The sequence below is a fragment of the Eulemur rufifrons genome, chromosome 7 (genome assembly GCF_041146395.1).
Source record: "Eulemur rufifrons isolate Redbay chromosome 7, OSU_ERuf_1, whole genome shotgun sequence".
NCBI lineage: Eukaryota > Metazoa > Chordata > Mammalia > Primates > Lemuridae > Eulemur > Eulemur rufifrons.
Genome location: NC_090989.1, coordinates 8,026,700 through 8,098,788, shown reverse-complemented (window position 1 = coordinate 8,098,788; position 72,089 = coordinate 8,026,700). Strand labels below are relative to the sequence as shown.

Genomic DNA, 72,089 nt, shown 5'->3' with positions numbered 1-72,089 from the left:
CCCAGCTCAGTGACAGGGGAGAGGCAGGGACCTGTATTAGTTCCCTAGGGATACTATAACATAATACCACACTTAGTGGCTTAAAACAGCAGAAATTAACTTTCTCACAGTTCTGCAGAACTGAAGTCAGAAATCAGTATTGCTGGGGTGAAATCAACATGTCAGCAGGGCCAGGCTTCCTTGGGAAGTTTAGGAGAGAATCCACTCCTTGTGTCTTACATTTTCTGGTGGCTGCTGTCAGCCTTTGACTTGTATTGTGGCTTTGTCACTCCAGTCTTCAAGGTCAGCCCTTTCCACCTCTCTCTGCTCCATCTGCACGTTGTCTTCTCCTGTCTGTTACTTCTCCCTCTGTCTCCCTCCTATATTGATACATGGGATTCTATTTTAGGGCCCACCGTGATAATACAGGATAAAAAATCTCATCTCAAGGTCCTGAACTTAATCACATCTGCAAAGACTTTTTCTTTCCCCAAATAAGGTAATATTTATAGGTTTCAGGGATTAGGATCTGATATCTTTGGGGGCATTATTCAACCTACTCCAGGGGTCAGTGGGAAAAGTCAGAAGGAGGAAGTGTGTTCAACAGGACATAAGTGGGCTAAGACTTAGACCCCCCGACCCCCAGTGGGACCTGCCATATAACAGAGGATCCTTGGAAAGGGCCTGGGAGGTTTCTCCGGGAGCCTGAGTCTATGTGACTAGTGGGGAGATTTGAAACACTGTCAAAGAAGAAAGCAATCTAGGGGCAAACTCAGGGTGTGAGAGTCCCCAAGGAACTGAGGGCTGCAGAAGCATGTGTGAGGCTTCGAGTTGTGAGAAGAGGTTGAGAACTGGATGGGGCCAGACCCTGGTGGGCCCTGGGGAAAGGAGCTGGTTGTCACCCTGTAGGGCAGTATTTCTCAACATGGCTGGTGCTGCACTCTGTGTCCCCTGGAGTGGGTGTTTTGGAGGTATGTGAGGGTGTTTGGGGTTGTCACAATGATGGGGAGTGAGGTAGAGGGCCAGTGATGGGGAATATTGTGCAATGAGCCTAGCAGTCCTATAGAGTGAAGACTGGTTCCTGCCCCAGGAAGATTTTCCAAAGTCTCACCAGACTCAGCCTACATCAGTGCTGCTGCCCAGTAATACAAGCCATGTATAAAATTTTAAGATTTCTAATAACTACATTTAAAAAAATGAAAATAAACTAGAATTTTAGCAATATATTTTATTTAATCTTTCTAAAATATTTGAATGTAAAATCAATATAAAAATTATTAATGAGGCATATTACCTTCATTTTTATCCCAGGTTTTTAGCCACATTTTCAATTGCTCTATTTGTATCTGCCTCTTCATTTCACATTTTGAGAGAATAATAATGGCCACCATTTGCCTAGCATTTTTTTATGGGCCCGGCCCTGTGCCAGGTGTTTGAATCCTTACAGCAACCCTTTGGGGCGGGAGTTATTGTCCATGCTTTACAGATGAGGAAAGATTTATCTTTCTACTTGCCACAAAGGCAGGCCTGGTGATTTACATGCAATCATTTACTAAATATGGGTTGAGCTAATTTAGGTTTTAACCTCATCTGTTTTTCAAAACAATGGCCAATTCAACTGTACTAACCACAGGCTGGTGATCTCATTAGCTCTTCTCCAGGCCCTGCTTCTCATTCTGCTTATTCGACAAACATTTGTTGAGCACCTGCCCTGTGAAAGGCCCAGAGCCAGGAAGCATACAGAAGCCACTCGTGCTCTGCAATGGGAGGTGGGCCCATGGGGGAGAGAAGGGAAACCTTGTTCCCCCCAAAGTATTGCTTCACATCTTAGGGTTAAGCTATCAAGCTGGTCAGAAAGCACCGTCCTCAGTGACTGAAGCTCAAGGCTGCACACTGTGATCACCTGGGGAGCACTGAAGTTCTGCAGTAGCTGCTCAGGTTGTGGCCCCGCAGGCTTGTAAAATCCCCACCCCAGGTACTTCCAACACACAGCCAAGGTTGAGAACCAGGGCACCTGTGGGTTGCTGATGTTTGCCCGGCAGACAACTGATGAATCACGTGCAGACCAGGCCTGAAAGGCGCTTCTTTAAGTGCTCTGGTGACTTCTCCCTGAAGTCAGGGACCTATGTGGGGAGTAGCAGGGGCTGAGAGCATGAGCTCCAACACACCACTGGGTAAACCTGGGCAAGTTACCCTCACCTCTCCCTGCCTCAGTCTTCTCATCTGTGAGATGGAGGGCACAAGAGTACGTCCTTCACAGGGGTGTTGTGAGATTTAAATGTGTTAATAGGTGTAACGCTAGAGCAGTGCCTGGCACACACACACAAGCTCTAGACTTTCCAGCCTCCAGAACTGTTAGGAAACTCCTGTTCTCTATAAATAATTCCTGTTCATTATAAACTTCTGTTCTTTACAAATTATCTGGGTAATAATAAAGGATTTTTGTCTCACGTATTTTGCCAGGGCAGCAGAAATGGACTAAGGTAGCAGCCTTCCTTATTCATCCTCTCTGCTAGCCTCAGCGGCTTCGTCTGGGCACAGATTTTCCTGACCAGTGTGGACAGGGACCAGTGGTCATGGACACAGGTGTGACAGGGAAGCCTAAGCACTTGAAGGCCATCTTCCCTTGGACTCTCGAGTTAAACAATCTCTTCTTCACAGGTCTCATTTTTTTGCTCTTGGTTTTCTAAGTTCTCTCAGTCTATGCTGCTCTCTTTGTTTCAAACAGGTTTATGTAAATTCCAGGATGAACTGTATATGCTGGTAAAGCTTTAATGTCATATGTAATATGAAAATGATCATAGCATACTTTATCTTTAAAAATATTTTTGTAGGCTGGGTGTGGTGGCTCATGCCTGTCATCTTAGCACTCTGGGAGGCCAGGGCAGGAGGACTGCTTGAGATCAGGAGTTTGAGACCAGCCAGAGCAAGAGCTAGACCCCATCTCTACCAAAAACAGAAAAAATTAGCAAGGTATGGTGGCATGTGCCACAGTCCCAGCTACTTGGGAAGCTGAGGCAGGAGGATCACCTGAACCTGGGAGTTTGAGGTTGCAGTGAGCTATGATGAGGCCACTGCACTCTAGCCGGGACAACAGAGTGAGACCCTGTCTCAAAAAAGAAAAAAAAATTTGGAGATTCCTTTTTCCTTAATCTGTATATATATTTGTATGTATGTGTGCATTCTTATGTCTATATATGCCAGTGTACAGTCCTATCAGTGATAGTACATGAGAACACATGGCATTTTTTAAAATTTAAAATTGTTTTAAAAATGAAAAAATACATGCTTAGGGTAAAAATTCAAATAGTACACAAAATAAAAAAAACCAAAACCAAAATTATTTCTCTGTATCCCTCTACTCTTGCCCCTTCCCTAGAGGAAACCACTTGTAAAAGCTCACTGTGAATACTTCCATATCCCAGTTCACTGCGTATCTATTTCATTTATGGATATGATGTGCATTCTTCAAAATTCACAAATGGGACCAATCTATATGTATTATTTATATACCTTTCTCATTTTATACTATACCTGACCTTTCCATATCAGCACATTCAGATAAATTTATCTGATTTAACAACTATCTAGCATAACTGTGTTGATATTGATATAACATAATTTGTTTTAATTTTCAAATTTGGAAAAACTTGCCATTTAAGTATTCTTCTACCCTGACCCAACACTTTTTCTTTTGAAATTTATTTTTCTTTTTCAGAGATGGAGTCTCACCCTGTTACCTAGGCTAGAATGCAGTGGTGCAATCATATCTCCTAGACTCAGGCAACCGTCCCACCTCAGCCTCCTGAGTTGCTGGGATTACAGGCATGAGCCACTGCAGCGGGCCCAACACTTTTTCTGAGACTTCAGTTTTATGTGTGTTAGACTACTTGACATCACCCCGCAGGTCACTGAGTCTTTGTCCATTCATTTTAGTCCTTTTTTCCCCTGCTCTGTGCTTCAGTCTAGATCATTTCAGTTGCTTTCTTTCCAATTCACTCTTTTATTCAGTAGAGTCCATTTGTTATTAAGCCAATCCATTTTTTATTTCAGAATTTTTATATCTAGAACTATGACTTTAAAAAATATATTCATTTTCTCATCATGTTCTATGTTTTGCCATAAATCTGGACATATTTTCAACAGCTGTTTTAAATTCCTTGTCTGCTAATTGGACCATTTCTGGATATGTTTCCTTTTACTGATTTTTCTCCTTTTTATGGATCATATTCTCCTGCTTCTTGAGAGTGTCTGGTAACTTTGACTGGATGCTAGACATTATATATTATGCTCTTGAGTGTCTGGATTTTGTGGCTTCCTTTAAAGAGTGTTGAGTTTGCTTTAGCTGGCAGCTAAACTGCTTACAGATCAACTTGATCCTTTCAAGGCTAGAGTGGCCTTTATTCTAGGACTATTTTAGGCCTGCTACTTCAGTGTGACCCTTCTGGAATCCTTACTGAATACCTCAGGTGTTCAGTGAAGTCTCTTCACTCTGGCTGGCTGGAATTCAAATGTCTCCTGGCACTGTGTTAGCTCTGGGAACTATCCAGTTTACAGATACCTGGTATTTCCTCCCCATCTGGAATTCTGTCCTACATAAATACAACTATGTTTTTAGCAAGATTCTAGGGGACCCCTTTCTGAAGAAATTTCTGGACTTCTTTCTCTATTTAGATTTCTCCTTGTCAGTATTCTGGCTCTGAAACTCCAATCTCTGACTCAGCAAACTGATGAGCTTTGCTTGGCTCCCCTTCCAGGTGCTGTGGCCCAGACTGTGCATCCAGGCACAAGCCTGGGTACTCACAAGGCTTACCTTGTTTGTTTTCCTTTTTCCAGGGATCTTAGTCCCGCACTAATTGTTGCAATGTCTAAATGCAGGTGTTTTAATCATTTTTCACAGATCTAGAAAAAAATAATTCTACCCTTTGTATGGAACCAGAGAAGATCCCCTATAGCAAAAGCAGTCTTAAACAAAAAGAACAAATTGGGAGGCATCAATTTACCAGACTTCAAGCTCTACTACAAGGCTATAGTAACTAAAACAGCATGGTACTGGCACAAGAACAGAGACACAGACCAATGGAACAGAACTGAGAACCCAGATATAAAACCATCCTCAGATAGCCATCTAATCTTGGACAAAGCACACAAAAACATACACCGGGGAAAAGAATCCTTATTCAATAAATGGTGCTGGGAAAACTGGATAGCCACATGTAGAAGACTGAAACAGGATCCACACCTTTCACCTCTCACAAAAATCAACTCATGGTGGATAACATAAATCTAAGGCGTGAAAGTGTAAGAATTCTAGAAGAAAATTTTGGAAAACTCTTACAGACATTGGCCTAGGCAAAGAATTTATGAAAAAGGCCCCAAAGGCAATCACAGCAACAACAAAAAATAAATAAATGGGACCTGATCAAATTAAAAAGCTTCTGCACAGCCAAGGAAACTATCACGAGAGCAAACAGACAACCTACAGAATGGGAGAAAATATTCGCATGTTACACATCTGATAAAGAGCTGATAACTAGAATCTATATAGAACTTGGGCAAATCAGCAAGAAAAAATCAAACAACCCTATCAAAAAGCGGGCAAAGGACATGAACAGAAACTTTTCGAAAGAAGATAGACTAATGGCTAACAAACATATCAAAAAATGCTCAACAACTCTAATCATCAGGGAAATGCAAATCAAAACCACAATGAGATATCACTTATCTCCAGTGAGAATGGCCTTTATCAAAAAGTCCCAAAACAATACATGTTGGCGTGGATGCAGAGATAGGAACACTCATACACTGCTGGTGGGACTGCAAACTAGTACAACTTCTGTGGAAAGCAATACGGAGATATCTCAAAGAGATACAAGCAATCCCATTTGATCCAGCAATCCCACTACTGGGCATCTACCCAAAAGAGCAAAAGACATTCTATAAAAAAGACATCTGCACTGGAATGTTTATGGCAGCACAATTCACAATTGCAAAGATGTGGAAACAACCCAAGTGCCCATCAATACATGAGTGGATTAAGAAAATGTAGTATATGTATACCATAGAGTTCTACTCAGCCACAAAAAACAATGGTGATCTAGCACCTCTTGTATTATCCTGGATAGAGCTGGAGCCCATTCTACTAAGTGAAGTATCCCAAGAATGGAAAAACAAGCACCACATGTACTCACCATCAAATTGGTATTAACTGATCAACACTTAAGTGCACATATAATAGTAACATTCTTTGGGTGTAGGGCAGATGGGAGAGGGGAGGAAGAGATGGGTATATACACACCTAATGGGTGTGGTGTGCACCGTCTGGGGGATGGACATGCTTGAAGCTCTGACTTGGGTTGGACAAGGGCAATATATGTAACCTAAACATTTGTACTCCCGTAATATGCAGAAATAAAAAAAAAAAAATTAAATAAATGCAGGTGTTTTAGATATCTTTGTCTCATTTTCTAGTTATTTATTGTAAGAAAGCAAGTCTGATACCAGTTACTCCTCCATGGGTAGAAGCAGAAATTCCTAAAGACAACTTTTAAAATTTGTACCTTTCATTCTCTATAAACTCTATGAGGACATAAATGTTGATCTGTAAAGGTCTAGGTTGTGCTTATGCTTAGAAAGTACAGAAAACACTAATTCTTTAATAATATGTCTATTATGCTTTTTGCATCAAGGAGATAATAAATCATAGAAGCTATCCCAAAAACTAGAAACTTAATGGAAAACACAGAAAGCAAGAGGAAACATGTGATTTCACTTATAACATATGTAAAAATAATAGGCCTTAACTTGTAAATGAACATTATTTAAAATTTTTAAATTAAAAATTAAAACCCAAGTTCCATCAAGCAATTCATTTGAACCTAGAGGTTGAAGAATACATTACATGCAGTTAAAGATTGTCTAGGTTAAAATATTTAGCAGAAAGAGAATACTTTATTTTTCTTTCATCTAATTAAATGATGAAAGAAAATGACTTATTTATTTTGTATTACTGATTAGCAAAAAGACACACAACAGAATTTGATGCTTATGATGGAGCAAAGCCAGAAATTAGGCTTAGTGTTCTTTGCTTGTCTCGATGAGATTCATTGGCAACAGGTTCTTTAGCTTCCTGAGTCATAAATATTTTGTATCCTTTTGTTTCTGTTGTGAGCAGAGAACAGAAATTTGTAACATAGAGCCTGAACAAGGATTAGGCCATGTGATCTACATTCTCACATTTCTCATTTCCTACAGTTCTGAATCAAAGAAAAGGCTTATATAATTTTTTTCCTACATTTCCCTTAATAAAGAGAACTTACTTACCTTTCAATTTCATAGAAACCATGCTTTTTACTCCATCACTGGGTACCCATGAGCAGTGTCAGATAAATAGTATTGCTTGATAAGCATGTTTGTATACATGAGGAAATTAAAGATAACTTTTTTCACGTGTTTACTGACTTTGTGCTTTCCTTTTTCTTTTGTGAACTGCCTATTGACATCTCGACTTTTCTTTTGGAATGTTCATATTTTTCTTATTGATTTGTAAGAATACTTATATGTTAATGATACACATTGTGTGTCATTATGTCAAAAATATTTCCCCAATTTTTCTTTTCATTTTTAAATTATGTGTTGAAAATTTTTACTTTTTCCAGCAATATTTTTCCTGATGACTTTTGTCCTTGGTGTCATTCTGAAAGTTTAACCATCTAACAGCTATATATTATCTATATCTTTTGGTATGGTGTCCTTATTTACTTTTATGTCTTTATACCTTTGGAATTGAAGGTGAACACTGGCAATAACACAACTTATCAATTTTTCCACTAATTTGAAATGTCATTTTATGATACACTAAATTCTTACATATACACCCTACAGATTTTATATTTAACTGACTTGCCTCTTCTGGCACCACTACCACATTTTTAATTTTTTTGTATCTTTTTAATACTATCTAATATCTGGATTGGTATTACCTTTTAATATTTCTTCATTTTCAAAATGTTAATGAAATTCTGACATATGTTTATACATTAACTTTACATCCAAAGAAAATATTACATAGGATTTTGTATAGAATAAGGTTAAATGTTAAAATTTGTAAATTTGGGAATTGGTATCTTTATAATTGAGTCTCTCTACATAATAACATTGGATTTATTTCAATTTTAAAAGTGGTTCTAAATAAATTTTAGAGATTTCTTCAAATAGGTCTTACACATGTATTATTAACAAGTTTGTTAAAATTATTCCTTGTATTTTATGCTTTTGTCTCTATTGTGAGCAGAAACATTGATAAAATTAAATGATTTCATGTCTTTTGCAATGTGCATACCTAGTACAAGGAGCAGAAACTCAGATTAGCTTAAGTGGAAAACAAAGTATAGTTGACCCTTGAACAACATGAGTTTGAACTGCACAGGTCCACTTATATGTGGAGTTTTTCAATAAATACAGTCAGCCTTCCATATCTAAGAGTTCCACATCTGCATTCAAACGCAGATCCAAAATACAGCATCATGGGATGCAAAACTTGCATATACAGAGGGCTGACTTTTAGTATCCATGGGTTCTGCAGGGCTGACTGCAGGACTCGAGTATGTGCATGTATTTTGGTATCTGTATGGGTCCTTGAACCAATACCCTGAGGCTACTGAGGGAAGACTGTAGTTTGTAAGGATACATTTAGACAGGAAGAAAAGCTGTCTGGTACCCAATTAAAGTCTAGAGACTTCATTTACCCACTTTCACAGTCCCCATAATCTCATGCACGGTGTGCAGGTAGATCTACATCCCTTTCCCTAATCATGAACTCACGAAAAGGTTCTGGATTGATTCATCACTGTGTCAGGTGGAACTATCTTGCCAGGCTATACTAGTTTATGTACTTGGTCCAATCAGTTAAATCCAGATTAAGAGCATTTGTTTTGTTAGGAACACACATAACCATCACTATGAGATCTCCTAGTCCATTTAATAAATCCTTCTCTTTTCTTATCTTACTGCATTGGCAAAGACTTCAAAGGCAAGTCCGAATAATTATTTAAGGAGCAGATACCCCTTAACTCTCAAAATTAACAAGATATATCTAATATTTTATTAGGCAGGGTGATGTTTCCTATTAATTTTTGTAAGTCTATTATTTAAGGCATTTAAAGTTTAAAATGCTGTATTTTCCTTCTTTAGTGGATTATTAAATCAATAATAGATGCCTCGACCAATTGCTTTTTTGAATATAGATGCAAAAACCCTCAACAAAATACTAACAAACCAAATCCTCCAACATATACTATTGCTAAGTGAGATTTATACCAGGAATGCAAGCTTGACTTAATATGTAAAAATCAACTAATGTATCATATTAGGAGTAAACAGCAAAAGTCACATGCTCATCTCAATAGTTGCAGAGAAAGCATATGACAAAATACACCCTTTCATGATTAAAATGCTCAACAAACTAGGAATAGAAGAAAACTTCCTCAACCTTATAACATATATCATACTTAATATTCAAAGACTGAAATCTCTCACCCACGATCAGAACAAGACAAGGATGTTCGCTCTTACCACTTCAATTAAATAATGAGTAAAGGATCCAAAAAGATATTTCTCCAGAGATGATATATAAATGGCCAATAAGCACATGAAAAGATGCTCAATATCATTAGTCATTAGGGAAGTACAAATCAAGATCACAATGAGATACTGCTTCATACCCACTTTTTTTTTTTTTTTTTTTTTTTTTTTAATAAAAAAGATGGACAGTAACAGTGGTGATGAGGATGTGGAAAACCAAAACCATCATGTACTGCTGGTGGGAATGTAAAACGGTGCAGATGCTTTGGAAAACATTTTGGCAGTTCTGCAAAAAGTTAAACATACAGCTGTTATATAACCCTAAAATTCTATTTTTAGATATATATCTAAGAGAAATAAAAACATGTCCACACAAAAACTTGTATATGAATGTTCATAGCAGCATTTCTTAATAGCCAAAAACTGGAAGCAACTCAAATTTCTGTCAAATGATGAATGTATAAACACAGTATGGTATTTGATACAAATGAAATGTTATTTGGCAATAAAAAGTAATAAGGTACTGATACATGTTACAATATGGATGAACCTTAATACACTATGCTAAGTCAAAGAAGCCAGTCCCAGAAGACCACATAACATATGACTCCATTCATATAAAATGTCCAAAATAGGCAAACCTATGGAGACAAAGCAAATTAGTGGTTGCTTAAGGATAAAGGGAGAAGAGGGGTATTGAGATTGACTGCTAATGGATTCAGTGTTTCTTTTTGGGGTGAAAAAAATGTTTTAAACTTGCAGTGATGGTTACACAACTCTGAATATACTAAAAGTCACTGTACACTTTAAATGGGTGAATTTTATGATCCATGAATTATATCTCAACGATGTCGACAAAACAGAATAGATGCCTTTTGGGTATGACATCATCTACATGATTCTTTTTGTGTATGTTTGAAATCTCCAAAATATAAGTTAAAAGAATACATATTTTATGGCATCCATCAAGATGATCATGTGTCTTCTCCTTTAACTCATTAATGTGGTAAGTTATAGTAACAGATTTCCCAGTGTTGAACTGTCCTTGCACACCTGGAATAAATCTTCCTTTTTGGTCATGATATATGAAGGGACTTCAAAGAGTTCATGGAAAAATGCAAAAGTAAAAAAATAGAAACTATTTCTCAACTTAGGCTCCATCAAGTTCAAGACACTTTTGTAAATGATGATACCAACCATTTAGTCCATCTCTAAAGAACTGAGGGTCTTGGGAATTTAACCATGTCAATGCAATCTTTCTTACATTATTAACTGGAAAAAAGGGGGGGGTACCTTTTAAAGTTTTTTGGCTTTTTGGTTTGATATGTTTTTTTATTTTTTAAGACAGTCTCACTCTGTCACCCAGGCTAGAGCGTGGGAGCTCAATCGTAGCTCACTGTAACCTGAAATTCCTGGGCTCAAGCAATCCTCCTGCCTCAGCCTCCTGACTACCTGGGACTACAGGCACAAGCCACCACGCCCAACTAAATTAAAAATTTTTTTGTAGAGATGGGGTGTTGCTATGTTGCCCAGGCTGGTTTAAAGATTTTTTAAAATTGGGAAACAAAAAGAAGTCAAATTAGCACTGTAAGGTGGGTGCTAATGATTTTCCCACTGAAACTCTCACAAAATTGCCTTTGTTTGATGAGAGGAAGGAGCAGGAGCATTGGTATGGTAGAGAATGGCTCTCTGGTAAAGCTTTCCTGGGTATTTTTCCGCTAAAGCTTTGGCTAACTTTCTGAAAACACGCTAATAATAAGGTGATATTATCATTCTGTGGCCCTCCAGAAAGTCAACAAGCAAAATGTCTTGAGCATCCCAAAAAACTGTTGCCATGACTTTTGCACTTGACTGGTCCTTTTGCTTTGACTGGACCACTTCCACTTCTTGCTAGCAATTGCTTTGATTGTGTTTTGTCTTCAGGATTGTGCTGCTAAAGCCATGTTTCATCTCCTGTTACAATTCTGTGAAGAAATGCTTCAGGATCTTGATCCCACTAATTTAAAATTTCCATTGAAAGCTCTGCTCTTGTCTGCAACTGATCTGGGCACAATGGTTTTGGTGCCCATTGAGTGGAAAGTTTGGTCAACTTCAATTTCTCAGTCAGAATTCTGTTAAGTTGGAACAACTGAGATGTCTATGATGTCGTCTATTGTTTCTGCCATTAATCATCAGTCCTCTTCAATTAGGGCACGAACAAAATTAATTTTTCCCTCAAAATTGATGTGGATGATCTGCCACTGTGGCCTTCATCTTCATCATGATCTTATCCCTTCTTAAAATGAGTTATCCATTTGCAAAACTGCTGATTTCTTTGGGGTTACCATCCCCATAAACTTTTTGTTAAGCATCAGTGGTTTCACCATTCTTCCACCCAAGCTTCATCATAAATTTGATGTTTCTTCTTGCTTCACTTTTATTAATAGCAGAATTCATGTTGCTCTGATAGGGACCTTCTCCAAACTGATGACTTATCCTTCTTAGTGGCTCAAACTAGATCCTGTTCAGACATGTTATAACAAGTTAGCGTGAGTTTATTTTGGTACAAAAAAAAATTTTGAAATCCATGTATAGTTTTTCCATAATGCACATTTTCCATGAATTTTTTGAAGATCCCTTGTATTGGTCTTTTAATACACTGAAAAATCAACTTGCTAATATTTTATTTAGGATTATTGCACTCACCTGGTGATGTAAGTTTGTAGTTTTTTTACCTTATTAATATGGCAGTGCTGCTGGTTTTCAGTTTTCCCCTTTTTCTCAAACCTCTGTTCTTTTTTTCTTTTAGGCACATGACAACACTGAATAAATACAATGTTTCTATGCAGCAACGTGTGGCCATGTCAGTAGTAAGTTCTTGATTATAGGATATAGGCTGATATGTTAGCTTCTGAAAACCTTCCTTAATAGAGAGCTGGCACCTGGCCTGTGCTTCCCCCGACCCCGGTGCCCAGAATGCAGATGTGATTACTGGAACTAACCGCTATTATCCTAGACCATGAAGACAAGGGCCAGACCCTAGAAAAGGTGGCACAGTGAGCTGTAAGTAGCCTAGGTCACTAAGGATGTCGTGGCTGTAAGTTGACAAGCTAGCTCCCTACCTGTGGACTTTCATGTGACTCTTACTGAAGCCACTCTCTGGGTCTCCCTCATTCACAGCTAAACCTAATCCCAATTTATAGGTCAGGTTTTGATATTAGGGCTATGCTGGCTTCATAAAATAAACCGGGAGGCTTTTCATCTTTTTCCATAACCTGCAACAGTTTAAAGAGCAGAGGAACTATCTGATTCTAGAAGGTTTGATAGAAACTTGCTGTAAAACCATCTGGGCTTGGCACCTTTTTTAATAATATGTCTTTGACAATTTTCTCAATTTCTTCCATAGGCTATCATTTTATTCTGGCAGTCTACCTTTCCTAGAGTAACTATGTATTTTACTGATGTTACCAAATTTATTAATAGAGATGGTACATACTATACTATAATTTTTATCAGGCTCTTTTCTATCTGAAATTGTTCCTAGAGTTATATACTTTTCTCTTTGCATTTTGTTTCATTCCATTAAAGATCTGCCAATTGAAGTAAACTTCCCAAACTATTATATTAATACCAACTCATGGCTTTATTTATAAATTTTCCAGTGTTTTTGCTTTCATTCCATTTAATTCTTTTTACTGTTATTCTTTCCTCTTTATTTTGTTCTTGTGTTTCTAGACTTTTAATCTGAACGTTTAACTCATTAGTTTTCATTTTTTCTGGTGCAATAATAAACATATTTAAGGCTATGAATTTTCCTCTGTGCACAGTGGCTAGCCATACTGCAAACCTTTTGCTGTATAGTATACTAATGTTCATTAAATTTTAAAGTTTTAGTTTTCTTTTTGAAAAATGTTATGAAACCTATGAGTGGTCATATGAAATTTGATTTTTCCTTTTGGTATTTCTAATTTTATTACACTATCGTAGAGTATGTGGCTTGGACAATTTCTAGTTAATTTTATTGGGATTTTCTTTTTGGCAGTATAATTGGTTTTTATAAAACTTCCATGGACATGTATTTGTTATAAGATATAAAGGACCATGGTGGTGAAAATATACTCATTTCTTACACTTGCCTAATTTTTTTTAATATATGGGATTTTTAGATTTGACTTTTGGTTTTCTTAATACATATTGATGTTGAAAACTGTTTTAAAACACAATTGAATAAGATTTTAATTTTCTGCTCTTTTCTACCACCTTCCCACAGCTAAGTTTGAGTGCATCCTTTTCTTGATATATCATGCAGCAGTATATCTGGGCGACTGGCCCAGCCTCCAGGTGTCCTCATGAGTAACTACACATCTGCTGACAGAAAAGGTGGTCCCCTTCAAGACTCAGAGGTTGTGGTCTAGTTCTTGAAGTCTAGTCCTTGACCCAAGTGGGAGACAGTGACTCCCGAGAAAGGAAGTGACCACATCCCATCTTACAGTGCCTTTGCTAAACAAACCCAATGTCAGTAATCCTTTTCTCTTGAGCTGCTTTCTCCATAAGCCTTCGTACTTAGCCTACCACACCTGGATGTATGTAAAGGGAACCAAACAGAGCCATCTTCTCAGGAGATGACAGTAGATGCAGGTCACTGGCAAATCAAACGTTGTGGCATTATCCTAATTCTTGGTCTTTACCAAGCTGCCGCCCCCCAGAATCAGATAAGATGTTGCAGACGAGGGCACAAATTATGTCTTTGTATTTTTCTAAGTACTTAAAACCTCCACAGTATATTTTTTGTATGTTATATGCAAGGTTTTAGAGGGACTGGCTGGGTGTGGATATGAAAAACCCTATGAAGTCAGAATCATGCCCACCTTGACAGAGCGAGGGGTCTGAGGCATTCCCATTTTACCAGCAAAATTCACAGAAAAACATAGTGAGGCATCAGGGATCCTTGCTGAGTACCTCAGTCAGTCTTTTCCTCCTTTCTTTTGAATGATATACTCTAATAATCTGACTGCATTTTATACAAGTATAATTGGATCAGTTTTGATTCTACAAATTAGGTGCCTTTATGTTTCTTAGTAAAGACACATTTTCTGAACAGCCACTTTGACAGTCTGAAATATAAATAGCTTTTGGTGGCCAGAGTGGAAAATATATTGACCCAGGAGACTTATTCTCACCTCCACCTCTTAGACCCACATGCATGATTTTTCCCCCTACCAAAGTGGCTAGTTTTGACAGCCTTGGGATTACAGAATTATTTAGACCCAAAAGGTCTTATCTTCATACAGTGTTTTCCCAGGCAATTTTTCTGCCTTGCAATTTCTTCATCTTTACTCTCATTCAGAGCTCAAAAATGAGTTAGCTTGGATAAATCTCATAAGGAAAACAAATTTCTTTGCATAAACCTTTATTCCACCTTTTTGAAAACCAGCTGGAAATGAGGAAGAATGGCTTCAACAGTAGTGGTTCATGAAGAACTGATTGTGGCCCCATGAATAAGATCACACCCACATTACACCAATGGCTATCCACTATAATCCTCTCTTGGTTGGAGTAAGTGGGTGCGGGGTGGGGGTGAGGGCAGGGATATCAGACCAGGAATCAACAGAGCTATGTGGCTTAGGCAGGTCACAGCTTATTGGTGCCTCAGCTTGCTTAACTCTGAGGTGAGAATGATAAAACCTCCCTCAGAAAGCTACTGTGAGGTCATTTACCAAAGGACATTTTAGTGCTTTGATGCCCTGATATTTTTACTCTACATAAAGGAAATCCAGGACCGAATGTAATTTAGCTCGGACTTTCTGGTCATTTAATTACTCACCTCATTCTTAACTGAATCCAGCTGCAAAAGATTTCCTTAGTCTCATAACCTCCTTTTCATTTAATTCAGCTGATCAAAACTGAGGCAATTAGAACCACAAAAGAAGGCTGCAGAGCCCTTGGCTCATCTCAACAAATGTAGTGACACACAAACAGGCAAATACGTAGAAAAGCATGTCAACGCCATGGCAAAGTGAAACTCAAATGAATCAAGGTGAGGGGGGAATGGGCTTCATTGCAGGTAAAACTGGACCACGTTAAATGGACTGCTTTCCTGGTATGGGAGCGGTGTGTGAGGGGTCATGAAGAGGTGCCTGGCTCTCCCTAGACTACAATTCCCTCATCTGCAAAATGGGGCTAATAACAGTTCCCTCCTCACAAGGTCACTAGAACAAATAACACACAGCACTTAGAACAGAGCCTGATCCAGAGTAACAGCTAACGTTCGCACAGCTATTACTCTCACTAGACCAAAACCCTTACTGGCATCTCTTGGCACTTCAGCAACGTAAGACTACCAGGGTTGAGCTCCGCTGAGTAGAGCAACGTGCATCACGACCCTGCCCACAAATGGCACCTCAGAAGGCTTCCAGGGATGGCCCTAGACAGTCCCACAGCGTGCGCGGTCGCCCTGCCGCAGCTCTCCTCCCAAACCTCAGCTGAAAGGGAGAGATGTGTACGTTGCCACAACCAGGTATCCTTGTGACTAAGGTGACACCTTTGTCCGGGAAAGCCGTAACTTACTCTCGTCCATCACCTTAATGAAAAGCCAACAGTGAAACCCGCCCAGTTTCCTTCCACTCTGGTCAGAGTTTTGTTGGGAAGGGCTGGGCTAGGGCAGCGCCTGCGCCAGGAGTGCGTGGGCCACACCCTGCCCTGGAACGTGAGCACCGCCCGAGTCCACCGAAGCCCGGGGCTGGCTCACAGGCTGGGCAGGATGATGAAGGAGCCCGTCTTGTGCACAACTCACGCGCGCCACGGGCTCCGCGCGAGGCCCGGCTAGAGCGGGGATTCCTTCCCCGTCACCAGCGCCAGGGTTGGGCTGGCTGTGTACCTCGGGCCCCCACCAAACAGCGGCGTAAACAAGAGTCACTTACCGGCTGCACCCGCCGCCCTCGTGCCAGGAGGTCACCGGCTCAGCGAACACGCAGCCCACTCACCTCCTGCGGCCTTCGCTAACGGCGCTGGCCCTCTGCGCATGCTCTGCAGGCGTGGCCCGCCCCATCACGTGCCACCGGGCTCAGTCACGTGACCACGCCTAACTGCAGAAGTGCCTGAGAGACGCTGAGGCCGTGGGGTTTAGGAAAATGCAGCCCTATTTCAGAGAAGGAAGAGGGAATCTGCTGCAGCACTCAAGTGACAGCAAGTGGAGGCAATCTCAGCCCCCCAATTTTTAAAAAGGTAATTCAGACAGAATTACGGTGAGCTCAGGCAGAAATGGACTGGAAGGTTCCCCTTGCCCAGCAAGCTGCCAGAGCAGGTGGGCTCCTGATCCCTACTGTGGATGAAGCCCTCGCAGCTGAGAGTTGGAGCCAGGCCGCGTTTCTGCTAGAGCCATCACAGCCGGGAGCCAAAGTATGTTCCTGCCAAAACGGCCTTTCCAAGACAGCATGTTGTTTTAGATTCACCATTCACAGCCTCTTTCCTTCATCTCCCCCTTCCTTTCTTCACCTCTTGCTCTAATTGGAGAACTTGACAAGGCTGAGCCTCCAACAATGGACACCCTCGACTCCAGCCAGGGCAATATTGGGACTGTTGCTGTCCGACAGTGCCAGACATCTGAGTTTTGTTTAATAATTGATCATGGAGATGTCAGGCCAAGAAGTGGAAAGAAATGGCCAGTGTGAGGCACTTATCTGGGCCACTCAGGGTTCAAGGAATCAATAAAGATAGTCAGGCTGGCTGGCAGCTCTTCAGGTAATAATTATTCTCTCAGGAGAGCACTCATCATATTTATATAATCAGTTTACCAAAGAAATTACATGGCAATATACGTCACAAACCTTTTCTCAAAAGTGTCATTAGCTTTTTTTATTCATTAAACATTTTGTTTTATTAAAAATAATTTCCTAGAAGTATGGCCTCTTTATTTTCTGTTAGTTTAAACACATCATCAAAGACATAATTATTAATGTCATGTGAACATAAGCAGAGATTTATAAACCAAAAATGTATTTTCTGGGAACCAACTTTCAAATGACTCAGATACTAAGTTTTATCAGTTTCACTGGTGAAGCCATAGGATAAAGCAGTGCCTAAATCAGGATTGATTACCTGCAGCATTAGAGGTCACCTGTCACTGTTACAGGACAATGGAAGCCCTGGAGGCCTTCAGCACAAGCTGACCTTGCCCAGGCCTCCCAGAAGGACTATGACAGAAGGGCAGTTAGTGTGCAAAGTAGCATGGGTTATTTTGAGGTTCCATTCATTGTGAGCAGGATTTGAAGGAAGAAATGTATTGCAACAGACTCACCATGTACTTCAAATCACAAAGGGAGACTGAGGAAAAACTGTCTTCAAGACAAAAAAAACCCTGGCTCAAAACACAGGTCCCTCAGGTGGGTCAGGTGCAGGCCAAGTTTATGAATTCAAGGACATTTTCCTGGCACCACCCCTGGGTGAGAGGCCTTCACCAACAAACCTTGGGGATGGGTCTCCTGTCGTTCAGAACACACCCAATAACAACAGGAGCAACCATACATTTTTCCCCCCTTACATAACCTCCATTTAAATATATTCAAGAAATATGGTAGCACGAGATTTTTATGCCAGTTCTTGAGACTGCAGGAACACTCCAGCACCAGCCAAATCCCTTCAGTTCTGTGACACCAAGAATCACTTTTTTCCAGTTCCCTAAAAATTTTGAAGTTATAGTGAAAAATATAAAAAGAACTACAGATTAGAGTGGAAAAAACAAACAAAAAAACCTCTGCACTCCTCTCCTCCTTGGAGGGTATCTACAAACTTCCTAAGCAACAAATATGCTTATAGCTGTCCTGGATGCGGCCTGGTCACAGATCCTTTGCTGTGGGCCGTTCCAGGCTATACCCATTGGCCAGTTGGAGAGAGGTTTCCTGTTATCCCCATGATCTCATTTTCTAGGAAAGCACAAATTGTTGTCACAACTGTTTCACTGTGCCTAAAAAGGAACAGGTAAGTCAGGAGCCACAGGGAATGTTTCTGCGAAATGATCTTGCAAACAGCATTAAGAAATCCTGTTAAATTTCAAAGAGAATATCTGATTAGAGGCTCCTGGTGGAAGCAGAAGTCTCAAGGAAATGAAGAAAAGTCACTGTAATTTAAAGAGTCCATTTCATTTCTGATACAGAATAATCACAAAAACAAGTACATGCTGCTGGCTGTAGCTCCCCGAAAAAGTCAGAACCCAGCTGGATTTCCACGCGGCCACGCTTGTTTTCTGTGCTTCCCTCCTCCCTGGCTATATCCTGCAGAGCTTCAACGGGAAGTTCTCCGTGATGAGGTGATCAGCATGAAGGAGCACAACAATGTTAACCTCAAATTCTGAGAAGAGAGGAGAGAGGGTTTATGCTTACGCTGAGCAGTGGAAACCAGACACCAACTCCTCTACAGCACAGCGAGCTCTATCAGTGAGGGGCGCCTGGGTGCTGTTTGGGTGTCTGTATCATGTCCCATGCAGTGTCACTCTGAACTTTCAGCAAAACCAGTGAAGACTACGACACTGATGTCTGACTGCCTTTGTAAACTTTCTCTAAGTAAATTTCTGACTTCTCATCTTGGAACAGTATGTCATCAGGATTCTTCAACTACACTTTCCTTGTACTTTTTCTTTACTAAAGAGAATAGAATCCTTTCAACTCATTAGTATTCTTTTGCCTTATTTTTACATTTCCTTCAGTTCTTAATGGACTAGCAGACTCTGAACTGGCCTGGAGGTATCTGAGTACATGTCTCCATCCTCATGTGAGAAACCATCTTCAGAAACAGCATACAGTTTAACTGTTCCTTTGGACACTGGTAATTTGTCTGAAACACCTGTTTAAACATTCACCCGTTACCTTTAGCAAACAGCTCTTTAGCTGCTGTGGGTAAGCTCTGTTGATCACAAGAGGGGTGTGTATGTAGAGGGAGCTCCCTGAAGACAGGCCCCACGTCCTTGCCCAGTGTGAAGGGGGTACTCTGTGTGACAGAGGGGCACGTGCCAAAGGGGAACGCCACGCACCACGCTGCAGAAGCTCAGCTGTGGGAAGGGTTTTGGGGTCAATGCCCCACCTGGGACTGCGGCCCTCAGGACAACATCCCTATGGTGGGGCGGGGTTGGGGGGGGAGGGTGGAGAGCTCCACCCAAACATAAACCGTGACAGAAGTTGTGCACCAGCAGCACCCGTCCCATTTCTTTCCTTCCTTCATTGTCACTACACTACAGCGGCCCTGTGGGCCCTGCCACCGTTCCCTTCAACCGTTCCTCCACCCATCTTGGAAGGCAGGAGGCTGTGGCAGGAGAGGACAGAGAACAGGCAAGTTTCGGAGCTGGCGCTGGTTTTCCTTTTCAGCAGGAAACACTTGGCAGAGCAGCTGCGTCAGAACGGCCGTTCTACCAGGCGCTCGTTTTACTCCGAGTGAGTTCCCAGCCCAGGCCTGACCATGTATCTAAGGTCACTTGTGGGCAGCACCGACACAGCTGATGGAGGCTCATGCAGAGATCCTGCTCTCAATGCAGGATGCAGTGCTCGCTCCCGACCTCCCAACCTAGAGGAACCCAAGCCTTTTCCAATCACCGTCCACCTCCCTGAGAACTGGAGCCTAACCTCAGCCAGCCACACCTGCTCTCAGCAGGTGCACGAGGCCAATGCAGTGCTGGGATGGCCACAGCTGCCCTTTCTCCAGACTGCTGTCCGCAGCCAATGGGAACAGCAACCCCAGAGCCTAAGAGAGGCCGCAGCCATTCAAACGGTGATTACAGGTCACCTCTTTTCTGTAGAGACCTCCCCCACTAACACCATCTGTCATTTTTCAAGTCCTAAACCATACTACACTCAGGCACAAGGACAAGTGTATTGTGGATTCTAAATGGTGGAATGGGGCATTATTTAGATGGCAGAATCAGAGGTACTGTAAAAAGTGTTATTATTACAACTTATAATAACACAATAAGTTTTATAAGTTATGGACACTTTATCAGATTTGCTGCCTCTGTAAAATTCTGATGAATCTAATACAAATAACATGCAAAATTTAGGTCCTTAACGTTTAGTACAGCAGACAAAAGTAATTTTTTGTACCTTTTTGAAGTTTATGTAGGAAAACCAAGCTGAGAAATCAGTAGATAAGATCCTCCTCCTAAACTTAAAGTTAAGGTAGTCTGTGGTAAAAAACCACAAACTTCAGAGTAACATGTAGTGTGCCACGGAGCATAAAGGGGAAACCAGCCTGACGCCTGTCACAGTGGGGAGCAGCTCCAGGACGGCACATTGGGGGGGCTGGTGGGAGGGGCTGTGGCTGGGTGTGGAGACTGGGTTGAGGGTCAGGGTACCTTTGGGTTTTATACTGTGGGCATATACTACCTATTCCATAGTAATTGTACACGTGTTTTTTGAGAAAAATCATGGCACCTGAGCTTGGGTCAAGTTTGACTCTCCATGGTGTCTCTCAGCAGACCTTTTATGTGTTTGGTGAACAGCTGGGTCTCTTGCCTTCTTTGCTACTGACACAGGTGTCCTGACTCTATTAAGCTTTTGCTACGGTGTAACATTTCATATAAAGGACCAAAAGAACTCCACAAATATTAAATTGTGCCTCTAACCCCACTGGACCAGCTGTGCTCTAGGACTCCCAGGCAACAGCAGAGGCACAGAAAAGTCAAAGAAGCACTCAGTGATTTAGTGGCAGATGCGACAAAACTTCCCTCTCGTAAAACAAACTTGGGTGATGAAAATGTACTCATGCTTTGAATTATATTATTTAGAATTATTTAATGTAAAATCATGGCATAATGAAAAAAACAGATTCTCACTGGACTAGTAATGATAATGCACAAAGATTTAGGGGAATATGGCATTAATAGAAATGCATCGGCCTTAGGGCTAAGTTCCCATTTCTTAATGAAGCAGTACCATGGCAGAAGCAACTACCAAAACCCCCTCTTGCATATGATTTACCAGAGAGCTTCAGGCACGGGCAAAGAGATGTCCCAGGAAACTCTTTTTATGGTCTTTTCTTTCTCTCTTTTTTTTTTTTTTTTTGAGACAGAGGCTTGCTCTGTCACCCTGGGTAGAGTGCAGTGGCGTCTTTGTAGTTCACTGAAACCTCAAACTCCTGGGCTCAAGCAATCCTCCTGCCTCAGCCTTCCAAGTAGCCGGGACTACAGGCATGTGCCACCATGCCAGGATAATTTTTCTATATTTTGTAGAAATGGGGTCTCACTGTTGCTCAGGTTGGTCTTGCACTCCTGACCTCAAGTGGTCCTCCTGCCTCGGCCTCCCAGATTGCTAGGATTACAGGTGTGAGCCATCGTGTCCAGCCTGTGGTCTTTTCAATCAGTCTGCAGAAGATCATGTCGGTTAGGGCTAAAGTCACACACGATCCCTTCCTACTGTGTCTTTGTTCCACTTTCGTGTACTGTGGGGTGATCTCCTAATTGAACTTCATTAACATGATGATTCTTATTAAGATGGATGTACCATTAAAATATTTTATAGGAATGTTTAAAAATGCAGAACTGTTCACGATATGATGTTAAGGGGAAAAAAAGCAGGATCTAAAACTGACATGATTCAGATCTTGTGGTTAAAGTAATTACACATAGATTCATGGAAAATGACTCGAGCCACCCTAAACTGATGAGCTCAAAGCCTTCATGACGTTGAACGTTCACTTTGGGATTCACATTCTGGGTCTGCGCTCCAAGGCCACCCACTCTGTGACGCCGACCCTGCACTCCAGCCACACCACCCTGCCACACTCATGTTAGCTTTCTCCTCAGGGCTCGGTGTCACCTGCCCTAGTCCACACTGATGTGGGTACTGTCTGTGTCGCTACGTTCCACAAGAGCCAGGACTGCACGTGGCTCTCTCCTCGGGGTCGGCAGGACAACTCTCCATGAGGTTTTGTTGAGCAACCGAAGGAGGAATGTTCTGAGCTGTGTGACCATAGCAGACCCTGGTGCCCAGTAGCCTGTGCCGTGGGCCCCGCCCTCCACAGCATCCCAGCAGGCCCGTGAGGGCGAAGGTGGACGCGGCTTACCGACTTTGAAGTTGGTGGTCTCCAGCGTGGGGCAGGTGAACAGCCTGGGGAAGACCATGTATATGGGGACAGAGAGGCTCCTACAAACATCCCCATCAGCGATCTGGATGTTCTGAATCTCTGTGGCATCGCGGGCATAGCCTTCTGCACACCCTGGAGGAGACAGGAAACGTCACAAGGTCAGGGAACAGCAATAGTCAGAACCTGCATCAACACACTCACCTACTTTTCCATTTTGGTTACAAGATTCTAGAGAGTTCCGTCCCTTTCCACATTTCGCTTTCCCCAAATATATATTTATTGTGATGGAGAGCCACGCTCTTTCTCCTGTTTCCCCCACTCCCTCTTCACTGCTGACCGCAGGGAGGAGGCAGGCGGAGCCACGGCAACCACGCCGCTTACCGCAGGTCTCCACGCGCACCAGCTGCAGCTCGATGCTCTTGATGGCCGCCTCCGAGCTCTCCACCACCAGCTCTCCCGTGAGCGGCTGCGTGATGACACAGTTCGTTGAGTTGAGATGTCCTCTGATGAGAAATTTGGGGAGCAAGGCTCTCTAAAACAAAATGCAAACAAATATACCAGGAACAGAAGGAAAAAGGAGAAATTACTTAATAGTACTTTGGTACAAATAAAAACTGGAAACAAAGTTGTGTAATTGTTACATGAATATAATTCACTGGAACCCTGTTTTACAAAATGGGAAGAAAGAAACAAAAGTACTTACATCTTGTTTCTGGACATTAACAGACTGAATTATTCAACTCGGTACATATGTGAGGCACCTACCTGACACTTCCTACACAGAATGACCAGATTATCTGGGAGGATTATCCTAGTTTGACTCAGATCTGGAAAGCTCCTGCTTACTAAGCAATAAGACATTGAAAAATAAAGTCTGAGGAAGTTGCTGTGGGTGTTCAAGGACAGTCACACATAAAAAAGGTTTTAAAAATATTATCAATTTAAAGATGTTCCCAATGATGCAATTTTGAAAAAACAGGACATTTATTTCAAGGAAATTAAAAAAAAAAAGAAAAAAACTTCCTTCAATGCTTGGTGAAAAGCCTATGGACCTTTATTTACTCTGTAGACACAGGATACTGGTAGAGGGCAATGGATGATGGTCTTGTGGGGACAAAACAGATCTAGAGTTAGAGACAGTTGTCCCTGCAGCCTCGACCTCTGGTTGTGTCCTGGTTCCTGAAGGTATCAGAGTTCGGCATGCCACTGTCCAACAGAAACAGAGTGCAGGCCACACGTGTAAATCACATATGGCATTTAAAATTTTCTAGTAGCCAAATTAAAGAAAAAAACAATAGGTAAAATTAACCAGTATATCCAAAATGTTAATACTTCCACATGTAATCAACATAAAAAATATGAATGATGTTTTACATTCTCTTTTTCATTTTGGTCAGTATTTACACTTATAGCTCATCTTAGCTCGGCCCAGCCACATCTTAAGGGTAAATGGTCATGTGTGGCTGTGGTCACCAGACTGGTAGTGAAGGGCTCTGGGCCTGGTGGTCCCCAAAGGTATAGACCTTGGAAAAAGTCTCCATTGAAGACAGAGTTTTAAAAATAACAAAAAGTAAAAGAAGCTATTTGTTTAGAAAAATAAAGAGCAGTAGCAGTTCACATTAAGATTCTGTAAGGAAACTGATGAAAAAGAAAAGCTTTCAAAGTCCAGCTCAAGATACTGACTCATTTTCCCCTCCTCCCACTGCCATGATATTAACATAGACAAATAAAATACAAACCCACACTATTTTCTGAGGCTGATCTCCAGCCTTCCTGTAGTTTCTGTAAGCTATCTTAGATAGCTTCCAATAAATCCTTTTTCTACTTAAAAAGCAAAACAAAAAATCACCGGTGATATTTTATGGATAAGCAATTTTATTTGCTTTATGTGTTATTTTCTCATTTTCCAACAATAAACATGAATGGTTCTGTCATAATAAAAGTTATTTTTCTTTTATAAATAAATCTACACCTCGACTAGCGGTAGGGAAGGCTCCGTGGAGACAACCCCAGTGAAGCGGATCTGTCAGATAAAAAGTGGATTGACAATGAAGCTCCAAGGAGTGCAGGGGACCCCAGTCCTCCTGCTGGCAGAGAGAATGGTGAGAGTGCGTGTGCCTGGCGGGGCCTGGTGATAGATAACAGGCAGGGCCTGGGGCAGGGCAGTGGGGGTATCGCAGGAGAACTCAGCACAGGGGGTGAAGCTGGGAGAAGTTAGCACCACAGCCTCCCTCAAGGGGGACCTGCCACCTGGGAGACTCCAAAAGCAGCTTGGGGCAAGGCAGGGCAAGTGTCCCCAGCCGTTGATGGCCACAGTGCAGGACAGCAAGCATCTAGACCCAGAAGACAAGCTATCTGCACACACCTCCCTGGCCCTGTGTGACACTCAAGGCAGAGCTCCTCTGGGCATGTGTGCGTATGATCAGGACAGATTTTCCCCTGGTTTTAACAATGCCGTACACACTAGATCCTCATCTATAAATATAAACTGACAACCAAGAATCAATAAACATTTGAGGAAAATAAAGGCAAGAAAAAGAGGCACGCACTCGACAAACAGAAGACCCAACCCCTGGGAAACAGAAACGATATAGGAAACAAATGAAAGGCTCCACATCTGTTGTAACAGAAGTCGCTATCCCGAAGAAGAAATAGTGCTGAGAAATGGAGTTAGATTATTGCTGAAGTACACCCTTCTACAGACGGGCTAAAGAGGTGGGAGAGGAATGGGACTGGCCACAGGGTCGCGTGCTTTCAGAACCTGGGCAAGGGAGAGAGGACGGATGGACAAAGAGTGGCCGTTTCCTCCCCACGCCTCTGGAACTGTGCCTGCCAAGGGATGAGGCCAGTATCTCCCCTGTTCCCTAATCCTCCCAAATGTGCCCTTAACCCGATTCTAATCCGTATGGGCCAGAGAGTAAAATGTAGACTTAGAGTAAGGAAGAAGTTATGTCCAGAAAGAACTGCTTTCTTTGAGACAGGTATCATTAAAAAAATAAATAAATCAAAGTCTGCGGGAAATTGATGGCCCTGGATGAGAGCGCTAGACCAAGGAGGCCAGACACAGCTTTGGACGGGGCCTAACTAACGCTGTCTGCGCAGCTCAGGCGGCAGCTGAGGCTCGCCCAGGGGCTGCCGTCCAGAGCCAAGCAGCCCTGTCCTCATGTAGGATGCAGGGGCTGGACTGGCACTGCCAGGGCACCCGTGTCCTCGAGCAACCCGCCCCTGCTGTGAGGAACCCACCACCGAGGGAAGTGCTGGGGTCTTTACAAGGCACGAGCACCCTCTGTGTGGTGGGGATGAGGTGGGAGAAACTGCAGACTAAACACCAGGACAGGACGGCACGAGGCCAGGTGGGCAAGCACAGGCCGTGGCTAAGTACCAGGGCGAAGGGCAGTGGGGGGTGCTGGGGGCCCACAATGTACTAAAACTGAGAGAAGACAGTAAAAAGTAACAAACATACACCCTCCTTGAAGAACTTTCAAAAAACATTCTTCTTCTAAGCTTCTTTACTGAGCTTGAAAAGGAAATCAAATTGAAAATACAGACTAATTTGGGTAGACAACAGTTAGGAGCTTCCTCTCCCTGATGACTTGATTCCCAAATAAAGAAAAACTGGGCGCCAGCTGGGGTCTAGTTACCAGGCAAATGCCCGTGGCCAGCGTGTGGCGGGTATTACCTCTTTGACGTTCTGCAAGGTTTCGGGTGTGATCGTGAAGTCCACGGGACTCGGAGTCAACTTCCCCTTCTGAGGCTACAACGAGAGGTAAAACCTAAGTTAGCAGGGTTCGGCCAAGAGTTCTGCAGGCCAGTTTCTTCCCCTTTTAAAAAAACGAGTGGCAGCACAGTGAACCAGGAAGGACTCGGTCCTAAGAGGCAGGGTACTTGGGTTCCCAACACAGTTCTGCCAGAAAACAACACTGTGCTCTTTGTCAAATTTCTCCATCCCCCTGGGCCTCAGGTTCCTCATCTATAAAATGTGGGGACAGACATCTGAAACTCCAAGGTGCCTTACAGGTTCAGAATTTTAAAATTAGATCTAAGAAACAGAGTAGTTTCTGGGAGGCATTTATTTTAAACCTCTCTTAGAATAAGAGCTAACACTGGAGTGTCTGTTACGTGCCACTGAATCGGCACCATGACCCTCAGAGGTGCTGCTTGCACCTCACAGACGGTCCCACTTCACAGATAAGGGAGGTGAGGCACAGAGAGCTCAGCGACTTGCAGAGCTGAGCGTCAGGCCCAGGTAGTCTGGCCAGTGCCGTCCATGCTGAGCTACGCAGCTGTCTACCTGGAAGAATCGCACGTACAAAATAATGAATTGTAAATGTTACCCTAACATCATTAACAATGATCATCTCTGTATTATATAATTCCAGAATCCATCAATACAGACAAGCTTCATTAGAGCCTGCCTGGCCATCCTTTTACTCAGGGGCTGAGATCCAAAGGGCCATAGCCACTATAACACCCAGGGAGCCAGGTGGAGGACGGGCCTTGACCAGTGTGCTACAGGTGTGGTGTCTCTCTGGACCCATGACACCACCTGGCGGACTCTGGGCCGGGGGGGATGGTACACAGGCGGATGCCCAGACTGCTTGCTGTCTCTGACCCAGGAAACAGCAGGAGGCTAAGTGATTAGCTTGTAACTAGTGAAAAACCCCAGACCCCACAGGACAATCCCATTATTCAGCACCAGAGCCCCCAAGTGAAGCTTACAGCAGAGTGAACGATAAATTCACAGGTCTTTGTCAAGTCCTTGGCCAACAGGGACCGCCTCATGTCACAGCGCAATGTATACTAGAAGGAATAGTTGGAGAAGAAAGGGTCATTTGAGCGGGATTTGCTTTCATCTTGGCATTATATTCACAGAGACAAGTCAGTCAACATATTTTAGGGAAACTTTAATGTATGAAATTAGTATACGTAATAGGGAATTGCAATATTATCTTGTTTCTGCTAAAGATAAGATGGTTTGCTTGCTTTGTGATCCTGCAATATCAACATTAAAGAAATTCAATGCTTATAAGTTTTATAACAGTCATAAAGACCACAAATATTTTAGATTAGAACAACATTAAAGAAATTCAATGCTCATCAGCTTTATAACAGTCATAAAGACCACAAATATTTTAGATTAGAGGGAGAGGCATGAAAGGTTGTATTGCAGAAATTAAAAAATGAAAAGCAAAAGCAAAGACAATTCTTTCAAGCAGCAATAAGACCCAGAAATAATGCCACTGAAGCAATTTATAAAGTAGCTTTATAAATTTATATATTATATATAAATTATATATATATTATATAATTATAAAATATATAAATTATATATAAATTTATATATTCGGGAAAAAAAGGGAAGCCATTCAGTGAGGTAGAATTTGTGAAAGAATGTATTGTCAAAGTTGTAGGATGCTTAGACCCTGATAACGTTTCAAAGTAAGAACAACTAACTGCCTCTTTCAAGGAGAACCGTAACTGATTGGCAGCATGAATTGGCCTTCAACTTAATAGAACAACTTCATGCAATACTTCAAAAGGAAAATGTATATTATTCAATCGCTTTGGATGAATCAACTAACACTACTGACTCGGCACAGGTTTTATACTTCATCCGGGTCATAACAGAAGATTTTCGTTGCTATAAAGAGTTACTCACTTTGGGCACTCCTGCAAACAGAACACAGGGAACAGACATCTTCAACAACTTTCAAGATAAATGTCATGAAGTTGGACTGAATTTGGTAAATTTAGTGAGTGTATGTACAGATGGCACACCTTCCATGACAGGAAAACATGAAGGGTTTATTGCACAGATTTAAAAAAAGTATTAACAGATCCATATGCTCTCATTTCTTTTCATTGTATCTTGCATCAGCAAAATCTCTGTGCTAACACTACTATTTTAAGGGATACTTTGCAACAAGTTATAAGTATTGTTAACTATATTAGTTTCATAACATGCTGAAGTTGAAAGATGAGGAATTCAGTGTGGATTTTCCCTATCATTCTAAAGTGTGTTGGCTATCATAGGGACGACTGTTAGCCAAAATTTTATTTCTGCAAGAACAGATAGTTAAATTTTATGAAGAATAGAATTAGCAATGTGAATTACTGAAAGAAGATTTCTATAGGAATGCAGCATTTCTGTGTGATATTATGTCAAATCAAAATGACTTGAATATTTCTTTGCAAGGTAAAACTAAGTTTATATAGGATATGTGGCCCAAAAATCCAAGCATTTTGAAAAAAGCTATCTTTTTTCAAAACACTTTTTCTTCAAAAAGAAATTCTGGATGAACATTTTCCCTCGTTCTGGCTTGCCTGGTCTCTCTGATTCTTTTCCCAGTGGGGACTTCCCCTTCCTCATTTTCAGTCTCAGTTGGGATGGGCTGACCACCCCCTCACACACCCACCCGGGTGCAAAAGTGGGCAGAAAGCCAGAACAGCCTTGGCAACTACGAGAAAGAATTCCCTTTCTGCTGGGGTTGCCAACCCAGTAGACTGTAAACCTGCAGCAGCTTGCTGGCAGCGGCTTTGCCACGGCCAGGGAAGAGGCTGCCTGAGAACGAAGCCTGCACAGAAGCAAGCTGAGCTGAGACATGACTGGAGCCCTGGCATCCAACCTGGCCTCGCTGTTCCTCCGCAATTGCTAGTTCTATGATCCAATATCCCTTTTTGGCTAAGTCAATTTGAGCTGGATTTCTATAACTTGTGAATGAAAGGATGTGAATTACAGGCATCAACTTTTGGCCACTATTTGCTAAGTGTGAAAGCAATAATTAGTAATATAAGGCAGCTCGTAACAAGTCAGGGAGGGGAGGAGGGTGGAGCAAGGAGGAAAACATGTTATAAGGACGATGTTAAGCTTGAACTACCTCAATTAATTCTAAGAATACTCTTATAAGAATTGTTGGGCTAATATAAGGATAGTCACCATTAATTCCAACAAACATTCACTTAGCACATTCCATGTGCCAGGCACACTGTGCCCAGCACTTTACACAATTTCCTCATTAATCCCCGAGGAGAGAGGTCAGGGAGGCTGCTCCGGGTCACAGAGGTGGGATTTGAATTTACACCTGTCTGTTGCCAAAACTCATGCCCTGAATCCTTACAAAACTCCAAGGCAGAGCTGTAATTCAAGCCCAGATCTGTCTGCTGCAAAGTCCTGGATCTATTCAGTTTATCATGATCTTGCCCAAGTACTAAGGAGTGATCCAGGCCGTATGACCAACAGGAGGTCAGAGGGGGCCAGGAGGATGTCAGACTTGAGCAGGGCGTCTAAAGGAGGTGCAAGATTTGATCTTTTTCGACTGTCAATGAACGGAAAATGAACAGGAATAAAGGAAGACACCTGTCAACAGATTTAAAGCCGACTCCTATAAAAGGTATTTTTAACTGTGAACAAGGATGACTACAATCTCTATAAATTAATTCTGAACACGAAATTTCAGCAGACATATTTTGTATTATATTTTGTGCTATATTTTGTGTTATAGTATAAAATCTTGCTTGCATGACCACAAGAGTAGAACAAACATAATAAAACTTGTCTATAATCTAAATAATTTTTAAAAGAAAAATTAGCTGTACAAAGGACAACTGCAAAAGAATGACAGATTCTTATATGCAATATCTAATAACAAAGATGAAGAATGAATTCAATGTGACTGAGAAGAATAAGCAAAAAACCATGAAATCTTGCTCTAAGAAATAACAAGTAAACCAAACCTCTCTGCAAGTTATGAATTTAATACTGGCTATATTTCATTTCTGTTATTTTTCAACTTTTTTTAAGAGAGGGGGTCTTGCCAAGTTCCTAGGCTGGTCTCTAACTCCTGGGGTCACATGATCCTCCCGCTTCAGCCTCCAGTAGCTGGGACTACAGGCGTGCATCACTGTGCCCGCCATGGCTATATTTTAAATCCTTTATTCTGTCTTATGATTTTTACCATTTTTACATTATGTTACAACACAATTCAAATTATAAATGAAAAATTTCTTTGCATCTATGTAATTTAAGAAAGATAGGCCGGGCGCGGTGGCTCACGCCTGTAATCCTAGCACTCTGGGAGGCCGAGGCGGGTGGATCACTCGAGGTCAGGAGTTCGAGACCAGCCTAAGCAAGAGTGAGACCCCGTCTCTACTAAAAATAGAAAGAAATTATATGGACAACTAAAATATATATATACAAAAAATTAGCCGGGCATGGTGGCACATGTCTGTAGTCCCAGCCACTCGGGAGGCTGAGGCAATAGGATCGCTTAAGCCCAGGAGTTTGAGGTTGCTGTGAGCTAGGCTGACACCACGGCACTCACTCTAGCCCGGGCAACAGAGTGAGACTCTGTCTCAAAAAAAAAAAAAAGAAAGATATTAGGGTGTAATAACAAAACTTTCTATCCAAAGTAATGTACCTACGGTAATCTTCACAATAAGTGTATGGGTGTCAAGAAGGGCTGATGGCCTGTGGACTCCCATGCCAAGATTGGCCTGTGTGACCACAGGAGTCATTGTCCTGTCTCGGGGGCACTTGCTTTCCTGGAAAACAAGGAAGCTAGAAAAAGACCTGTCAAGTAATGGCATGAATGAATGAATGTACAAGTGGGTGAAAACATACCAAAAAACTATAATCCTAATTTCTTAAGAGGTACATTTTCTTAAAAGAAGTGATGACAAATTTCAATATGAATGGGAAATTAGATGATATTTGAGAATTTTTGTTAATTTTGATAGGTGTGAAATGTTAATTGTGATTATGTAGGAGAATGTCCCTATTTTGGGGGAGATGGATGTTGATGTATTTTGAGATGAAGTACCAAGATTCTGTAACAACTTTAAGATGATTCAGAAAAAGTAAATACAGATTAACAAAGATAACAAAATATTAATATACGTTAAATGGCAATAAGTATAAGAGTGATAAGCTCATAGAAAGCAAAGGTTAAACTAAGAGAAGTCTCTTCACTTTTAGAAATTTATAAGGTATTTGCAAAGGTATAGAATTCCAAGTTGCAGCATTCTGAGGCAAACCCCCAAGTAGGGACGGCTGTTCACTTCACTGAAGAATTTACCACCTGTTAACTCTCCGACTGCATTTTCAGTAGTCTCCGATTTACACACAGCTCTGCAGGAACACGAGCACACAAGTTTCATGTGTGTATCTGTGCATTTTTCTTGGCAACATTTAGAAAAGGCCAGGATTTCCAATTTGATTTTAAACAAATTAATCTTCTTTTAATAAATTATGATAAATATAGGAGAAAGTAACAGGCATGATCAGTGAAAACCTGATCTTGTTCCATTCAGTTTCTAAGGAACATATCCTTATATTTTAAAATAAATAGTATTAAAGAACTACTGTGTGGATAATGCAAGCTGATGCTGATTCTGGATAGATAATACAAATAATTATCAAAATAAAACCTTCCAGATGTCCATCATTACTCTTACTTCCTAGAACTGCCCAAGGCCTTTGGTATATCTGTATCTATATATATATATATTGCCTGACATAGGCATGCTAATCATAAAGGACTAGAAACATGTTTTTTCTTCACAGAAAGATATTTATTGCAATAGAGTACATCATACTACATGTGCTTCTTCTTGACAGATTTCTTAAGCAATTCATAAAACCCACACAACAGACAAAGTTTTGGTGCAACCCTCACAGGTGTTTGGAAGATTTTTATTTTAAAGATGCTATTATTTTAAGCAGGGGAATGGTATCTATTATACCAAGACCAAATTATCAACTAAAACTTAATTCATAAATCAAAAATATTCCTAACTTTCATCCCTCTTGCACATAAGACTGAATAGTTTTGTCTCATATCGCAAGGAACTGCCACAGGGCTATCACAAAAGTATCTTTCTTTCTGCTGAATAAAGGAAAGGCTTTTTCTCCTGCCCTGAGTCATGACTCCACGCTGCTCCTGAGACAACAATAGCAGCTGTGAAAGGCATCCTTAACTAGCAGAGGTAGACAGGAAGTCATAAATTCACTTCCCCTCATTGACAAGGTTTGTTCAATAAAGAATACAAGCCTGTGTTAAAGTAGTAGCCTTTGGGTATTAAACAAAGAGATATTTATAAGTACAAAATAGACAAATTAATGCTGGTGCCAGAAAGAAGTTAGGGCATATCTGCTACCAAACAATAAAAGCACCCTTTACAGTGTCAATGTGGTCTGAAAAGAACCAGAAAGAAACAAAGGAAAAAGAGGTTATATCATAGTATGGGTCCTTCAGGGTTCCTATAAAAAATAATGGTCATATATAAAATTAGTATTTTGCAGGGCAAAATGAGAAATCAACATAGAATATTCAAGAGAGGTCTCAGCAATAAATACAGTATTAAATTCTTGGGTCCATCTATTAACTTTCAGTGAAAGAAAGACCGCGCTATTTTACAGAAGAAAAATTATGAAGTCAATGGCAGGGGATTAGGAAACTCTCACCTGAATGTTGACAAACACGCCGTGGTAAGTCTCATACAGAACTTTGTTACCCTTCACGTGCAGGGGAAATTCGAAAGGAACTTCTGTTTTGCCACTGGGAAATTTCCCTGGCTTTACCATTTCTATGGTGCTGTTGATAATCTGGATAGGCTGTAAACAAAAGCCAACTCGGTCCATCAAGCATGTACTTGTAGACACCCTTTCACGTTACGGTGCAATCAATAATCCCCGTGCAGACGCAACACCCTGAGCCCCTGGATGCTCCACCCTGGTTTCTCGGGCAGCACAGTGCGGGGTCTAGATTTGAACAGCGAGTCGGCTCCATTTTAAAAGTCTCTGGCACAATAATAGTTTGTTTACAACATTAGACACTTAGGTGCTTCGTATGTAGCAGTAGGAACTGAACTGATATATCCCTCTCTCCTCCCCAAGTATCTCATTTAACCATCCTAACAGCCCTTCTCTCCAGAATGAAGAAACAGACACAGCACAGTGAGGCTGCCTGGCTAGCAGGGCTAGCCTGTGAACTCAGGTGTCGTCCTCACCTGGCCCCGGGCTCTTCTCGACAGCGTGCCACCTCTGCTCCCGACAGCCCACCAGCCTCCTCCGGGCCTTCCCAGTGCGGCCACACAGGGACAGCAGCAGGCCTTTCCCTCAGCCCTGGGGGCCTGCACAGACCTCCTCAGCTGGGCCTCCAGGGAGGAAACGGGGACTAACATTTGGAACCTGTCTGAAAGGTAGGTTTTAGTGCTTTTTAAGTTTTGGTCTAGTGTCACTCTGGGAAAATCCACAACTTATGAAGTGAATCTCTAAATACTAATGGATTAAAATAAAATTGTGAGAAAACGTGTGTCCCAAATCTGAACACTGCTAACATACCCTTCTTCACACTTAACTTTCTCCCTCTCAAAACTTAAAGAGTTAATATGTCCTTCAGGAAAAGAAAACTGTAAGTATAGAAAAAAAGTCACTCTAGAACACAAACCTTTACTCTAAATTAGAGCAAGAAAACAGTTTCCTGCTCTATCTGCATCTTAGCTTAATGTCAAATCCAACAGTAGCAATATGCATAGCTAATAAAAAATCAGTTCTGATTTGGGAAGGCAAGTACCGTAAGCCACGGGCACAACTTCTCAGAAAAGAGCTTTGATCTTTTTAATGGCTAAAATTAATACACTTACAGTTCTAATCCTATTTATCAAATAGGAATAAATACAAGCAGACTTTTAATAGCAGGATATATGTAGAAACAAAATATCTGCATTTTTTCAGACTGATTTGTAAGTATTAAATGTCTGACTATCACCGGCCCTTGCAAGACAACAATGGATAACAATACAGACAGACAGCATTCACCTACCACCGGGAATGGGGGGCAAAGACAAACAAGTAAAAACCACCACAAACATTTGCACGTTGAAATAAAAATGTGCAATCTAAGCATTCTTACCTTAACAGAATTATAAAAAGCTTCAAACACGCCCACACTTTTGGCGCTGAGCTGGAGGTTTACAGTTCCTTCCATTGTCAAAGACACCCCTTGGTGCTGGATGGAATCCTTACTAGATATGACCACCACGCCAGAGAGTATTTCCTGGAAGAGAAAGACAGCCACCAATCCAATTAGCACATCTCTTTCATTCACCTCATTTATCAGCAAAAGTAAATCTCCTTAACAATCAATCCGTTCAAAGATCCAGACATCTACAGAAAGGCTTGGATGCCCAGGATGGAGAAAGCCCAGTGCCCACTGGTATTGACAAGGCAAGCTAGACACACTGACAGGGAGCACCGAGGTGCCGGCCGAGGAATCTCGTCCCATTGCTGCCTTCCAGACACATCTTCATTCCTGGCTGGGAGGATCCCAACAGATGTCTGAGTTCAAAGGCACACAGAGAAGGGCCCAGGGCAAATGGCAGGCTCACAGTGATATTATGCATGGGCATGTACAGTGATCCCTTCAGAAGGAACACAGAAGAAATACAAGAAAAGGAATACAAGAAAAGAAAACCCTGGTGTCCTTTCTGCCCAGAACCTCACTGCAGGCGAGACGAGGTTATCAACACGGTGCACGAGGGCAGCACAGAAGGACCGTCCTCGTCCCTCGTGTTCCGGTTCACTCCGGGAGACACTCGAGCCTCGACTCCCCTGGTTCATAAATCACTGGAGAGGGACTTTGCAACACATCGTCTATTCATTTATCTGGAGATAATTACTGAGCAATAGCACATGCACATTAACTACTTGCTTTATTGGATGGCAGTTTCTTCCTGTTGCCATAGAACTTGATAGTCTCAATTTGTCACAGGCATGTGAGTGGAAGAGGAAGTTGAGGAGACTAAATAGCATCAACCAGAGCAGAAAGAGAATCCACAATAAACACGAAAGAATGTGTTTCTGAAATGACCTTCAAAACGTAGCCCAACCGCTGTCAAAGGGTAGGTAATATGATGGCAGAAAACTGTTGGCAACAAAACCAAAGAAGAAAAACAAAAATTGGCCAGCAGATCAAACTGTCAAAACACATCTCTTCTACTGGTGTTTAAATATGCTTACCTTCAATTTCCTCTAGTCATCCAGTGAAAAATTTTTATCGAGTTCTTATGTTATATGGAATTTTGGGAGCAGGGAATATTCTGTGTCTCTTAAATGTGCTAAGCATTTTGTTTTTGGTTCCCACTCCCCATCCCAAGGCCCTGAAGACTAATTAAAAAAAAAAAAAAAACACGATCATCTCCATTTTAAGCAGAATTCAAGGAGAACTCATTTTGTTTCTAAGAACACAAAAAGCCCATAAGCAAATTTAAGTGAAAATGCCTCTGCAATAATTTAACTTCTAAATTTAATTAACAGTATTATTATTTTTTTTTTTTGAGGCAAGGTCACCCAGGGTGGAGTGCAGTGGAGCGATCATAGCTCACTGCAGCCTCGAACATCTGGACTCACGTGCTCCTCCTCCCTCAGCCTCCCAAAGTACTGGGCTCACAGGTGTGAGCCACCACACCTGGCCAATTAACAGGAATTCTACTAATTTTTGTACAACTCAAATCCAATAGAAACTTAATCTTGAAAAGTTTAAATTCACTAGCATATTTTTTTTTTTTTTTTGAGACAGAGTCTCACTTTGTTGCCCAGGCTAGAGTGAGTGCCGTGGCGTCAGCTTAGCTAACAGCAACCTCAGACTCCTCGGCTTAAGCAATCCTATTGCCTCAGCCTCCCGAGTAGCTGGGACTACAGGCATGCGCCACTATGCCCGGCTAATTTTTCTATATAGATTTTTAGTCATCCATATAATTTCTTTCTATTTTTAGTAGAGACGGGGGTCTCGCTCTTGCTCAGGCTGGTCTCAAACTCCTAACCTCGAGCGATCCACCCGCCTCGGCCTCCCAAAGTGCTAGGATTACAGGTGTGAGCCACCGCGCCCGGCCTCACTAGCATATTTTTAAAAATTTACTTGACTAGTATGTCCCACAAATGTATGAGATAAAATAGTTTTGTGAACTTTATCATATAATAGCACTTGAGGATAGTTCTGTTCCTATGCAATCATAACATTGTCAGTTAATATCATGGGAACAGATCTCTGGGTTGACCAGTGATTGGCATATTATAACTATGACGCCAGTAGAGCCTTTTTCTGCCTTAATCTCTGTGGCATAAGAAGGAAAAAGCCTGGAAGGAAGCAGAGTAAATATTTTATGACTCAAGGGATTCTTCGGTCATTCTTTAAGGAAGAAACAATACAGTAGAGAAAATACAAAATGAATGAAATATTTTTAGGCAAATTAAGCATTCTTATTATTTATAGGTTTATTCAATTCCTACCAACAAAAGAAGGATACAAAAATCAACCCAAGTGTAGCCCAACACTTCAGAAACAGAAGATGGTTCAACAAAAAGTTAAGACCCACAGGAGTGAGAAAGACAATTCTTTTTTTTTTTTTTTTTATTTCATCTTATTGTTATGGGGGATACAGAATTGCAGGTTACATACGTTGCCCATGTACCACCTGAGAAAGACAATTCTTGATTAACCTCTGGCAAAGGAGGCAAGAGGAACTTGAATAACTGAAATTAAGGAAAACTCAAGACCTCACCAAGAACTCCGCCCTCAGACTTTTGTCTAGACTTTCAACAAGAAGAAAATAAGATTTATGGTTCTGATCATCTAACATAAAAAGCAGGGGCCTTTCCCTGGGGGCCATGACGCCACAGGGGGGCCCTGCCTAGACTTTAGGATGACAACAAACCCACAAACGATACATGGAAATTACGTGCACATGTGCTACTGTTTAGGGAGAAGAGCCACGGCTTTTGTCACATCAAGGGGACCCTTGACTTGAGAAAGGTTTTATCATCGGCAACACAGATGAGGGTGAGACGCAGGCCCCACGTTGTACGTGTGTATAAGACACACAGGTGACGGGGCCCAGGGCCATAGACTACACATCGCCCTTTACAGGGACTTGCAACTGTGGTCTTTGTCACAGAAGGCAGCACAGATGCCGGGGATCCACCAGCATTACGAAAAACTGACCTCTCTGTGAGGGGATGCACCCTAGAGAACCACACCACCCAGAGCCTGCGGGCAAGTCCGGCCTCGGCCTGGAGGAGCTGAGTCCAGGGAAAGGCCGGAGCAGCCGGTCCCCACCACGGCCCACAGAGCCGCCCGGAACAAAGCTCTCGGTGGGCAGCCGGTCACCTCTGGTCCGCTCGGTCTCGCTGGCTCTCACAGCAGAAACCACTCCCACATTTGTCCAAAGCGGGGTAAAAGAGACTACATTTTCTAACTTTGTCTTCTCGAAACGTAAAAGGTCACTACCAAATTACACAACTTTCTTTGTTTCCTTTTTGTTCTCTGGAATAAAAAAAACAAAACCATAGTCGGGTTTTGAAGGTGGTAGCGTCAAGTCAGCGCTCTGCCTTGGCTTCCTGGAAATCACCCAAAACAACAAGAAACAAAACCACAAACTATTTTCAGTGAAGCCAGGAGACAGTTAAATACCATGAAATAGGTGGAAGAGCTGATAAGAGTGAAGACCAAGCGGGGGGCACGCAGCGAGAAGCCGAGACCAGGCCCCTCGCGGTGGAACGCAGGAAGAGCCAGCGAAGGTGCTTCTGGAAAGTGGGGGCGCCCCTGGGAGCGGCTGAGGCACACCCAAGGAGGACTCCCGTACAGAGGCACATGCTGGAAGGGGTCGTCTCTGTGGCAGTGGGGGCCACAAGCCCCTGTGCACGGTGCAAACCTCCCCCAGCCGCTTATCTCATGGGCTCAAGAGAATGAAAGATAAAAGAAACTCATGCATAAAACCTCAGGCTTTTAGAACACTCCCAGCCACCCTGGCCTAGGAATAAACCCATCTCCTGCAGGAAGGAGACATTAAAAAGAACCAGCAGAGGAGCACAGGACATATAATGGATTAAGGAAATGAGAGGGAGGAAGTGGGGGAAGGGGAGAGAAGAGGAGTAGGAGAGGAGGGAGGAGAGAAATCCAAGTGGTAGATGATGACAGATCATCATATCACCGTTCCACTTAACAGAACTCTAAGCAGCTCCCCATCTCAGCTGGCGTAAAAGCCAAAGTCAGTGTGATGGCCCATCAAGGGGGACCTGCCACTCCTCCTTGCCTGTCCGACCTCACACAGTCCCTCCTGCTAGTCCTTTACCACGGTCCTTTACCACGCCGCACAGTCCAGCCTCAGCCACACGCACAGTCCAGCCTCAGCCACACGCACAGTCCAGCCTCAGCCACACGCACACGCTCTTCCCTCCCCCTGGTGCCCTTCCTCGCACAGCTGCATGGCTCGCTCCCTCATCTCCATCAAGTCACTGCTCAAATGACAACATCTGAGTGAGGCCTGCCCTGATCCCCCACCCAAACACTCCGGTATCCTCTGATCTGGTTTGGATGTTTGTCCCTCCACATCGCATGTTGAAATTTGATCCCCAGGGTTGAAAGTGGGGCCTGGTGGCAAGTGTTGGGGTCAGGAGGGCGGATCCCTCATGAGTGGCTTGGTGCCCTCCCTGGGATAACCAGTAAGTTCTCATGAGTGAGTTCTCACCTTATTAGTTTATGCGAGAGCTGGTTGTTTACAAGAGCCTGGCACCACCTCCCCACTCTTCTTGCTACTTCTCTTGCCATGTGACACGCCTGCCCTCACTCCCTTCTGCCTTGATGGGCAGCTCCCTGAGGCCCTCACCAGAAGCAGACGCTGGCTGCTTGCACAGTCCACAGAACTGTGAGCCAAATTAACCTCTTTTCTTTATAAATTACCCAGTCTCAGGCATTTCTTCATAGCAATGCAAACGGACTAACACATCCCCCCTCCCCAGCTCTGCTCTGTAGCACTTATCACCTTCTACAGTCCTACACATGTATTACTATTTCCCTATTTTATTTGTCTGTCTCCCACCCTGGAACATAAACTCCACGAGGGTAGAGTGATCAGCAAGAGTAGGCACTCAGTGAATGTTTACTGAATGAATAAATGACCATTCACCAGAAAAAGCAGTACCATCAAGCAGGTGAAAATTGTGAACATGCATTTCATTATGAATTTTTAAGATGTAATAAAGCAGTTGCTTCTATAAAGGATGAGTACAACCAGCCTGAGCAATATGGTGAGATCCCATTTCTAAAAAAAAAAAAAAAGAAAGAAAAAAAAAAAAAGAAAAGAAAAGAAAAGAAAAGAAAAGAAAAAAGAGGGCCGGGCGCGGTGGCTCACGCCTGTAATCCTAGCACTCTGGGAGGCTGAGGCGGGTGGATCGCTCGAGGTCAGGAGTTCGAGACCAGCCTGAGCAAGAGTGAGACCTCGTCTCTACTAAAAATAGAAAGAAATTATCTGGCCAACTAAAAATATATATAGAAAAAATTAGCTGGGCGTGGTGGCGCATGCCTGTAGTCCCAGCTACTCGGGAGGCTGAGGCAGGAGGATCGCTTAAGTCCAGGAGTTTGAGGTTGCTGTGAGCTAGGCTGACGCCACGGCACTCACTCTAGCCCGGGCAACAGAGTGAGACTCTGTCTCAAAAAAAAAAAAAAAGAAAGAAAAGAAAAAAGAAAAGAAAAATTAGCCAAGCATGGTGGTATGCACCTGTAGTCCCAGCTACTCAGGAGGCTGAGGCGGGAGGATCACTTGAGCATAGGAGTATGAGGCTGCAGTGAGCTATGATGATGCCACTGCACTCTAGCCTGGGCAACAGGGCAAAAAAAGAGGATGAGCACAAAACACAAAACAGCACTATAAGAGCTCAGGGATGAAATAGTAAGGCAAAAGTAAGAAATACGAATAAAGAAAAACTTAGAAAAGAAGTGGAAAGGGAAAAATAAAACCACCACAGAAAAGCAGGTGAAATTAAAAGGAGCATAAAATACATACAGGACAGAAAAAGTGAAAATCCAAATAAATTAAATGAAAATTTAAGAAAGAATTTAAAAAAAGAATTGCAAATACAATAATAACAATGGGAGACAGGTGAAGAACATCCAACATATGCTTAATGAAGTTCCCAAATAAGAAAATTGAAATAATGGAACCGAATAAATATTTACTGAGGTAATTAAAAAATGCTGAAAGGTCCAATGAATCAGGAACAGTCAAAGAAAATAAAGACTGTAGAAAAACGATGCTAATTCAAAAAAGAAAGAACCCTTTAAGAGTCAGGGTCAATTTTAAGTCACTTACAAGAGGGGAAAAAAAACAGAATTCTCCACAGCAAAATGCCATTCAACAAAGCTAGAGAAATACAACAAAGCTGAAGGAATCAGAGTGATTCTAGAATTTTACACCTTCCTAAACGGTCATTCAATATAAACGAAACAGGTTTAAATGTGTTAAAAAGAAAAGCGGAAAACCCAACTAAAGAAACAAACAAACAAAAACCCAATGAATACCATATGAAAGTCCTTTTTGAGCAATTTACTAAATAGTAAACTATAACTAACTATCCAAGACATGGCTAGAAAAAATATGTCAAAAGAACCAACTGTGACAATTAATTCCATTTAATTATAAGAATAAGACTAAGAGATACGTGATGATTTTTTTTTTAAGAGATAGAATCTTGCTACATTGCCCAGGCTGGACTCAAACTCCTGGGCTCAAGTGATTCATGTGTCTCAGTCTCCCAAGTAGCTGAGACTACAGGCACATGTCACCATGCCCAGCTAGATGTGTGATAATTACGGTGGAAAAAAAAAAAGAATGCAAAATATTAAGTCCTGACTGCATAGAAATTATTTAATTAACATTAGTTGGGAGACTAAGGGAATAAGAATGTGGAAGTCGTATAATATATATGGTTTCCTTTTTTTGACAGCTGGGATTTAAAAATATGTTAATATCATTAAAACCATACTTTTCACAGGATGGTAGGTGTGAGCCGTATGTGGCTATTTAAACTTAAGTTTATATTAATATTTACCATTCATGTCAACCCATTTCCAGTGTTTAACAGCCACGTCATGGCCAGTATCTGTCCTGACGGACAGTGCAGATAAACAGCAGATTCACATCCCGGCATCACAGAGAGCTCTACTGCACGGTGCTGATGGCCGACTGGAAGCACTTCATGCCTGCCTCTACTAAGAAGAACCAAAATCGTATATACGCACTCACACTTCAATTACGTTATCCAAGAGAGAACATTAGAATTCAACAGAGAAGTGACAGGAAACACCAAAAGTGAGGAAGCAGATGGAAGAGAGGCAGTCTCCCTGGCCAAGATTGGCTGGGAGCCGGGAGTGACTTCCCATGTGGGGAAAGGGTGAGACTTTCAGTGGCCCACATTCCCACCAAGGAATCAGGCAATCCGGGCCACAGAAGAGCCCTCTGACCCTCCCAAACCCTGAAACTAACATAGGGAGCTGCCAGGAGACTGTGGGATGGAATTGCTCCAGGGAGGGAGCTGGTTGCTAGGTCCCACACCCTTTCTGAGACCTAAGCAGCTAGAGCAAGGGGCCATTTCCAAAGCTGGCCTCTGACAGACTGCATGCTATCCTGGGAGCCCTCCCACAGGTGGGCTGAGAAATGAGCACAGTGTGGGCTGCAGCCACCAGTGAGAGACTGGCATGCAAAGTGGGGCATGAGCTACCGCTGGGACTTGGTCACGAGCTGTGCAGGGGCTCCTGCAGCTGGGGCGGGGGCACAAGCTAGGTGCAGGCTACGGTCACCAGGGCTGGGGGGCAAGCCCTCCAGGGACTGGTCCATGAGAGGGACACACATTCCTCACCTGCTGGCCCAGGCTGTGGCCACCAAGGACGGCCCCACCATCTGCAGTGGCAGAGCCTCAGCACAGCTGCTACCGCCTATGAACCCACATGAGTGACTGAGGCAAAATTCCTAATCAATGGAGGTTTATTAAGCCAAAATTTTGAGGAGACAGCCAGGAAAAAACAGGAACTACAGACAAGCATTGTAGAAGGCCTGAGTTAATGATTGTATTTTTTTTAATTGAATCTCATGTCACTCTGAAGGTTCATTTTTAGGAGACCATGTCTCTCAGAAGAGAAAAAATTAAGTCAAGAAGAATCAACATCAAAAATTGTCAGTGATTTTGTTTTTACATACCCCTCACCGGAGCACTCTGCGTGGGGCCTGAGGATCACCCCGTCCCCCCACCTCCACCACAGCTGGTGCCTGATCTCATCACTGGAGGGTCTGAGCACAAATGCACCCAGCCCAGCTTCACATCTCCCAGCCCCCAAAACAGAGCACACAGCCTGGGGATTGCCCAGCCTATTCTATCACCTTAGGCACCTGAGCACTTCTCCCAGGACCTGAGGTTGGGCCTAAACTCCTGGCCACTACCACCTCAGCTGGCATCTACCTGCAAACGCCACCTGCAGGCCTGGAGACTGGCCCACCCAGTCCATCACAGCCACTGCCCACACCAACTCACACTGCTCAGGACCCAGAGAATTGTCCCACCACTGCTACTGCCGGGCTGGCTGCCCAGGGGCCAAAGAACCTGCCCACCTGCCCAGTCCACTGCTGACAACACTGGCATCCAAGTAAGCCACCTGGAGACTGAAGAATTGGCCCCCTAGTAACTGCCAACACAAGTGTCAGTATACACCATGCTGGGGCCAGAGATAGGCATGTTCAGTGTACCACTGCCACCACTGAGGCCTAAAGACTGGCCCACCCTGGCATCCTAGTCCTCAACACAACTTCACCTACCACAGCCTCCACTAATAACTGCATCATAACCCACCAAGGAAATCACAGATACCACTGACACTATAGCCAAAGAAATCATACAGAGGCTACACTACCGCACACATCCAGATTTAAAGCCAAAGTATCCTACCCAGCCAACATCACAGATACATCTTCATGAAAAAGTCCTCCCTTATGAAAGTAAATTCAAACATAGAAAAAAGCAACTATTATACAAGATGTGCAGTTAGTGTAAGGGCACAGGAAACATGAAAAAGCAAGGAAATATGACACCTCCAAAGGAACACAATAATTTTCCAGCAATAGATCTTAATCAAAAAGAAAATTTGAAAATCCCAGATAAAGAATTCAAAATATTGATTTTAAAGAAGCTCAGTGAGATAGAAGAGAATTCTGAAAAATAGTACAAAGAAATCAAGAAAACAGTTTAGGATATGAACAAGAAATTTACCAAAGAAACAGGTATTTTTTATAAAGAACCAAACTGAAAGAATTTTTTATAAAGAAACCAACTAAGCAATTCATTGAAATAAATGAAAAACATATTTGAAATCTTCAACAACAGACTAGATCAGGCAGAAGGGAGAACCTCAGAACTTGAAGACAGGTCTTTCAAAATAGTTCAATCAGACCAAAAAAAGAAAATGAATAAAAAGAATGAGCAAAACCTTTGTGACATTTGAGATAACATAAAGTGATAGAATATTATATATTATTGGCATCCCCAAGGGCAAAGAGACAAAGGATTAGAAAACCTATTTAATGAAATAATAGATGAAAACTTCCCAAGTCTAGCAAGAGATTTAGATATGTAGGAGGCTTAGCAATCCTCAGGCAGATCAATGCAAAAAGGTTTTCTCCAAGGCACATTCTAGTCAGATTGCCTAAAGTCAAAAATAAAGAGTGAACTGTAAACGTAGCAAGAGAAAAGTGTCTAGCCATCTATAAAGGAAACCTCATCAGACAAACAACAGATTTCTCAGCAGAAATTTTACAGGCCAGGAGAGAATGGAATGATATATTCAAAGTGCTGAAAAGAAAAAAAAAAAAGTCACAAAAGAATACTGTATCCAGCACAATTATCCCTCATAAAGGAGAAATAAAGCCCCAGACAAGGAAATGCTGAGGGAATTTGTTATCACTAGAGTGGCCCTACATGAAATGTTCAAAGGTGTCCTAAACCTGCAAGTGAAAGGACATGTACCATCATGAAAACACACGAAAGTATAAAACTCACTGGTAAAGCAATTACACAAAAGATGAAGAGAAAAGACTCAAATGGTACCACTACAGAAACCCACCAAACCACAACAACAAACAACAAGAGAATAAAAAGAAAGGAACAAAGATTACATAAAACAAGTAAATAATTAAAATATGACAGGAAAAGCCTCATAAATCAATAATAATCTTTAAATACATTAAATTCTTCATGATTCAACTATATGCTGCTTACAAGAAACTCACCTTGTAAAGACATACAGACTGAAAAAGATATTCGACTCAAATGGAAACCAAAAGCAACCAGAGTAGCTATACTTACAATAGATAAAACAGATTTTAAGTCAAGAACAGTAACAAAGACAATAGAGGTCATAACATAATGATAAAGAAATCAATTTAGCAAAAGGGTACAAGAATTCTAAATATATATGCACCCAACACTGGAGCACCCAGATTCCTAAAGCAAATATCATTAGATCTAAAGACAGTGATAGACCAAAATACAATAACAATGGAGGACTTCAACATCCCACTCTCAGCATTAGACAGATCATCTAGACAAAAAATCAACAAAGACACTTTGGGAGACCAAGGCAGGATGATTGCTTGGGGCCAGGAGTTAGAGACTAGCTTGAGCAAGAATGAGATTTCATCTTACAAAAAAATATGAATAGAAAAATTAGAAAGGCATAGTGGTGCACACCTATGGTCCCAGGTACTTGGTAGGATGAGGCAGGAGGATAGCTTGAGCCTAGTAGTTTGAGGTTGCAGTGAGTTATGATGACGCTATTACACTCTAGCCCAGGCAACAGAGTGGCACACTGTCTCCAAAAACAAACAAAAACAAAAAATAAAAAAACAAGCACCACAACAAAGAAACATTGAATTTAAACTGGACTTTAGATCAAATGAACCTAATAGACATTTACAGAACATTCTATCCAACAACTGCAGGATATACATTCTTTTCATCAGCACATGGGACATTCTCTAGCATATACCATATGTCAGGCTACAATACAAATCTCAACAAGTTTTTAAAAATTGAAATCATATCAAGTATTTTCTCAGACCACAATGGAATAAAACTAGAAATCAATACCAAGAGGAACTTTAGAAACTATAAAAATAATGGAAATTAAACAACATGCTCCTGAATGACCACTGGGTCAATGAAAAAATTAAGATGGAAATCAAAAAATTCCTTGAAACAAATGAAAATGGAAATACAATATACCAAAACCTGGGGGATACAGCAAAAGTAGTGCTAAGAGTAAACTTTATATGCCTACATCAAAAAAAGTAGAAAGATCACAAATTTACAATCTAACAATGCACCTCAAGGATCTAGAAACGCAGGAACAAACCAAACCCCAAATTTCCAAAGAAATAATATCCATCAGAGCAGAACTAAATGAAATAGAGATTAAAAAAAAAATACAAAGAATCAATCAAAGGAAACATTGGTTTTTCAAAAAGATAAACAAAATTAACAAACCACTAGCAAAGACCCAAATAAAATCAGAAATGAGAAAGGAGACATTACAACTGATACCATAGAAATACAAAAGATCATCAGACTATTATGAACAACTTTACGCTGACAAACAGGAAAATCTAGAAACAGATACATTCCTGGAAACATGCCACCTACCATGATTGAATCAGGAAGAAATAGAAAACCTGAACAGACCAATAACAAGTAGCAAGATTAAATCAGAAATTAAAAGTCTATCCCCCAAAAAACCCACACAGGAATAAATTTAACTGAAGCAGTGATAACAATCTCTACAAGGAGAACCATAAAACACTGATGAAAGAAATTAAAGATGAGACAACAGATGGAAAAACATCCCATGCTCACGGATTGGAAGAATTAATATCATTCAAATGACCATACTGCCCAAAGCAATCTATATATTCAATGTAATCCTTATCAAAATATCAATGTCATTCTTCACAGAATTAGAAAAAACAATCTTAAAATTCACAAAGAACCAAAATGGGGCCCAAATAACCAAAACAATCCCAAGCAAAAAGAACAAAGCAGGATGCATCATATTACCTAACTTCAAAATATGTTACAAGGCTATAGTAACCAAAACAGCATGGTATTTTTTTTTTGGAGACAGAGTCTTGATCTTTTGCCCTGGCTAGAGTGCCGTGGTGTCAGCCTAGCTCACAGCAACCTCAAACTCCTGGGCTTAAGCAATCCTTCTGCCTCAGCCTCCCGAGTCACTGGGACTACAGGCATGCGCCACCATGCCCGGCTAATTTTTTCTATATATTTTTAGTTGGCCAGATAATTTCTTTCTACTTTTTAGTAGAGACAGGGTCTCTCTCTGGCTCAGGCTGGTCTCAAACTCCTGACCTCGAGTGATCCTCCCGCCTTGGCCTCCCAGAGTGCTAGGATTACAGGCGTGAGCCACTGCGCCTGGCCATCAGCATGATATTGGTATAAAAATAAACACATACTCTAGTCAGGGTGACAGAATGAGAACCTGTCTCAAATATAAAATGAAATGAAATGAAATAAAATAAAAAACACACACATAGATCAATGGAGCAGAATAGAGGATCCAGAAATAAATCCACATATTTATAGCCAACTGATCATCAACGAAGCAGACAAGAACTTACAATAGGAAAGGACACCCTCTTCAAAAAATGGTGCTGGGAAAATTGGATAGCCACATGCAGAGGAATGAAACTGGACCCTTATCTATTACCATATACAAAAATCAACGCAAATGGATTAAAGACTTAAATGTAAGACTGAAAACGATAAAAATACTAGAAGAAAATGTAGGGAAAACTCTCCTGGACATTGGTCTAGGCAAAGAATTCATTACCAAGACCTCAAAAGCAGATGCAATAAAAACAAAAATGGACAAATTGGACTATATTAAGCTAAAAAGCTTCTAAGAAGCAAAAGAAATAATCAACAGAATAAGAGACAACCTCTTGAATGGGAGAAAATATTTGCAAACTATTCATCCTAGAAGAGACTAATGTCCAAGATATACAATGAACTCAAACAACTCAATAGGAAAAAACCCTAAATAATCCCATTAAAAAGTAGGCAAAGGACATAAATAGGTATTTCTCAAAAGAAGACATACAAATGGCCAATAGGTATATAAAAAAATGCTTAACATCACTAATCATCAGAGAAATGTAAATCAAAACAACAATGAGGGCCAGGCATGGTGGCTCATACCTGTAATCCTAGCATTCTGGGAGGCCGAGGCGGGCTGATCGCTTGAGATCAGGAGTTCGAGACCAGCCTGAGCAAGAGTGAGACCCCATCTCTACTAAAAATAGAAAGAAATTATCTGGCCAACTAAATATATACAGAAAAAATTAGCCGGGCATGGTGGCACATGCCTGTAGTCCCAGCTACTTGGGAGGCTGATGCAGTAGGATTGCTTGAGCCCAGGAGTTTGAGGTTGCTGTGAGCAAGGCTGACGCCACAGCACTGTAGCCTGGGCAACAGAGTGAGACTCTGTCTCAAAAAAAAAAAAAAAACCATAATGAGGTATCATCTTAACGCAGTCAGAATAGTCACTATCAAAAAGACAAAAAAAAAAAAAAAATCACCAAACACAAACAACCAAAAATACAAAAAACTGAACAAATCAGAATTTGGTGAAGATACAGAGAAAAGTGAACCCTTATATACTGGTAGTGGGAATGTAAACTAGCATAGCCACTATGGAAAACAGTATGGAGATGACTCAAAAAATGAAAAATAGAATTACCATTTGATCCAGCAATTCTCGCTACCAAGTATCTACCCAGATGAAAAGAAATCCATATATCAAAGGGATACCTGTACTCACATGCTTACTGCAGCACCATTCACAATAGCAAAGATATGGAATCAACCTGTGTTCATCAATGGATGAATGGATAAAGAAAATGTGGTATATACACAAAATGGAATATTACTCAGCCATTAAAAAGAACGAAGTCATGTTATTTGCAGCAACGTGGATGGGACTGGAGGTCATTATCTTAAGTGAAATAAGCCAGGCACAAAAAGACAAATACTACATGTTCTCACTTATATGTGGGAGCTAAAAAATTTGATCACATGAAAGCAGAGAGTGGAAAAATAGATAACACTGTGAATGGTGAGTTGGCGGGAGTGGAGAAGATGAAGAGAAGTAGGTTAGAGGGTACAAACATACAGTAAGATAGAAGGAATAAATTCAGTGTTTGACTGAGTAGGGTCACTATACTTAACAAAAATGTATTGTAGTTGGAAGATGAACACCCTAAAAACCCTAACTTGATCACTAGGTATTATATATGTAACAAAATTTCTCATGTATCCCATAAATTTGTACAAATAAAATTAATATATCAAATAATATAGTATAAATAAACTTCATGAAAGTGAACATCAATAAAGACAATATTGTAAATAACTAAGATCAGGTGGTAGAAGAGAAGAAAAGGAGGCAGAAAGAAAAGAGAATATACTAAATTTATCATTGTTCATAGTAGAGAATAAATAATATCTAAAACATGAAGATTAGGGCATAATAAAAAATTGTAAGGATAACATTCAGAACAAAAATAAAATTTCAAATGACTAGAAAATCATACAAACAACATAAAGCAAACAAAACAGACTGTAGAGAGAAAGATGTTTTAAAAGCTACTTAAAAACCACATCCTCCCCCAAAAAAACACATTCCCCCCAATGAAGTAGCAATGGCAGAATTAATGCCAAACATATGTCATAATAATAAGTGTGCTAAATTAATATCTATTAAAACATTCATATTACAAAAGAAAACTCAATTTTATGTTGTATGACAGAGAATCACCTAAAATGGCAAGAGTGAAGGGTAGATTTGGAAAGTATGAAGAAGAAAGGATAAGCAAAGATATATGAAACAAATTCCAAGAAACAAATCATGGGTTGTAATCTTAATATTAGACAAGGCTGAATTCAGAAGATGAAGGATTAAACTAGACAAAGAAAAGTACTTTACAATTTTAAAGGGTGCAATTCACGATAAACACATGAGGTATTATTATCTGTGGATCAAATAACATAGCATCAGTATTCATAAAGCAAAATTGTAAGGGATACAAGGAGAAATTGAGTAGAACACATTAGTTGTGGGAGATGATAATTTACTCCTTTCAGATCATGACCAATAAAGTAGACAGAAAGAAGCAATGATATAGAAGACCTAAGTTACATATTAATACGACATAACTAACAAGCATATGTAGAATTCTATACCCTGAAAACAGAGAATATACTCTTTTCAATGTCCATGGTATATTCACAAAAACTGATCAAACTGGGTCCTAAATAAGTCCGACAGATCCTTCGGGGGGGGGGGGCGGGAAGCAAAACAAATTATCAACTAATCTAATCAAGAAAAAACGGCAAAAAGCATAAACAAATATCTAAAATATGAAAACTACCAGAGAGGTAATGAAAAGAATACTAAGAGAATACATTATTTAATTGCATATAAGTAAATTTGAAAAGTTAACAAAGTGAAATATTTTTCTAGGAAAATATAATTTACCTAAAATAATTCCAACAGAGACATGAAATTTAAGCAAATTCATCACTTTAGAAAAAATAAAGTCATATATTAATATAAGCCCTCCAAAAAGCACGAGGCCCAGATAGTTTAATAGGAGATCATTCTCAAATGTGTAAAGAACAGAAAATTCCAATATAAAACTATTCCAGAGCAAGGAACTTATAAAAACATAAAGCAAACATAACAATGATAGCAAAGTAAAACAAAATCTATGTGCACAGATTGAGAGAGAGAGAGAGAGAGAACACTAGGCTATTCTCACTTATAAATACCAATGCAAAGGTCCTAAATAAAATAATAGCAAATACAATCCAGTAGTGACTTAAAGGAATACCATACCATAACCAAGTGGGACTGGGATATAGTTCAGGAATGTACAGATAGTTCAATATTGAGGAAAACTAATAACGCAACTTACTCCATTAATAGCTCTTGAGAGAAAAATCATAGTCATCTCCATAAATGCTGAAAAGGCACTTGATAAAATTTAATATCCATTCTTGATGGAATTCTTAGTAAAATAAGAATAGAAGAATATTCCTTTTAAAATGACCAAATATATCTACCTTAACCAAAAGTCAGCATATCAAACTTAATGGGAAAACAAGATACAAACCATGTCAGTCAGGAACAAAACAAGGATGTCCACTATCACCACCATTAATGTACTGCAAGTACTAGTTAATGCAAAAAAACTAGAGAAAGAAATAGCTGCAATGAAACTAAAGAAAGGATAAATATTACCTCAAAAGGAGGAGGTAAAATGATTATCTGCAGATGATATGACTGTATACCTGAAAAAACCCAAGGGAATCCACTGAAAAACTACTACCAACATGGAGAGGATGTCAGAAAAGATGATACCTGGGAACAAAATTAATACACAGAAAACAACAGGCATCATTCACAAACCAACGAGCAGTGAGAAGATACTATAAAGAAAAGACCTTATTTTCAAAAGCAACAAAAAGTTAAAATATTATAAATCTTGCTTAACAGGAAATGTCTAAAACTCCCATATGACAAAAACTTAAAACATGCCTGAAGGCCACAGAAGAAAACTTGAGCAAATGGAAAATCACACTGTGCTTTTGAATAGGAAAGATTTAACACCCTTACCATGTCTACTGTCCCTGAAGTAGGTTTATAAAGGAAGGCAACCTAATCCTAAAGAAAATAACATCAGAATTGTTTTTCTTTTGGGGTAGAGATGGTAGGGGTGGGGAGAATAGACTAGATAAGCTGATTCTAAAGTTCATATGCAATAATAAATCCTGAAAAAAAAAAATGAGGGAAATTAGCGCTGTGAGATATTATAATGCTACAACAATTTACAAAGTGTTGTACAGGGCACATGTACAGGCTGAAAGATCAACAGAACAGAATAGTAAGTTCCAGAAATAGACCTGGATAGTATGGGAATTTAATATATAATAAAGGTAGCATTTTAAATCCATAGGAAAAAGATGGAATATTCAATAAATGATATTGGAAAACTAGCCAGAGACCTCAACCAAAAAAATTAAGCTGGATCCATACTGCAAATCTTTGTACACACAAGTTCTAAATGCATCAAAGATTTAAATGTAAAAATTGAAATAATAAAAGTTTTGGACAAAACCATAGAGAATGATTTTTATCACATCCAAGTGGGGCAGGCCTTTCTAGGAATGACCAAATGATGAACAAATATGACTAAAAATAAGTTTCTGTTTGACAAAATGATTATGAACATCACCACCATATAAATGATAAACTAGGGAAAATAACTACAACTTAATATAACAGGCAAAGGGCTAATTTCCCTAATATTTTAAGAACTCTGAAAAGTAATCAATGAAAAAGATTAAAAACTCAAGAGAAAATGGACAAATGTTATGATCAAAGAGTTCACAGAAAAGGGAATGCAAATTTTTCCTAAATACATGAAAATATGATCAATCTTATAATCTCATAAAAATATGGTCAAAAATATGAGAATATTAAAACAAAGATCAAAACATGCAATTGCATTGTATCGAGGGAGGCGGCAAGAGGCACCCTCACACATTGCTGCAGAGAACCTAAAATGTTACCACCTCATAAGAGCCATGTGGCAATATCAAAAAATTTGACAAACACATGGGTCCCCCAGATACATTTCAGATGTGAAATGACTTATGAACATAGTTATTCATTGCAACATTGTTTGTAATAACAAAAGATTGTCAACAATCTAAAGTCCAACAACAGGAAAATGGTGATTTTTCCCTTTAACAGTATCTTGGAGATCATTTGCATTAGTACATATGGGGGTATGGGCTAGTTTCCCTCATTTCTCTTCTTTTCAGAATTTACTTACTATTGCATATGAATCAGCTCAACCAGTCTATCCTCCCACCCCAAGGCATTCTTTTTTTTAAGGCTATATATTGCACTATTTGTAGAAAAGGGGGAGAAAAAGAACATGTGTACATACTTACTTGCATGTGCATAAAATATCTTTGGAAGGAATCATAAGAAATTGGCAGCTTTGGTTGCCCCAAGGAGAGGACCTTGATGGACAGGGGTGGGAGGGAGCTAGATGGTATCTATCTTGAAACTCATGAATGTTGAATCATGTGAATTGATTACCTATTAACATAATAAATCTGTTTTTCAAAAATCCCTTAGTGGGTGGCCTCTAGACCCAAATTTACCAAGTTCTAAGTCTCTTAAATTTTGACAACCCAAGGGCACAGTGGTCTCGTCTCAGAAAAAGATCTAAAGATTCTGTGTTAAAAAGTCACATTTCTCTGGATTATTTCTTATTCTGGTTTGAACACAACTGCTAGAGAAATAAAAGCCTGTTTATTAAATGCCTCAGCCATTCTCTCTCCAACACCCTTCCTTTCGATGGTCCTGGCAGCCCACCTTTGTTCCCCAGAGTCCTCTGCGCATCTAAACAAGTCCTTCCGAGAACCACCTGGGGTTCTCATACCACATTTGGTCTAGAGATCTAACACTCCAATAGTGAGCCGCCTTTTTATTTACCAGTGGGGATGGAATGCACTTAGTTAACTAACATGAAAACAAACCACAAGGTAAGTTATTGAGCTGGGTGGGAAAACATAAGTAAGACAATTAATTGCATATTGAAACACTCTACTCTTTCTCAGTAGCACTTAGAGACCCATTTTGGCTGGAAATGAAAATCAGAAGCATTAAAGAGATTTCAATTCAGGTATCCCCATTCTACTCTCTATATAACAACTGTTTTTCTTGTTTGAAAAACAGAATAAACAGTCACCAGATATTTCTCCACATAGTAAGTAATGGCCAATAGTATGTGGTATTTACTTAAGTCCCAGAAAGAAGGATTTTGAAGAGAACACACCATCTCCAAACTATCATTAAAACTGAGATAATGCAATGCCATTCCTAGATTTTGCCCAAGTGAAATGAAAGCTATGCTCACACAAAAACCTGTAGGCAAATGTTTCCAGCAGCTTTACGCATCATCACCCAAATGTCCTTCTCTGGGTGAATGGATAAATAAACTGTGGCACATCCACACAAGGGCAGGTAACCAACAATACAAAGGAATGAACTGCCTGGACGAATCACAAACGCATTATGCCAATGACAAAGCCAGATTCAATGCCATTTACGTAACATTCTGGAAAAGGCAAAGTATAGGGCTGATGGTGGGAGAGAGGGTTTGATTACAAAGGAGCACAAGGGAATTTTGGGGGGGAGGGGGATGACAGAACTGTCCCATATCTTGACTTGTAATGGTGGCTATAGTCTCAAAGAACTCTACACTGAAAAGGGTGACCTATTGTATGAAATTATACCTCAGTTTTAAAAACACATGGAAATTATCAAGTATAGAAAAAATACAGTTATACTTTCTGGACAATAGTCATTCTAAAAGTGATTAATATTTAAGTAAAATCTATAAAAATCAGTTCACTAGCAATGGAACTGTAACAAAATATCAAGATACCAATTTACATGGTTTACACACACTTACTGCCAACATAGCAGAAATATTATCACCACTGAACATATATTCTAGGTACCTGGACACATCAGTGAACAAAACAGGCAAAGCCCATGCTCTCAGGGGACTTACATTCTAGTATAATATCGCAAACTTATGCAGTTGATATGGTAAAACATAGCTAGTTTCTTCTAAGTATGGTGTAGTATAAATACAGGTGTAAATACTAAGTAAAATGGGCTGACAAAAAGCAAGGCTAAGGCCAAGGTGCAAAGATCATTTGAGGTCAGGAGTCTCTACACAAAATAGAAAAATTAGCCGGGCATGGTGGTGCATGCCTGTAGTCCCAGCTACTCGGGAGGCTGAGGCAGAAGGATCACTTGAGCCCGGGATTTTGAGGATGCAGTGAGCTACGATGCCACGGCACTCTAACCGGGGTAATAAGGTGAGACTCTGTCTCAAAAAAAAAAAAAAAAAGGCAAGGCTATTGTCTGATGGTGAGATCTAAAATTCCTAGTTCTGAAACTTTCTTGGGATCCTGGAAAAGAAACTTCAGCCACTAAGTAAAAGTTGAGAAGAAAGAGGCAAAATAATATTGGCAATAGTATCCACAAAAAGTAAAAATTGATGAAAGTAAGTAAATATGGGGTCTTCAGCACAGGAGTAAAAGTCTAATCCTGGTGTGCTGTGTGGTTTCAGGTGGTAGATACTACATATTAGCAAAATTATGTGTTAACAGAGATTACCTGTTTTCAGATTTCAATATGGGTTGAGCATCCCTGATCCGAAAATCCAAAATCTGAAATGCTCTGAAACCTGAAACTTTTTGAGCACTGACATGACACTCAAAGGAAGTGCTCACTGAAATATTTTCGATTTTGGATTTTTTGATTATGGATCCTCAACCAGTAAGTATCTGCAAATATTCCAAAAATTGAAAAAAAAAAAAAATCTGAAATCCAAAACACTTCTGGTCCCAAGCATTGCAGATAAGGGATACTCAACCTGTAACATTAAAACTTGCAGAAGGTTTAGAAGTGCGGTCTCCAACCTTTCAGGCACCAGGGACCAGTTTCACAGAAGATAATTTTTCCACAGATCTAGGTTGGGGTGGATGGTTTTGGGATGTTTTAAGCACATTACATTTATTGTGCAGTCAAACATCTCTGCTAATGATAATTTGTGTTTGCAGCCACTCCCCAGTGCTAGCATCACTATCTCAGCTCCACCTTAGATCATCGGGCATTAGATTCTCATAAGGAGCGTGCAACCTAGATCCCTCACATGCAGTTTACAGTAGGGTCCAAGCTCCTATGAGAATCTCGTGCCACTGCTGATCTGACAGGAGGCAGAGCTTATGTGGTGATGCAAGCGATGGGGAGCAGCTGTAAATACAGATGAAACTTAGCTGGCTCACCACCTGCCACTCACCTCCTACTGTCCAGCCTGGTTCCTGACTGGTGCCGGTCTGCAGCCCAGGGGTTGGGGACTGCAGGTTTAGAAAACTGACATTGGTTTGGAACCACTGGCAAGTGCATGTAAAGACTCCAGACTATAAACCAGACATTTAGGAGGGCTCCAATTACAAAGGAGTCTGGAGCTGGCATAATTATATGCCAAAGTAATGACAGTGGACTATAGGGAGCTGGCCAAAGAAAATACTTTGTATAGCCAGCCCACACTTACATAACAAACAGCCCGCACGCCATCAATTTGAAATCCAGTCAGAGTGAAATCATGTGTGAAGGATAAATAATAGTGTATTGTCCAAATCCGAGCCAAGACGCAGGCAAACTTCAGGAGTAAAAGACAGGAGATGAGTCCAGCAGCAAATGAGACCAACGGCCTAAAGGGCCATTATCATAAAGAAGAGCTCAGCAGAAGCGCACAGTAGGGCAGGCTGTGTGTTAAGTAAGCAGCACAGAGCAGGGTCTCTGCCCCAGGTTACTCCAGAGCGGGCTCCCTGCGCCAAATGGCCCAATGTCACTTTAAGAACCAGGCCGGGCGCCGGTGGCTCACGCCTGTAATTCTAGCACTCTGGGAGGCCGAGGTGGGTGGATCGCTCAAGGTCAGGAGTTCGAGACCAGCCTGAGCGAGACCCCGTCTCTACTAAAAATAGAAAGACATTATATGGACAACTAAAAATCTATATAGAAAAAATTAGCCGGGCATGGTGGCGCATGCCTGTAGTCCCAGCTACTCGGGAGGCTGAGGCAGTAGGATCGCTTAAGCCGAGGAGTCTGAGGTTGCTGTGAGCTAAGCTGACGCCACGGCACTCACTCTAGCCTGGGCAACAAAGTGAGACTCTGTCTCAACAAAAAAAAAAAAAAAAAAGAACCTACTATGAGGAGTTGGCAATGCCATGTGGTTAATTCTGGGGAGGTTCACGGGGCAGCAGAGGAGAAGGGGCAGAAGAATGTTACTTTTCATTTGATACCGTTTTGTATTAGTTGAATTTTTCTTAGCAAGTAAAAATATATTTTTTTAATTTGCAAAACTAAGTTGTTTTTGAAAGATCTGAAACGTATGGTCAAACTAACACTACTATACTTTTTTTAAATTAGAAAAAAGTTTATTTTTTTCCTGATTATTATTAAAGAAGGGAATTTCTGCTCATCTACTCCTCGCTTTCCCATCAACAGGACTTCTGTTCCTTTCCCAAAGATGATCATTTAGGTTTTAGAGTAATTGTCTTTAACAGTCCTTCCTGACAAAACAAAGGAAGGGCCAATTTTAGGCTGACATCATGCCTGGTATGTGACAATAAAACCATAAGCATAAATAATTACCACGGGGGGAAGGTCAGCAAGGATTAACAGAGCTCAGCCATCACTGGAAGGCACGTGAGCCAGCGCTGCACGGCCACCAGACACTGCCCAATAGATGAGCATCAGTAGCCGGGTCAGGATAGCCTGATCAAGTACACGTTACTATCAAGAGTCACAGGGCTGCAAACTCACAAACACAAGCAAGGGGACAACAGCAAGGGTGGCCAAAGCCCACCAGCTCCTGTGGAGCCTGCTGGCCCAAGAACCCCAGGTAGCAGCTCATTAGGGAGCAAACTGGCAGAAGACTAACCAAGGAGGGTCAGTAAACTGGTGGGTCTAGTCTTTTTTGGTTTAAATCATCCAGTAAGTAAAAGCAAAAAGTTCAAAGCCTCATTCCATGCACTGCATTATATCTGAAAGTTACAGAGCATATACATTTTGGCAAAAGACCAAATAAAATGGTTGGTATGAAAAAACTTCACCCTATTGGCTCTGGCTGGTCATTACATCCTATAGCCAGCACCCTAGTCCCATACAGACACGCGAGCAGCCACTCTGGGATTTGAGGAAGAGTCAGGGAGGGCAGGGGGAAATGGATATTCTCACTTCAAATAGAACAGCTCTGCTTTTATCTGTTTATAAAATAAACTATTTTAATATGTACATTTATAAAAATTACCATTAGAATTATATATAAGACTTCATTTAATAAAAGAGTTTCATTGCTTAATTATTTTTGGAAGGTCTTTATCCTAAACAATGTTCATTTTATTGAGCTGTTTACGAGGAAACGTTCATTTGTAACTTACAAGATGAAAGGTAAAATACATCTTCCATCACCTTGAGAAAGACGTCGTTTCTCAGAGCCTCGATTTTTTTCTGCCTACAAGTGAGAGTAAGCTGCCTCTTCACCAACGCACGCTCTTGCATTGTTGCTCACCATGCAAGTGTGTCCAGAAAATCCTCTGTGCAGGTAAATTAGAGGACAATAATTGAAACTGATAAAAATTCTTCACTTCACAAAAATTTCATCTGCACATGTTTGTGTTTATATGAAAAGACAAACTCTGTGAAATGGGATTTGCTGAGGGAGAAGTTTTCACCTTTTTCTTTTATTTGTGGTAATGTTTAAGCCTTATCATTTTTATAATTTAAGAAATGTAAACATGGAGCCAGGCATGGTGCCATGGAGCCACGCACCTGCAGTCCCAGCTATAGGGAAGCTGAGGTGGGAGCATCACTCGAGCCCAGGAGTTCGAGACCAGTCTGGGCAACATGGTGAGAGACTCCATCTGAAAAAGAAAATGCAAATATGTAAAGGGAGAAAATGCAGTTTCCCAAAATGAGGTCTGGAAACAGCTGATCTAGAAAATTCTCTGGAAAAAAGAAACAAGGATCTGAGGTCAACCAGGTTTGGTAAGCACTGCACCCTCACGCCTGAGAGAACACAACATCCTTCAGCATTGTGAAGGCTCCACAAAGTCCTGCCAGGAGCAACGGAGGAACCCAGAACGCCACGGGCGGAGAGCAACAGTGCGCAGCACACTGCAGTGCCCAGCACACTGGACCTACACCACACACAGGAACCGTGAGCCGGGACTGAAGCACATCAGTGCATTAACTGCCTCTCCCTGAGCTCTAGACATCCAAACAGGGCAAAGTTTATTTCTGGGCTTTGGGACATTGCGGGTTTCCTTGTCGGAGTACTACTGTCACTTGGGGATTTGTTAGCAACACTCTTCTGAAACAGTGTGGCCAGATGGCCCACCCGGCCCATGGCTAACAAGTCAGTCTGTTTTCTGAACAGAAGTTGAAACCTAGAAAAGTAACTGTGTTTGGGGTGTAGATATGTCTAGTAAAAGAACTGCATGTACATATATTAACAACAACTACCTGATGCAAAAAATGCAAGGAGTTAAAGAGATACATATTCAGAGCTAGCGGGTTACAAACTCAAGTAGAGCTAAAATGAAAATGGAAAGTAAATGGAAAACTGGCTTCACCTGCCAATTTTTCAGGAATCTGGCTAAGAAGTTGGCTGCTGAGCAACGGCAGAAGAGAGGACTGGAGAGAACTGGGCAAAGGTGCGACACTGAGCCCAGTAGAAGGAACACATAAAGGGGAGCAAGAGGGTACATGTCTTAGAGGTGCAGGAAGACCAGGGGACTGGGGTGGGTGGGTGGTGCAATAGCAGCGATGAACTTCCTGGAACAGGCCGAGAGCTGGGACCGTCTGTAAAGGAAAGTCAGCCTTAGTTGGGTTGGAAACCACGAACAGGCAGACCAAGTACAGTAGACAGGGCTCTGCTGGCTCAGGGTGGGACATTAATCAGGGAACAAGGCAATGAGGGGAAAGAAGAGGAGGAAAAGAGAGGGTCCATCTCCCCAAAGCCTGATGGTGCTGCTGGCTCTCCAGCTTGTGAGCAGCACGGCTGGGCATTTAGCACTGGGGGAGAACTGCAACAGGAATTAGGCAGGTGTAGGCTAGAGGTTTGGGGTCACAGAGAGGGCATGGGTAGAATCCAGGGCGATGCAAGAGCAGGAGGTCCAGACTAGACACTCAGCACTGGGAGGAGGGCAGAGGAAAAGCCGACCACCGTGGCTGAGGGAGGTCTCAGCCTGGGCAGAAGGCAGAGCAGCTTGCTGGGGGTGACGGGTGTGCAAGACATGCTGACACTTGTCCAGCGGCAGAGTCTGGAAGTCAACACATCCCCAGCGGTCAAGCAGGCTTTAGGAATACTCAGGCCAGTATTAGATTTGCTGCAACAAACACAAATGAAGAACTACATGGGCAATTTTATTGCATCCCAGTTTTCAAAAAGGCTCAGATCATTCTGAAAATACCTCTCATGCATTAGGTAAGGGTTTAAGTTATGATTCAGGAGACAAGCTTTTTCAGGAGTATTAGATTGTTAGTGAAAAAAGAGACCCACTTAAAGTTTAGATGATTGTGTTTCCTAAAAGGTTCATAGCTCCCCTAATTATCTTGAGATCCCTCCTAGCTCAAAGATCTACATTTTTATACCCTATGTCCTTGCAAACGCATTCCTTAGTAAATGATCATTCATTTACTAAGAATCCAGTAGGACAGTTACAGTAAAATAGTTAGGATTTTTTTTTAAAAAATAGCATTTTAGCTTTGCAATTTTTCTTCATAATAACGAGCTGTTAGGTATGGGGTTTCTCCTCTTTATTTTTTTTTAAACAAGAAATCACATGCAAGCCAAATAATACAAAATGCAAATATGGAGGTTCTTGTGGTGATAGTAATCAGCACACGGTGCATAAATGCCTTGTCATTGTAACCTGGCTATGCTGGGGAGTAAATCTCCTATTTATGTTTTTCCTAACCATTTTCATGAGTACGTGTACCAGGACTTAAGAATGTAAAACATTCTGAATTTATAAAAACAAATGAATTATATTTACATTATAGAAAGATTTACTGCAGGGTTCTTCTAACCAATACACTCCCCTACTGCACTGAAGACATAAAGTAGTTTACGAGATGCATGAGTCCAACTTTTGGATCAAGAACACATCTACCACACCAAGCAACGTGCACGACGATAGCAAATTACACTCAGCTCTCAGGACCAAAAATGCTGTAACCTCTGTATGTTCTCCTCGGTCACTGACCCTCCCTTCTCCAAGCTGACAGTGAACAAGTATCTCACAATCTCTAAAGCACTGACAAGCACTCATTATGCCATTTATAGGGTGTACTAGCAACGTGATTAACACTGTGGCAGATGAAGGCAGTTCTGAGGGTGTGGGGAAAGCCTGGCAATGCCACCACCTACCATTTGAGCCCTACTAGGGTTCAGAAGCTAAGATAAGTATCTTAAAACATTATCTCATTTAATCCTCAAAACACAAACTTTGAGTAGGTATCTTTTCCATCCTATAGACATGAATTAAGAGCCAGAGAATGCACACAGTTCCTGGACTTGGGAATAAAAAGATGCAAGTTCAAATATTTGTTCTTATGGGTGCCCTTGGCACGTCCCTGAATTCTCTGAGCCTCAGTCCTCTCAATCACAAAATGGGAAATCACCACCTCTTCATAGTATTTGTGAGGATTAAAGCACTCTGTGAGCTGGAAAGGGCTATACTAGTGTACGTTATTTTAAAACAATATTAGTTAAGTGTTCCCATGGAAAATTAAAACTTCTGCTGGAAATATGGAATCAGGGAATTTTTATCACACATTCCTGATTGTGTCACACCACACATGGGGCTTTGGAAACAGAAGTGAAGTTCCTAGACTTAATGGAAAGGATTCTTAGGGAGAAGGTGGCAATGACAACAATACTCAAACCCTAACAGAGGGTCTATGTTCACGCCGAGCAACGTGCAATGGGACAAATGCCCTGGAGGATCAAACTTTGGACAATTTTCTATTATTTTCTATTCCTGAGTTTGAGAGAAAACCATATGTAGAGGAATTCTGAAATCTCTACTTACATATTTATTTGAATCATTCTCTTAAAAATGACTATTCTAAAACAAATGCAAGTAATGGGGAGTTCAACGTGCAGCTTTTGGGCTATGTCAAATAAGAATGAATCTTACCAACATCTGTTTAGAATATCTAGATTATTCATAATTACAAAGCAAAACCTGCAATGTGCCTGTAAGATCACAGTTTCTCCTTTCTAATCAATGCATTTAAAAAAACTGTTAGTCTTATGAACTCATCATTTAATAAACAGTTTTTGAGCACCTATTAAGTGGCAAGTACTTCCAGGCCTAGGAATACAAATACAAACAAAACAAAATATTTTAATTGAGTAGACTCATAAAACAAATTTATTATAAAATTTGATTAAGAAGGTATTCAGTACAATGAAAGAGGTATATACATGTTTATAAACTATTACCATTACTACTGAGTTGCAGAAAACATTCCCATGTTATTCTGTCTTTTCCTGATAATTAGACCTGACATTCCTCTACTCCATCATAATCTCACCACTTTCTTGTTAAAGTTACTCTTTTCGTAATTCTGCTCGTAAGGAATTTTCTAAAATGTAAATAGTAAAATTAGGAATTACTGTAAGCCAATGGGTGAATGAGTTGTTCTAATAGAAACTGAAGCACAAATTTCTAAATAACTCATGTCAAAAAAATCATAATGGAAATTAGAAGATATTTAAGTTGTATAATGATAAATGTACTACAAATCAAATCTCGCGGGACACATTTTGGGACATGGCAGAGGAGCATTATCATAGGGTCTCCTCACATCCCCACAGAGCACGAGGCTACTAAAACATCAAAATTCATCAGGGTTCTTTGGAGCAGTGTCTTCTGCCATAATCTAAACAGGGTGACTCTACTTATTCCAATATCTCTCACTCTCTCTCTCTCCTGGTCCCCTGATCCTCTCCAGCAGGACCTGGGTGGGGTTACAAGGGTGTTTGCTTTATAATAATTCACTCATCTATTAAAAACAAAAAACTTAAGGGATGCAACTAAAGTAATACTTAATGGAAAATGTCTGCATTTTTAAAAAAGAAGCTACAATTTAATAAGCTATACAATCAACTTATGAAGTTAAAAAAAAAAAAGAACCGAAAGAAAACAAAAGACATATTTTGGAAAGATAAAGCCACGTCTCTGATTGAAAATATGCCGTTACTGCCAAATTAGAGGAGGATGAGCGACTGTAAAAGCTTGAGGAATAGAGGAAAAGAAACCTTTTCTGGACTCATATTGCTTCCCAAATGCCTACACATTCTTGTTCACTTGGCTCACACTGTCTGTTCCTCCTGCCTGGAACCACCGTGCACAGTGGGCAAGGAGACCATGGTCTAACGGTTTTTGAAGCTCCAGAAGGGTCCCCAGCTTTCCCTTCTCCTCCCCAAAATGCCTACACTCCACCTTTGTGCTCCCTCATACACCACAGATGCTCCTATTGAAGCATTTTATTTTCCATATTTACCTATCTCTACTGACCTGTAACCTCATGAGATCAACAAACACTGGTTGAATGAATTGATTGATGAAAATAACAATCTAAAAAAGAATGGGATTAATGGAAATGTGGTGATATGAAAGGTATCCAAGATACACTATTAAGCAAGAATAAGTTTGTGTGTGTGTGCACATGTGTGTCTGGAATAGCACACACACCAGTGGATACCTCCAGGACAGGACAGGGGCTTGCAAAGGAAGAAGACTTAACTCTTCCCTTTACCTCCTTTGTAGGATGTTAAAATTTTAACATGGCATTCATTACATTTATTTTTTTAATGCTTCAACTATGAACTTTTTAAAAATCATTTTGTCAGTGATCATTTTTTTCTAGGAAAAACCCATATATCAATTTTAAACCCAAGTATAACAGGTTTCTCCGGTGTCCACAGAATCAAAGCCGTTTCCAAATGCTTCTACAACAACTAAGAGACCGAAAAGCACAGTCATAGAATCAGCATATATTCAAAGTGGAAGTCATATCAGTCTTTTATTGAAATATCACAATGTTATTCACAGCACTCCTAGGAAATGAATAACAACCATTTCTATGTTACAAATTCCTCCATTTTGCATAAAAATGGGCAGTCTTAGAGAGGCAGTATAATAGAGTGTTCAATGGACATGCTTTGAAATCTGACTGAGTTGGAACCCAGGCTCTATCATTAGTTGGGTGATGAAATTCAACCTGGGTAGGCCTCAGTTTCCTAGAGTGATGAGAGTGGTGCTGCCTGCCTGTCAAACCCTACCCCAGTGCCTCTGCTGGAACACAAGCTTGCTTTATGTGCTTACATGGACAGATATGTTTCACTTAAGTGACAATCACTTATGACCTCAAGCAAGTGATAGTACTGCTTAGGACCAGGCTAAAATAGGTGGCAGCCACCTGAAGCAAACCATGAGAATTACAGGCACTGTGATCTGCCAGGTCTATGGATAAGTCAAATCTTTAGTAACTGAATCTTTACCAAAGCCATTGAGATACACAGAGAAAATACAAAATCTGCATGCCATTAGTGTCACCTATAGCCAGCTGAGGGTGGGGACAGTGGGAGAGAAGCCACCCCTCCTACAACCATGGTGCAAACTACAATTGTATGCACTGTCTCAGGTACTGAGAGCTAACTGGGGACCAGCCAGCGAGGGTCTTGCTACCTGGCGCCATGACAGTGCTGGCTGCCTACTCCACCTGTCCCAAATCCCAGATCATGGAGTCCAGCTCATGAGTCACAAGCACACATGCCCACATACAGATTTGAATCAATTGATTAGATTTATTGATTTAATAACTTTTTCTCTTTTTTTGCCTTAAAAAAAAATATAGCAACCATCTACTTAATAGAACTTATACTAGTTTTTCTTTTACAATCATCAGATAAGGTCTCCTTTTAAAATGTATTTAAGCGTAAAAAGTGACTGAAAATTGAGAGACACCGCCTTCAGCCAACAACTGCAGATTCTGTTCCTGATACTAGCACAAGAGATGTGCTCTCGATGGACACAGCTGACACCATCTTCAACTCCACCATCCATGAGGAGTGGCCCTGGCTGTGCATGACTTCCGCTGGGGCCACGTTACAATTCCATTTCTTCCATCTTTTCTAAATGTACTTTTCATTACTTGTGCCATATTTAAAACCACAGAAAACATCTCAGCTGGAGTAAAATCTCTGAATAGAATGTGCTAACTTTTTAATAAAACAAGAACTAAAGTTAAATGTGTATACTCTCCTGTCATTGTCCCCCCATTCTTATTCTGAAATGTTCCAAGCTCCAGAAAAGTTATGAGAATACACAGTAGTGAAGAAGTTAGAACCCTCAAATGCTGCTGGTGGACTGTGAAGGGGTGCAGGCATCATGGAAAAGTTTGGCAGTTCCTCCAAAAGTTAAACATAAAGTTACCCAGCAAAATCCACACCTCAGTATATACACCAAAGAGAAATGAAAACATTTGCTCACACAAAAACTTGTACTAGAATGTTCATATTAGCATTATTCTTAATAGCCAAAAGGTAGAAATAATTGCAATGTCCATCAACAGATGAAAGGTTAAACAAAATGTGTTCTATCCATTCAATGGAATATGAGGAACTGACACATGCTACAACATGCAAGAACATTGAAAACATTCTAGGTGAAGAGAACCCAGTCACAAAAGGCCACATATTAAATGATTCCATTTATATGAAATCTCTAGAATAGGCAAATCCATAGAGACAAAGTAGATTTGTGATTGCCAGGGATTGGGAGGGAGGGGGAATGAGTAGTGACTGCTAGTAGGTTCAGGGTTTCTTTTTGAGGTAATGAAAATATTCTAAAATTAGATAGCAGTGATGGATATACAACTCTGTATACTAAAAACTACTGAAGTGCACACTTTAAAAGGGTGAATTTTATGGTCTTTTAATTATACCTCTACAAAGCTGTTATTAAAAAAATACAAAGGAGACCTATGTAGCTTTCAATTACATTCAGCAATTATTAATATTTTGCTGCATTTTCTTTCTTTCTACCATACAAATACATGTATGAACATATGCACATACACAACTTAGGGCTGGACACTTTGCTCCAAAATACTTTAGTATATGGAATATTCTCCCACGTAACCAAAATTCAAATATCACACTCATGAAATTCAACACCAATACAAAACTATTAAATATATAGTCCATATTCAAATTTTTTTAATCAAAAATTATGCATTATACTTGGTTCTCCTGTCTCTTTAGTCCTTTTTAATCTAGAAAAATTTTCTAGCCTTTATTTTTTCATGACATTGACATTTTTGGAGAATCCAGCCCAATTGTTTTACAGAATGTCCCTCAATCAGGATATGCCTGATTGTTTCCTTATGAATCAGTCTGGATTAAACATTTTGGCAGGAATTACTGCACAGATGAGTTGTGTCCTTAGTGCATCATGCCAGGGGGTATAAAATGTCAGTCTCACTAGTGGGGATGGTAAAGTGTTCATTATTGGTCTTGGTTATGGTGGTGACTACCAGATTACTCCATTTTAAAGTTAGCTAGCTTATTCCCTTAGTAATTAATAATGTGGGGGGGTGACCATTTAAATCTGTGTAAACATCAGGTGTCCCCAATTGTCTTTTCCTCCAAAGTTTTAGCATCCACTCAAGATCTTTGTCTGGTATTCTATCCCTTTTAAGATCGTTATGCACAGATGTGACCAACCACTGCTATCAATTTTATTCCACAGAGCACTGGAGCTGTGATTTCAACCCTAGATGCACGTGAGACTCACCCATATCCTGGGGGTGGAACCCGGGCAATCTTATTTTTAAATTCCCCAGGGTGATTGACTCTGATATAAAGTAAGGGTTAAGATTCCCTGAATTAGAGGAACCTTATTTACAACACGCTCATTTTACAAATAAGGACACTGAGGCCCAAGAAGGTTAAATGACTGGCCAATAGCACAAAACAATGGCATAATTAAGATTTTATTTTTTTACACTTGTGTTTTAATATGCCATACCTTCTGTATGTTATTCAAAGAATAAAACCAGAAAAATGAGTAACTTTTGTAGTATGTTGTTAGAAGTGACCACCACCTTAAGTATGCTGCCGCCAGATGTACACATTTCCGTTTTCAGTGTTAATTTTGCCTTTCGTTCATTAGACCTTTGCGGTCACTTTAGGAGAGAGGGAAAGGGGAGTTTGGTCTTCGGGCTCCTCCGCCCTCAGGGATCACTGCAATCTCAAGCCTGGGGGCCCCATATGAGCGGCATGTTCAAGGGGCCAGACAGTCGAACCTGCAGCCCCGGCGCCAGGCGCTGGCCCCTGCTCGCACCGCAGACACGGCGGCGCCTCCTCCGGGTGCCCCAAGCAGGACAGCCGGCCTCGCGCGGGACGCACCTGGTGAAGATGCACCTGGCGGGGACGCACCTGGCGGCGCGCCCCTGCCCCGCCCACGGGTACTCCGACGTGCGCGGGGCGCTGGAGACCCCAGAACCTGCAGGCCGGCCCACCCCCACTTACCCCGGCGTGATAAACCTTATTCGCTCTTTTAATCTTGATGTCGAGGGAGGTCCCCATCTCAAATTCTCCGCAGCAGTCACCACTTCCGGCAGCGCGTGATGGAAACGGAACGGGGGCGGTACCGCCCCGCCACCCTGACAGTAGTGTCACGTGACCTGGCACCTACGTCCGACCGACTCCCCAGCTCCGAGAGGGCGTACGCTCCCCCCTTCCTCCTTCCGGCGCAGGAGCGGACCTTTGCGCGGGCAGAGGGGCTGTCACCCTTCACCCCGCCCAGCCGCGCCTGGGGGGCGGGACCATACTAGCCCAACCCCTTCCGTGAGGACAGTATTACGCCGGAAGTGCTCTTCTGCCTGGCTTAGTGCGGGGGTCGGGGTGGGGGGAAACTCTCGGCTCTCCCGGCGTGCCTCGCGGCAGAGGGCGGGGTCGAGGCTGTCTTGCGGACCCGTCTCATGCTGATATTGTCAGGCCGCGTCAGGCTCTGCGGCGCGGGGTTGCCGTATGGAGTTGGCTTTCGGGAGGTTATAACTAGGAAATGCATTCCGTCCCCAGATCTCCTTCGTCTCTTCAACTCTAGCCATCCCCTACTTCTTCCCTGGGCTTGTGAGCAGACGGTGTCGCTCCCCGCCCTTCCCGCGGGAATCGTTCGGCTCGCCCCCAGGGGCGCGGCCCCAGCGCTCCCGGCCTGCAGGGCGCTGATTGGCGGGCGGCCCGGCTTCCCCGCCACGCTCCCGCCGGGCCTGGGGCCAAGGTCTCGGGCAGCGCCGGGTGACCTCGCCCTGCTGCGGGCCGGGCGCTGGGGCGGCCGCCAGACGGGCTCCGCGGGGCCGCGCGGGCTTGTGGGTATTCCCCAGGCGCGTGTCCTGGAACCGGGTGTCACATTCAGAGCTGCGCGCCCTGCCGCCGGCCGCGCGCTCCCCTGCTCCCGGACGTGGGAAGGCACGGCTCGCGGGACCCGGGGCCCGAGATTGGTTGGCAATGCAAGACTGTGGATCTGCCTATCCTTATTCCCAGCAACAACTGACTGAAGTAGACTCAAGATACATATTGTGGTTTGGCGGGGCGGGGTACTTCCTCCAGGCAAGGCAGGCAATGCGGTGTTAGGCAACATACTACGTTTATTGAAATAAAATCTTTGTAAATCTTTTAAATGAGGACTTTTCCAATAAGCAGAAGGTCAAATTCCATTATTTCGGTAAACGATTTAATCAAATAATGCGGTGAAATGCTTGTTTAAATTCCTTGATTCCGATACTTGTTTTTTACAAGTGCATTACTTTGGGGATGACATCAGAAATTTTCTATAAAATGGTTTCATGAATTAATGTCACGAATGCCTCCCTCTTGAGAATTTAAGTGTTCTATACACCAGCAGTGATGGTACTACAGCTACAATTGCTTTTGAAGGTTGATAAATGTGATATTTCCAAATATTCAGGTCTCAGTTTTCAGCTCCTGTCTGCCCTCAGGGCTTTGGTCTCTATCTTGAATATTTTCCTGGCAACTCAAACTTTGCAATTCTAGAGCAATCCATTAGGGACTTAATCACAGTCTAGTCTATTTGAATTCGAGAACTGTATCCCTCTTTGCTTTACCATCATTTTCAACTGGTAAAAAATCAAATCTCAGTAGACAATGCAGGGAAACAGGAAAAGAAACATATGTGTCCACATTCTATACGTGTTTGCTCCAGTAAACCTGCTTTATACTTATTTTGTAAAAGAGCACTTCTTGGTGCTTGAGGATGAGTGTGTCATATTTTACTCATCTTTGTAAGGTAAAATATTCCAGAATTTTTATGGAATACCAGTGCAGTGTGAAGAGCTCTGGTTCTAGCAGTTACCTGTGTAATCAGTTTATTTATCCCTCTCCATGTGACGGCTTCTGAACGTAAAACATTTTTCTCCCATAGCTGCCCTTTTTAATCTTCCATCCCTCAACCACACCTTGGGTGGATACCTTAACTTTCTGGTCCATTTCAGTTACTAAAAATCAGACCACATTAAAGTGTCAATCTCATGAATTGAGTTGAACCCTAGATCCTTAGTGAGGGTGGGAAGTTGCAAGTTGTGGTTCTGGCTCTCAGACACTTCCTCAGCATCTCTCTTCACAGCCTGGCTTCTGTGTTGAAACAAGGAAGAAGAGAGGATATGAGGCAAGTGTCTCTTAACTGGCCACTGCTGGAGTTTTCTGATTCCCACTTCTCTGGATCACTGGCCGTTGCTTGAAACTCCTTTCATGGGTCACAGATGGGAAGGCTTAGTGGGGCCTTCTTGCTTAGTACAGTTCTGTGGGGGATCTGTCTCCAGCTTGATCTTTTCCATCTCCTCACTGGCAGCACTCGGCAGTACACTAAGTCTCTTAGGTGAGGTTCCAGCATGACAGCTCAGGACTATTTATATTCCACATGGTCTACTTGCCCCATGAGAAATACACCCCATTGCACACAAAAGGGCGGACTGAAGGCTACCCCATGACCTCTCTTCTCTCCCCTGCCTTCTCTCTTCAGTCTTTTCATTCCCTCTTGAAATACAGACAGGGATAAATCAGCAAGAATGCTGACAAAACAGATCTGCAAGCAATAAATGGAATACCAGCCTCCCCTTCCAGTCAGCCCCTGATAGCTAGGAGAGATTATCGTACAGCCACCCGCCCCTACATCGCTTCCCACCAGAAACACCGTACTCGCCAAAAGACTGACTGCCTCCTTTCCTTTCCCTGCCTTCTGTGTAGACTGGGAGGGAGAAGATTGGGGAAGTATTTGGTGGAAGCCGGACTAGATCTGCAGCTTTCTGTTAATCCCTGGGGACAATGTCTGGCCCCAATTGTAGGCATCTTTCATTAGACGATGGAGTACTATACCTGTTTTTCAGTTGTGAGCCTTCTGCCAATTCTGGGACAACAGGAGAGGTCCCACTGTACCTCCTTGAGTGGGTGCTGTGGTTTTCTGACTATTGGTCTCAACAGCTCGCAGCTAAGTCACTCTTCAAAACTTCCCCTTAGCTGAAGAAAACTGCCTTGCCTAAGGTTATGCCTCCTTCTCAGGGGCAGCCCACACCGAATGACTAATCGATTTAGAATGTAAAGGCCCCTCTCCCTTGCCCTAGTTTAGGACAAATCTGAACGGCCATTCCAGCTCCAAAGCTCCCGGTATTAGTTATATATCTCTATGTAGCAAATTACCCCAACATTTAGTAGTTTAAAACAATACACATTATCTCATAGTGTCTGTGGGCCAAAGAACTCAGGAGGGGCTTAACTAAGTAGTTCTTGTTCAAAGCCTCAGGTAGTTACAGTCAAGATGTTGGATAGCCGGGCGTGGTGGCTCACGCCTCTAATCCTAGCACTCTGGGAGGCTGAGGCGGGAAGATCCCTTGAGTTCAGGAGTTCAAGACCAGCCTGAGCAAGAGTGAGACCCTGTCTCTACTAAAAATAGAAAAAATTAGCCAGGCGTGGTGATGAGCGCCTGTAGTCCCGGCTACTTGGGAGGCTGAGGCGGGAGGATCGCTTGAGCCCAGGAGTTTGAGGTTGCTGTGAGCTAGGCTGACCCCATGGCACTCTAGCCTGGGCAACAGAGTGAGACTCTGTCTAGGAAAAAAAAAAAAAAGATGTTGGACAGAGACATAGTCACCTGAAGGCTGGACTTAGGCTAGAAGATCCACTTCCAAGATGGCTCCTTCACGTGGCTGATGTCAGGAGCACTCACTTGAGAGTCCTCTCAATGTGGCAACTAACTTCACCCAGACCAGCAATCCAAGAGAGTGAGCAGGGGACTGCAACACCTTGTATGGCCTAGTCTCTGAAGTCTCCCAGCTACTTTTCTTCTTTTCATTAGAAAAGAGTCAATAAATCCAGCCTACAGTCAGGGGAAGGGCTCTACATTTGGAAGGGAGAGCCAATGAACTTGTGGACATATTTTATACCGCCATGTTCCCCATCGAATGGGGAGCCTTTGTTGTGATTCCATTACTGTTCAACTTCTTCCTCTGCCCAATCCTGCTTCTTACACCCCACTCCTCTGCACTTGTTCATCCAGAGATCACCCCCAATAAACTTCCTGCACATTAAACCTCCATCTCATAGTCTGCTCTCTGGCAATCCAACCTGGAATAATCCTGCTACACTGGCCTCGTGACTTAGCCTCTCGTAACAATTGTATGCTATAGAACAATCACTATCACCTCAACTTACAACAGGGAAAAACTTAGGCACAGAAAGATTAATGTACTTGCCCAAGGCCATGTAGCAAATAAGTGGCAGCCACCTATTCTGACTCTAAAGCTCACATAGGCAATCACGGATCAAACGTGCTACATATATGTGCACACAACAAATGCCTGAATGTATAACAGGGGGGCTCATGAGATCTTAATTAAAAGACTGGGCAAAAGACTGCCAACCAAATATGAAAATCAAGAAGGGGTGCAATGTTGTAGTCAAAGGCAATCTGACAGAAGGGAATAGAAGGTCATTGTGTCAACAGATAGCGAAGATACAATATTAAAACCATTGCAGAATAACACAGTGTTTTAGTTTGGCAGGATTTCCATAACAAAGTACTATAAACTGGGTGACTTAAAACAACAGAAATTTATTCTGTCACACTTCAGGAGGCTACCCCTTCAAAATCAAGATGTTAGCAGGGTTGGTTTCTTCTAAGGATTGTGAGGACCTGGTCTGTTCCAGGTCTCTCTCCTTGGCTTGTAGACTGCCGTCTTCTCCCTGTGTCTCTGTACAAAGTCTTTTTTGACATGTCTTCACGTTCACATGGTGTTCTCTCTGCATGAGTGTCTGATTCCAGACTTTCCCTTTCTGTAAACACACCAGTCCTATTGGATTAGGGGCCCACACTAATGACCTTTTAAAACTTGCTTACCTCTGCAGAGTCCTTATTTCCAAATACAGTCACATTCTCAAGTACTAAAGGTTAGGGCTTGAATTTGGCAGGAACACACTTTAACCCAGAACATATCACAATAAAATATATACAACAAAAACATCAGCCATCTAATGATAAAAGGACAGACAGTTGGTAAGAGATTTTAGCACAGTCTATCAGAGATTGAGCTGATAAAAAGAAAGACAAGAGAACTTTAACAAAATAAGAAGTACAATTAGTAAGAAAGACAGAATCACAGCGAATTCACCTTTCAAGTGTCTGTGGTGCATTTAGAGGCATGCTTGCTTATAAATCACGCTCCATCCTCATGGTTGGGATTGGTATCTTATAAAAGGGATTGAAAGGAGCTAGCTAGTCCTTTTGCTCTTCTGTCCCTTGCTCCAAGTGAGGACACAGTGTTCGTCCCCTCCAGAGAATGCAGCATTCAAGG

General features: G+C 41.5%; 1 protein-coding gene across 2 annotated transcripts; it reads right to left on the bottom strand.

Annotated features, from left to right (window-relative positions):
- Positions 1-17,457: 17,457 nt before the first annotated feature.
- VPS26C (VPS26 endosomal protein sorting factor C) lies at positions 17,458-66,867 on the bottom strand. 2 transcript variants are annotated; one of them, XM_069472294.1, is made up of 8 exons: positions 66,760-66,867; positions 34,518-34,661; positions 33,068-33,217; positions 27,325-27,405; positions 26,285-26,359; positions 22,987-23,137; positions 22,585-22,737; positions 17,458-18,885 (listed from the first exon to the last, which is right to left on the bottom strand). In XM_069472294.1, exons 1-8 carry the CDS (start codon positions 66,814-66,816, stop codon positions 18,803-18,805), a joined length of 894 nt encoding a protein of 297 aa, XP_069328395.1. In that variant the 5' UTR covers positions 66,817-66,867; the 3' UTR covers positions 17,458-18,802. The 2 variants fall into 2 exon arrangements, with proteins under 2 accessions (XP_069328395.1, XP_069328396.1); XM_069472295.1 differs by lacking the exon at positions 17,458-18,885 and adding an exon at positions 21,795-21,883.
- Between the last annotated feature and the right edge of the window lie 5,222 nt (positions 66,868-72,089).

Bases quoted from the DNA above. Each gene is read 5' to 3' on its own strand.
- VPS26C (XM_069472294.1), bottom strand. From the start codon at position 66,816: ATGGGGACCTCCCTCGACATCAAGATTAAAAGAGCGAATAAGGTTTAT. The intron at 22,738-22,986 runs GTAAGCGGCGTG...TGTCTCCTCCAG, and splicing joins GGTGCGCGTGGAGACCTGCG to GGTGTGCAGAAGGCTATGCC. The intron at 18,886-22,584 runs GTAAGCCGCGTC...CTCTCTTCTCAG, and splicing joins GACCACCAACTTCAAAGTCG to AATTTGAGGTTAACATTGTT.